The 60,948-nt window shown below is 41.0% G+C and overlaps 1 protein-coding gene across 1 annotated transcript; it reads right to left on the bottom strand.

The window, feature by feature from the left end:
- Positions 1–2,782: 2,782 nt before the first annotated feature.
- On the bottom strand, positions 2,783–27,984 carry LOC311208163 (lutropin-choriogonadotropic hormone receptor; the record flags this gene model as incomplete). Its single annotated transcript, XM_084284664.1, has 11 exons — positions 2,783–4,037; positions 6,058–6,138; positions 8,545–8,730; positions 9,724–9,798; positions 10,669–10,737; positions 12,984–13,061; positions 13,148–13,222; positions 13,770–13,844; positions 15,035–15,109; positions 20,436–20,507; positions 27,830–27,984. The coding sequence occupies 11 exons, from the start codon at positions 27,982–27,984 to the stop codon at positions 2,783–2,785; spliced, it is 2,196 nt and encodes a 731-aa protein (XP_084140790.1).
- Positions 27,985–60,948: the final 32,964 nt, after the last annotated feature.

Genomic DNA, 60,948 nt, shown 5'->3' with positions numbered 1-60,948 from the left:
ACTCAAAGCCCATCCAACCTGGCTTTGAATACTTGCAGGGAGGGGATGTGCCACTGAGCATCCCATTAATTTTCATTCAGCTGCATTTTCTAACCCCGTACATTCTTCATGCAAAGGAACCTTAATATAGAGTCCATCCAGTGTCTTCTTGAGTTATCAAATATATGAACTTTACGGATTGGAGTAGGGTTTTTTCCCAGTGCAGAGCTATGGCCTGTCTGTGTGGGCTGCGTGTACTGCTGCACAAGGGTGTGCTTCCATTTTCCTTCATCCAACCACATAAGAATTGCTCTTTGTTTCCAGTGTTCTTGAATGAACGTTGGCAAAGACATACAGCTTTGAATGAAATATTTACAGCTAAGTAAAAATACCAGAAGTTAGGAATTTTTATACTGGAAAAAAATGTTCCTTGTTAAAATGTAAGCTCAGTTGGCTAATTACTTTAGTCTATGCCTTAAGGGGTAATCAGATCGGAGTGTTTTTGATCTTAATTTCTTATTAATGCTTTTGATTGCCACTACTTACAGTTTAGCAAACACTTTGCAGATAGGATGAAGTGTGTAATACCAGTTATGGCCATTGAAGGTACTTCAGTAAATGGCAGTCTAAAACTACACTACAGAGAAGGGAAGTTTACCAAGAATAATAAGATAGAATAACATGTAACTTGTATGTGAATCTAAATCTTTATTAAAACGTTGTTTTTACTCGCTTGTTTCAGTGTATTGAAAAATTTTGATGTATATAAGTGAGCTTTCATCCTGCTGAAATGCAATATGAGTAAATCAGTTGATGCCCACTCAAGACATTGTTTTACCTTGTCCTATTTTTTTTTTTTTTTTTTGGTAAATATTCTGCAGTAGGCCAATTTCTTCATCCGGTACATATAAAGAGGTACCTCACATGGAATTCCTACTGATTGCTGAACCACAGAGAGTTGTAAGTCTCCTTCACTTCTCTATCCTGCTTTATTCCCCGTGTGTGTCAACTGCTCCTGAGTATAGCTATGCTTGTGCGCAGACCTGTTATACTGACTGAAATCATGGTATTAAGCTGAAGGCAAGAGAGGGTCAGAGATGTTATTTCTAATTAACACAATTATAATCTAGCGCTAAACCATTCAATACCACGAAGAATCACTGTCATTGCTGTGAAGCAAATTTAATTTGCAGTGCTGTGTTGTGGCAACAAGAGGTATGCTTTGGAACACAGATTTTCATACTGTTGCTGTCACAGACTTGAAAGAAAATGTAAGGGGTTTAAAGTGATCATAACAAACACGTTTTCTTACACATCACAGTCTACGCTTTCAGTGGCCATCAAGAACTGTTGGACTGGGCCTGTTCTGGAGTAAGCACAGACGTTATGGTGCTGCACTTCTCTGCGGACTGCTGGGGAGGTGCATATTGTACCATCTGGGGATCTGCCTTCGGGTATTGCGGGTCTCATCTACAGAATGTGATCTAAGATGCTAAAACTTTGATCACAAGCCCAGATAAAACACATTTACTTTACCTTCTGTGAAACAAACTGCCGTATGTAGGGCTCAAGCTACCAGATTGGTTTTCCGACACTGTAATATGCTCCTCCCATTACAGAAAGTGAATCCAATCTGTCAAGAATAAGTAACCTAAGAAGAGGCTTGAGCAGCAGCCTGTAGCTATTGCATCTCTTTCTGTCCACAGAACTGTGAGCTTTCCTTTTGGAGCCCATAACTAAGCCCCTTTGTAATGCTGCAGTAACAAAGGAACGCTCGATTCTTATTTGAATTAGGAATGCAGCCACAAGTCTGGATCTCCTTAGCATCAGACAGTGCGTGGTGGAAAATGAAAAAACATTTCAATGGAAAAACAGTCGCTGAAAAGTAACTACTCTGCTTTATCAGCTGGGAATGGGATTGGAATGTGAGTGCTGAGGAGTCCCCAGAGTATCCTGAATGCCACTGGCACCAGTGACACTGAAGGGAGGGCAGATGTAAATAATGCACGAGATTGTCCCTGGAGAGAAAACAAGCAGCAGCTATTTGCCTGTGCAGGCAGCAGCTATCCTGCTGCTGAGAGGGGCCCTTCACAGTTTATGAGATTCATGTGTGTGTATGTGCGATATCCAAAATACAGTGCTTGGTGTTCTGTAGCTATTGCATCTCTTTCAATTTGCAGATCATGCATGGCTGCATATGGGTTATTTTTTATTTTAAAGTAAATGACTTACAAGCTCTGACTGAGATCTAATGTAATCTGTGAAATTGCTAGTAACAGAGGTTCAGCAGGTCAACTCCTCCTTGGCGACATCTTTACAACGCTGCTTGATGAACGCTGTTCTTTAACTGGGTGTATGTGGCTGTGTAATTGGAAGTTTCTGTTGATGAAATGAAGGGAGGCGTCTAGTTTAGTGCCCTTTCTTTAACCCAACAACTCCAGCATAGCTAATAGGAGTAGAAAAAGAAGGCACAAAAGGTAGCAGACAGGCTTTAAATACCACAGGGAAGCAGATCTGGAAAGAAAGGAGGCAGACTGCAGTCACTGCAGTACACATTAACTTCAAGAGCACCTTGACTACTGGACTCCCCCAGTCGCCCTGAAGCAGCGTTTCACCTAATAATCACCTTCCATACCTATCATTACAGAAGAAAAAAAGGGAAAATACCACTTTGAACCTCTGAACAGCATTGTTGCATAAGAATTATTGACTTGTGTTTTTATTTATTGTGAGATGTTTAAGATACTGTAAGATAATCCCAGGTCACTGAAATAATTACAGCTGGCACTGTGAGGTGCTGCATCTACTGGCGCTCCGGTTGACTTTTTTTTGTAGGGCGCCGTGTCTTGTACGGCTTCTCTAGTGCTGACAGAAGCAGCAGTGCTTGTGAGGCCTTGCTGGGGCCTGGGGCCGAGCTGCCATTTTTGCAGTTGGAGGCGTAAGCAGAGAAATAGTTCATCCGGTAAAGCTCTGCTCGGCTCTTACAGCAGCCAAGCTTGCTCATCAACAGAAAGAAGTCCCTTTGAAATGCTTTGGTGAAAATTGCGTACAGAAACGGGTTTGCGCAGGAGTTGACCGGGTAAAATAAAACCAACAAGATCTTGGAGTTTGTCACTGTGATGAGAGGCACCTTAAAGGCAGCGGAGATGGCAAAGAAGGAAATAGGGGCCATGCAGGTGAAATCCGTGAAGATGAGTATGGCCATCCTCTTGGCAACTTTGGTATCTTTATTGGCAGCTACCAGCTCTGGGTTCTGGACAGCTATGTATATCTTGATGTAACAGGCACAAATGACAATGAAGGCTACAACATTGAGCACCAAGATGAGCAGTATGTAGGCTTGGGAAAGACCCGTTTCAATATCCATGGGCAAACAAATGCTGACCTTCATGTAGCTGCTGACCCCCAGCAGCGGCAGCACCGCGATCAGGATGGAGAATACCCAGCCACCGAGCATGATTGGCACGGCGTGCCGCAGCCGCAGCTTGCGGTCCAGCTGCATAGCATAGGTGATTGTGTGCCACCTCTCGATGGTGATCACCGTCAGCGTGTACACGGACAGCTCGCTTGCAAAGACGGTGAAGAAGCCGGCAGTGCTGCAGCCGCTGCCCGTTTGCCAGTCTATGGCGTGGTTGTAGTACTGGCCGCTCGTCTGGGCATCGACCGAAGCAATGAGCAGCAGGTAGAGTCCCATGCAAAAGTCAGCAAAGGAGAGGTTGCACATGAGGAAGCGGGGAACTGTGAGCTTGTAATGGCTGGTTATGAGGACGAGGAGCACAGTGAAATTGCCAGCGATGGCGAGGATGTTTATGAACCAGATCAGCACCCTGAGGAAGCTGTATCCCAGGATGTCTTCACAGGGATTGAATGCGTCTGGTTCTGGGGTGCATGTCAGTATCTTAGGCTGACAAAAGTCATACTCGAACTCGAAGCCGGTCATTTCACTATCATCAAACATGTCTGAGTAGCTGTAAGGAAAAGTTTCTTCATCTGCTGCAAGCGCGTACATGTTCTTTTCTGCTGACCACAGCGATGTGTTGTAAGAGTCATCTCTGTAGCTATTAAAATAACAACCCCCCCAAACAGAAATGAACTATTTGTTGCACGTTGCTTGCACTCTTTTATAAAAATACAACAAATTAGTTGTTTTAAAACACTTCCTAGACTTTTTTCTACAGGATGTTTACATACAATGAAGCCCTGTAAGGATGACTTTTGTTTAGGTACAAACTTAGAGAGCCACAGAAGTCACGGTTACATCCATTCGAATGCTTTCTCATACAATTTACCAATCTGTAAGTATTTTATCTTCATTGCCCTGCAATTGAGCCATCTTTCTCGTGATGCCAGTAGAGTGCAGTTCAAATGATAGAAGCACTGGTATTGATGGACTATAGGCTTGATGCATATAGCTTTGTCAGGTAGTTAAAAACAAACAAACAAACAAAAAACAACAAACTAAAATACCTAAGGATATGAGTTCTGCTCATTTGCCTCAGGAAATGTACGTATTCAACAAAGTCCTGAGGCTATGTACGGCTTGGGAATTGCTGAGGAATTTGATCACAGTATTATAAAGTGAGGATTAGCAGCTGTGCATGGTTAACAAGATAGAGTGGTATGTCAATAGCTAGAAATATATGAAGTCTAGGCTGGAAAAATGCCTAACTATAAATATCTTCAGGTGTTTAAAATAGTTCTCTAATCGCTGGGTCATCAATAGTGTGGGGATAAGCCTATGAAAGAAAGTACGTTTTAAAAGTAAGCACTGTTCCTTCTGATGCCTATCTAGAACAGTTGTTGATTTCGCTACTACCCAGTCATCCCAACCATGAGTGTTCGGTGGGCAAATGCTCAGTCTGCAATGTGAGACCTGGAAATCATCTCTATGGAGAACAACTCTGTAAAATTTATAGGTTTGGGACAGCTTAGATTCAAGATTAAACTTCTGAATCTCCTGAAGCCTGTAAGTTAAACTATATTTCTGGAGCAGGGTCTTAACTGACAAGTGAAGCTGGGCTACTTTTCAAATATTCATTTTTGGTAAATAGGTTTCCAATCTTGTTATAGTACGTCTTCTTTCCTTAGATGAAAAACTGCTTTTACTTGCCTGGTTTAAACTGGAAGAGTGGGAAATATGTTTGACTTTACTTACCAATTAAAATTAATTGTGATTCTCTGGGAGGCCACGTAAATGTGCTGCAGCTGTGGCTTTACAAAGGACTGAATAAAACCCAACAGCAAGTGTAGGAAGACTCAATAATCAGCAAACGAGATACTGTCTAAGGAAACCTCTATCTGCAAGGATCAATCACATTTCAGCTGTACTGGATGTGTTGGCATTTTGTTTTTCAAGACTTTGTAGTGATCTGATCCCACGTTAGGGCTAAAGAGAAGTCCCAAGGTCTCCCATTTAGCAGGAGAGGGATGGATAGTTCCATAGTCCTTAAACTTGTCCATGAATTAACTATTTTTAGTGCTTGTGACACCCAACACAGCCAACACAACAGTTTTGATGTTTGCCTTTCTCCCTGTCCCATTGGATGCTGGTCATACAGAACTATGATGATGTGGAAAGACACATGTAGAAGACAGTAATAAATTGCATGGGCTTAACCAAACTTCTAACTCAGGGACTCTGTACCATGAAAATCTATGGCCCAAATGATGATGTACAATCTTGTAATTATTCTATAGGTAGGCAAGAAGTATTAACACTGGCAGCTCTTCTTCTGATCAAACAGAACCCTACAATTATCTCTGGGCCTCAAAAGTCTCCAAGTAGGCCCTTAACTTTGTTAAATATTTAATCAGTGTTTCAAGAGCCTTTCAGGAATTTGGAAGAGAAGCTGGGGTGAGTAAAGCCCATGAAATTATGTGTTGTTTTATTTTTTTACCCTTTTGAACATCACAATCACAAATTTTGGTTTAGTGGTAGTAGAATTACTACTGTGCAACTTGTAAGGGTGACTGAACTGGAAAGAAAAAAACATGCTGTTCTAGAAAAAGCACATGAATAGCAGGAGGGGAGGGTCCGAATTTGCTACTTCCAGCTTCTGTATGCAGAGCGGTACTTACAATATCTCCCTAGTTGGTTTCCTCATTGTGCTTTCACACTGTTTGGAGAAGTTGTCAAAAATGGAAAGCAAGGAATTTTGTCTGAAACAAGAATGGAAAAGAAAGTTTGAGTTACAGTCTGGATTTTGGCCAAATTTTCATCTTCCTTGCAATGGATCTTCATAGACATGTAAGGTAAACTGGAATTGGGCTCACACTGTGGAGACATTCATGCAGACCTCTGAAAGCAGGGAGGGGAAGGTCTAAAATGTTGTGACAGTGGGCAATACCTCATGGGGGATATAGGGATGGTCTTTCAGCTTGTTTATTGTTTATGATTTACTCATTGTAGTGAAATAACACGAGCTGTAAGTAAAATAAATGTTTTGCCTTATGATATACTGTATGGGACGCTTTCTCCACCAGTACGAACAGTAGCAGTTAGGCTGCTTCTGGAGAAGTGTATCTATTAACAAATACCGGGAGGCTTACCTGGAAAAGAACAAATTAAAAGGCCACATACTTGGAAAAATCTCTGGTTTTGAGGCTTTTAAAGTTATGGGCCAGATACTCTACTGTGTAGCCTTAAGAGAATCAGGCATGTGGAAACTTACAGAAAGTGTTACGTATGACAAAAGAAATAAGGCTTTAAGATACTAGTCTTAGTCCGAATGTGATGCTTAGAAGTTGCTTTTCTTGTAATTTTTTGAAGATGTGTCATAGCCAGTTGAGTTTTCCCCCATTCAGCCCAGAGATCTCAAGAATATTTGGTGTGAGAATTTCATTTGCCTAACGTTTGTGATTTAAGCGGACCTGTTTGCGAGGTCAGATATACTTAAGACCTTGTCACCACGTCTCTCTGCTAACACGGTGCAGTCCACAGGTGGTAAAGAATGGGATATGAAGGAATGGGCAGGGGTAGTAAAAATATATGAGACAGGGTGACTGCACATAGAATTCAGGGCAGGGTAGGGGGTTAGAAGGAGACAGAAACAGGCTGCATTGCATGGTCATAAGAATATGTAACCACAAGAAGATATATGTAACCCTGGTTAAACTGGAAGGTCTCAGTCTCTGTAGTCTCCTGCTGTCATCAGTAAATGCCAAGGAAAACAGAGATGTGCCTCTCGTTCCTTTATAGCTGCAGACCACATGGAAAATAATAGCCTGCTGCTTGTATGAGTTTTTCCAGAGGTCAGGGCTGTGCAGATATGTAACACATCAGCAGTCACCTGAACACTTTTGATGCCAGGTAGGAGCACAGTCTAGTTCCCTGACTTGCAGGTTTGATTTTTCAAAGTTGACTTAAGAAAACAGTCACTGAATATAAGAAAGTGACTTCCTAGAGCACCTCTATTTTTACAGAGCATGATGATATGTTACAAGGCCAAGCATCTGAAAATTAATAAACATGAGAAACGCAGTTATCTTTGCAACTTTACTTTGGTCTCGTTTCGCATATGTGCAATGGTAATTTTAAAGTCAGAATGAATAAAACATTTCTTTTTGTCCCAGAGTTGCCTCTGCATACAACACGCTGAGAGACTTGCACTGGGACTGAATCAGCATTTGGTAGCGATGGAAACACTTGACTATAGGATCTTTGCCTTATTCTTGTAGAAGCAGAAATCACTTATTGAAATGACAAGAAAGCATAACATTACCCCTAATTTTACCCTGAAGATTTGGATTCTATTCCTATCCTTGCAACGCAGCCCTGATCTGACCACATGCAGGTCACACTAATCAGACACCTCACGACTTGCTGCTTGGTACACACCTTTACTGCAGACTTCATGTGAGGTAGGTGAGAAGTGTGGAATGCTCATAGCTCATAACTAAACTAATTTGGAGTTGCTTTGGCTGACTACAGCCAGCTGAGAGTTGATTTCTTTGGAGCAAAAATGCTGAAAATTTAACTCCAGTTGTCTCAAATTGACTGTGCCAAATTAGTGGATGGGAAATGCTCTCTGTGCCACAGTTTCCAGCTGTGAAGTAGGGAGAACAATGCTGTCTACTGTCATCTGAAAGGGCTGGTACTAAGCTGCGTGTAACTTCTTTCTGCAGGCTTGTGTCAGGTCCTTATTTCAGTGAGAAAGTGAAAGCCTGTCTTTTCTACAAGATCATTACAGTACCTGCATTAAATAAACTGCTTAGCTAAAGGCTGCATTTTTTTTTTTTTTTTTTTTTTAAAGTTGAAGTGCTCTTGATGGTAGTGTATCTTCCAACTGGCTTTTTTTTAACTGAGATATCAAGAAAAATACAAGCTTTCAGCAGACTTAGAATAATGTCCCTGCTGGCAGATCATGGATGAGACATATTTCTCCAATAACAGGAGCAGAAATAGCTCTCCTGGATTTAGGGGTATGTTTGGAGTGAGGCCTTGCTACATTCCAGAGCTTCCTTGCCACTGGAGCAAGGATAATCCAACCCCGCCAGCTAAACAAAGCAGGACTGCCATCTTGGAGTTTCTGAAGTCCTGCAGAACAGTATGCTATTTGGACTTACTTCTCTGTCCTCAAGTTTCGAAAAGCACAGCAGTGGCTGGGATACGTTAGAACAGCTTCCAGAAGACTGCTGAACTTATCCAGAGTTGGCAGCCTCTTCAATGAATATGATGATGTTGCATTTAGGATCTGAATGGCCTCGAGCCCGTAACTAGGCAGGGACTCCAATGCTGTTGAAGAAATATCCCTACAAAACAGAGAGCACTCTTGTTTCTTTTCATACAGATAAAAGCAGCGCCGAAGTGTGAAGAGAAGATAGCAGTGACTCAGTTTTTTTCATGAAGGCCTACATCTACAAAGCCACCCAATGTCCATCTCAGAGATGTAGGGTGTGATACTGCAACCCAGCAGTCCCAGCCAGGCAAGGGGCTGGCTTTATCCTGGTGGAAATCAAAACCTACCATGTTGGGCCTTGTTCTAGATATTTTAATTACATGGTTAATAACTGAAACAAACAAAAGAGTCTCCCATTCTTGCAAATACAAACTTCAGTAGTTTGGCTTAGAGTAACTTCAGAGGGGCTGCTTGCTTGCATGAGGAAAGGCCAGTTATATGACCGAATATTGTCAGAGTTAGGCCATTAAACAGGGAAAAAAAAATCTACAATTGTGAGAGTGATGCTAGTAATGCTCTGCACTGCAAAGCACCAATGAAAGGAATGCAATGGCATATGTGGCACAGAGAGCTATTTACAGAGCCACCCGTTGGGTTTTATTGCATGTTGCTTCAGCCACTGCAGCCCTCAAGTATGTACCTGACTAACAAAGCTTGAGAAGGATAATATGTTTTATTCTGCATTGGCTTATACCATGTGATCAACTCATTCACTTTTATAACCAAATTCTAAAATAATATGTTGTAAAAACATACGCATCCTGCCAAAATACAAGTTACTTAGTCATGTCAGGATAGACACAGAGAGAAAGTATCAGTAGGATCTGACACAAATATAACTAAAGCCACACAAATCTCTATGGGGCAGAGGCCAAGGCTAAAGCTGTCTGATAAGTGTTTGTTGTGGTGCTGCCTGAGTCTTCTGCCCTGCAATTTCATGGCATCTTATCGATATGTTTCCATTTTACACACAGAGGGTATCTGATCAAGCATGTAGTCCGCTTAGCAAAGTGCAGTTAATGGGGGATGTCTACACAACTAGATAAAGGAGGGGTTTGATGCTTACAGGACATCTGGCCCCGTGGCCCCTCGCAGGGCATCATTGTGTATCCGCTTGAGGTTTCTGTTGTCCTTCAGAATTCTGTGGAATGAAACATCGAGTCTTTACATCTGCATTTTGAAATAACTTCTCTTTCCATTACTTCTTCTCATCCATTTGCTCTCAATCTTTCCTTCTGTCACAGTGGTGATTGTGCAACGCCTGGTCTGAGAGCATTCATATTTCTCTAACTTTTCCTCCACTGATACCATCAGACTGTTAGCATCTACACCTAATTCTGATCATTTCCAATTTCTTCTGACTTAAACCAGGAACAGCCATTCTGGTTCCTTCACTGCAGTAGCAGTGTACAAAAATACAACAAAAATTTTGCCAAAACCATGAGGCTAGTCCCGGGGTGTGTGCAATTGATTTTAAAACTGCTGACATTTCCAGGTGTAAGATGAAGTTTCCTGAATCTGGTCTACAGGTTCAAGCTTTCCACTGCTGCTGCTAAATTTAGGAATTTATTAAATTTTACTTAAAAAAGAAGAGCATTTCTCATAAAAACTGCAGCTTTCTAAGGGATAGCAAAACAGCAAATGCCGCAGGATTGACAACTAGGTCTCAGTGACACTGATGCCGCAGGATTGACAATTAGGTCTCAGTGACACTGATATATTGACTTTTCTAATGGGTATCATGAAATTTAAGATGGGCAGTTAAGATGAATGAAGAGCTTGTGACTGCATTTGAGCTATTTTCTAATAATGTACTAATCTACTACTATCTACAATAGTAAGGTCTAGCTGAACTTCTAAGGTTCAGCTAGGCAAAGTGTTAGACAATCTTGTCTAGGCCCTGCTTTTACTATGAAAGGTTGGACAAGATGATCTCCGAGGTCCCTTCCAACTTGGGTTCTTGTACAATTCTGTGGCTCTTTTAATTACCAAGGAGGGGAAGCATACTCACAGTTGATTCAGCTTGGTCCCATTGAAGGCATGACTGTGGATATCCTCAAATCCATTTTTATACAGTTTGCTGAAGATTAAGAAAAATGTATAAGGAAAAATATTTGGGAAAAGACGAGATTATGTTATTGTACTACGGATTTCAAAACTTAACACTGTATTCATTTTAAGGATTAGAGGGTCTGGCTTATAAAGAATATAGCTAACTATGGGATGACTGCCATTAGCTCTGAAATTAGCATAAAATTGAAGCTTAAATGCTTTCCTGTTTACGTCTTTAAGAGCAAGGAGCTTGGTGCCCACCTTGAAGTGAGGCCCAGAATCCAGACAGCATTCCAGGTGAACCCTTGGCACCAAGACAACAACCTACAGGCAGAAGACCTGGATTTTGTGGTTTAAGTAGGTAAAGCTGCAAAGCTGCAAGAGTCAGAGAAGTGTCAGATAGAAAGCTCGTGTAAATCCCAGAAGGTATTGCTGGATTGTGGATCCCCTATGGGCAGACCAATCTCCCAGCAGCCCAAGTGAGAGCTTTGCAGTGAAGCAGGGGTGAGTGATGCATCATCCAGCAGTCAGCGAGTTACTCAAAGTAGTGCTGCCAGACCTGAACAGTGCTGTGGAAACCTCACCATTCCCTGCACTGCACAGGGATGCTTGCTGCCAGCCCTGAGTTTTTGATTCCCACTCTGGAGCCAGGTACCAAATGGCTGGACCCTGCTGTACCTAAGACCTGGCTACTTTCCTTCATTAGGAGATCTAATCTGTGGGTCTGTTTTCACAGAGAAAAAGCCATTTCTGATATTAAGTATTTTTCACTATCCTTTGTATATAATAATTTGTATTTTTTTTTCTTTAATATCAAGTCCTAATACAAAATGCGGTGCTGTTTATAGAGGATCCTTTATCTCTACAAAAGTTTTCTTGTTCTTTTTCCACTTGTTGCTGGGAGAGCAGAAACTAGGGGTATGAACCTACTCCCAAGAATAGCTGGCTACATTTGATGTGAGGAGTCTGTCTTGACATGGTGCTGAAATTAGTGATTTCCTTAAAAAACACAACCGTGTTGTAGTATTGATTCCCTGTCCTCATGAAACACTAACAGTTGGAAAGCCTACATTAGCTATTTGTAATGCGAAGTATTACTGCAGGCTAAATTTACACACTCACAGTTAACTTGTGCTTCACTAGGCCATGCTGCAACAATTGGAATTATTTCAGCTAATTGTAGTTAATTACAAGGGGTGGAGGTAAAGTGTAGCTCTACAATTAGAAAGCTGCTGATAAGGTAATTCTTTTCTTCTATCACAAAAGAGTAAGAAAAAAATGACTGTTAGCTCTTTCCTGGCTGTGAGTTAGACACTCTTCCATTTAATACAGTTCAGACTTGCAGTAAAAAAAAAAAAGAAGCATCTTTCTCCATCTCTAGCACGTTTGTTTTCTTGTACCATTAACAGAATCATCATTTTGCTGGAGTTATTTTGTGAACTTGCTAACAGGAAAACAGCCCATAAGATAAAATGATGCCCTCAACTGAGCCATTGCTCATCTTTAACATCAGGTAGTAGTTGTCTTTGGTCACATTTAGGCTTAGTTCTTCTAACATTTTCTGAAGGTACTGGTCAATACATCACGTTTGTGTTTAAATTACTGTTGTGCTGGCACATCAGCCTGATGAAGGGCTTAAGCCAGCCAGCTGCAGTACTTGCTCATACAAGCTCCAGCTCATTTCCAGCAACAAACATCCATGGAGAATTGTGCAGGTGTTTTGGCACACACACTTGTGTCAAGACAAGGCTCCACATTTGGGTGTATGCTGCGTTTTTAACATCACTCTGGTCGGTCTGCAAAGGTTGGTGTTATTTGCTTCCAGACTGGTCTTTGTGCTAAAAGATGAAGGAGGCAGCCTGCTGCTGCCCTCTATTGCTCTGCTGGTCCTTCCTCAGCCCTGAATTTCAGCCACATCCTGCTGAGAAGTACAGTTTGTGATTTGGGCTATTTCTGCCTTTCTTCATGGAAGTTTTTGTGAGGATAGAGGTGCTGCAAAATCCCTACAAGGCTCCTGCTGTGCTGGCAGATGATTTTCTCCTTGGTTTTCGGTGGCTTTTTGCCTTCCTTGTATGGAGCATCTCAACATTAAACTCACCTTTCTTGCAGGACAACTGTAGCAATGAATCCAGTTTGCTAAAAGGAAAGTCTTGGTGTGAAGACAATACAGACATATGGGGCTTAATTTCAAGATTCTTATAAAGTGGAGTTACTCTCCTCAAACAGCTGTATTATCCTCACAGAAGGAACTGGATCTAACATTGTTTTACTCACAGTGTCAGTGATTCATTGTTCATCCCCTGGAAAGCATTTTGTGGTATGGTTGTCATACGCAAGTTATCACAGAGCTCCCTTTGGGAGGAAAAAAAGTTATTTGTCAGTGATACAAGAACAAGATGGAAAGACTCACAGCTGGGCTAGGGTGGGTCTTCACTTACAAGATAAAATGAGCTTCTGATGAGAAGATCTGTGTCAGATCTGGAAATTCTCTTATTCCAGTGTTACAAATGCTCCTGGAGAAAAGCATGATTTACAGGGGAGAAGGTTACCAGGCTAGAATGCAAGGACAAGCCAATGCTGCAGGTATGAGCTTAACAATGCATTAAAATATGAGTGGCAAATATCGTAATTTTTAATTAGGCTCCAACTGTGTTTGTAAGATCTGTAAAAACTGTGTGTAGCATGCTCAGGCAGTATTCTGGAGAAGCAGCATATGTCCTCTTGACTCCTTAAGTGCAAGGAAGAGATTTTAGTTATCCCTTTTGTGTGGTATCTTGTCTAAATGAAAACTTTAGAAATAAACACTTAGCAGAACTAATTGGCAGACTTTACTGTTTTGTCCATTACTGCTCTACCTTGGGTTAATTTATCTTCTTGCTTATTAAAAGACCTCACTATTAGTTAAGTGCACATTAAAGCTGTTGTGTATGATGCATGAACTTGTAGTGTATCATAACGCATGAAAAACTTATTTTTTTTCCTTAAAGTCTTTTCTGTGATCTGTCCATTCCTTCATGGAAAAAAGAACGCAAACAGAAAAGTAACAGAATGCTTTCTTACAAGTATTTTAGCCTTGGAAGGTTTCTGAATGCTCCGTCCTCAATGTGCAGCAGATTTTTTGTGTTCAGAATTAATCTGTAATGAGGGAAATATATGTCAGTGTTGTATTGTTACACACCTGGAGGGACTTGAATTTCACTAGCAATTGGCCTTGTCAGAATCTGACATGTGCAGACTTTGACAGAAGACTCTCATGCTGCAAACAGACTTTCTAGAAATATGCTACAAGTGCGTTTTGAAGCAGTATTGATAACAAAATCAGGTTATAACTGTTAGGTAACCAAAAAAAGATGTCTCCTTCAGGATTCAAACATTGTCTTGTTAGTCTCCTGTAGCTCTTTAAAGGTCTAACTTAACTTTCTTGTTTTGGCAGACAGGTAAATGACAAGCTATCCATACCTGGTAGGTGAATACATTAGGTCAGATCTTTAATTTCTTACCTATACCCACCATTGATTCCAATGGAAATTAGACACAGTAAGAGGTGGACAAACCTGTGTCTGTTGCTCATGTGAGCAAGCAATTTGCTTCAATGGAATTCACATATAAGAAAAAAAAATAATTGTCCTCACTCAGTTGCACCATTTTTAAGCCACTCACTGATCATGCTGTGGGAAAAACACTGTAATGAGATATTGAATCAAATGTATAGTTTCCAATAGTTTCACTAAATATTTAGTGAAACAATATTAGTTAAATTAGTTAATATTAGTTTCACTAAATATTTTGGAGCATATTCCTAGCCCTTGCTTTAACTCACACGCTCTCTCAGATGGCTCTGCTAGGCACATCAAGCTTAAAATCAGTACATGTTCTGTTTGAGTAATATTTCTGAGCTCAAAAGAAGAGCTGCATACTAAGCAGACATATTTAAATACTGTAGGGCTTTGAAAACTGCATCTTCAAAAAGAAAATGTTTTTCTCTTCTGTTGTTATCTTGAATGATTTCTCCACTTAGAAAGCTTGACACTGCTGGTAGAAGTAGACACAGCGCTCCCATCCTGTCATTGCATTCACTGAAAGCAACAGGACTTCACATACACGGATCAATTTGCACGATCTAGATCTCCAAGGCTAGACCTTACAGACTGTTCATTATTTTATATGGTACTTTGGAGAGAAACATTTGTCATCATAGACCTCATCCAACACCAGCTGAAGTAACATAGGAAGATTTGGTCCAGGGATACTTTTCTGTAGACTGTTTACTCCTTGATGATAATAAACCACAACATGGCTGCCTTTTTTTTTTTTTAGAGACTTACATTTCAGACAGAGCAGGAAGGCTGTCAAATGCGCTTGCTTCTATTCTCTCTAGGGAGTCGCTCTGAGAGATTTCGCTGTAATGAAAAAGGCAGACACAAAGCAATACATTAACAGAAGAGATACCAGAAATCAAGTTTCCACTTTATATTTGCTTCTTTTATATATGGTTTCCCCCCACCCCATGCCCCAATTCTTGTTTTGCAGCAGTGGCCATGCCTCACCTCCAAAATCCTAGGCAGTAGGGACTGAGAGAGAGAGGCATTATTCTGTCTTGGCAAAAGGTTATGCCAACCATTTGGAATAAGAACATACAGGGCAGCCAATCTTCATTTTCTCAGCAAATTGTAGGTAAGGTAGTGACTGAGGGCTGAACTAATACAAACAAAGTAGTCAGCCCAAGCCTCTAAGCCTTTTGCTCCTACCATTGGTTCCACTTAGTGAATTTATTTGCGTAGACAAAGATGTAGATAACGTTCACAGACCCTCATAGACTGCTGTTAAATCAGGATCATGGTCATCTAATTCACAGATGTAGAGACACACAAATACATGAATATGCATTCAGTGAACTTTACAAATAATTTTTGGATTTAAGTATCATTTTCATTACATACATAGAAATTGAATGCAAGTAGCTTTTTTCCATCATTACACAGATCAACATGACTGTTTTTGTAGGCATTATACAATTTTGACATAACTACATGTGTGGAGCAGGGGCATTGTTAAGAACAACCGATGTTGGATACAGGGAAAATAAATCCACTTCTTTGATGCTTACTAAATCCTGCTAGATTAAGATTCATCTATATTATATATAAATAAATATAAATTATTGTGTATATATACTATATAGAATATATTGTATGTGTAATATCATAGAAAAATTAAGGTTGGAAAAGACCTCCAAGATCATCTGGTCCAACCAACCCCCTACCACCAATGTCACCCACTAAACCATGTCCCTAAGCACCACATCCAACCAACCTTTCCTTGAACACCCCCAGGGACGGTGACTCCATCACTTCCCTGGGCAACCTGTCCCAATGCCTGACCGCTCTTCTAAGAAGGAATGTGTCCTAATTGTTATAACTGTTGAAGAGTAGTGCTCTTTGTCCAATTCTTTGTTTTAATTGTTGAAGAGTAGGGGCATGATGTTTCCATTTTTCCACTCAGCACGGAATGGCCTGACTGCCAGAACTTTTCAGCTATGATGGAGAGAGGCTTGGCAATTCCATCAACCAGTTCCCTCAGGACCCTAGGATTCATGTCATCAGGTCCCGCAGACGTGTACCTGTTTAGATTCATCAGGTGGTCTCGAATGTGCTCTTCACTTACAGTGGGTGCTACTTGGATCCCCCAGCCTCCATCTATGGGTTCAGGTAAATGAAAAACTTGGGAAGCCCTTCTAGCAGTGCAGACAGAGGCAAAGAAGTTGCTGAGTATCTCAGCCTTCTCCATGTCTATTGTTCCCAATTACTCAGATATAGATACTCATTCTTAATAAGAAATTATCCACCTATAATCGCGTACCCACTACTATTTTCACCCCTCGGTCTATTTTAACAAATGTTAAAGGTGCATGGTGGCCCTTGGGGACTCCTCCTGTCACCCCAACGCAGCAGCCCGAAGGGAGCTGGGTCCTATCTTGTGCTCTTCCTCGAGGCTCTGTGCAGAAGGGCTGCCACCTCTCACACAAGGGCTGGTGGATGGGAAAGAAGCAATCGCACAACCCCCGAGAATCAGCAAGAGTTCTTTATTGCCGGGTGTTTGGTGGCTCCAAGCTAATGCTTGGGATGGAGCCTGAGTGACGATGAGTAGGGAGCTCGCCGCGCCCTGCTGAGAAGCTGTTGGTGTTCTCTGATGGCACAGAGCAAAGACGTGCTGGGGTAGTCCCAGGTCTGATGTGGCCGAGGTGGATCCACTTCCATGGGCTCCTCCACCTCTTCTTGTGGACCCGGCTCCATGGTGTTAGGCAGGAGGACAAGCCAGTCCTTGCCTGGGACTGCCCACACGGGGTGCCTTCCAGCAGGAATATTTACAGGCCAGGGTGCTGAACCAGGGGGTCGCCCAGCCAGTGAAGCTGTCTGAGGAAGCACTGAGAAGGATGGCAGCTAATGAGAGGAAGATGTGTCATGGGCAGAAGGACAGCACCTCCAGCACAAAGGACACCAGTGCCTGGGGGATGTCTGGTGCCTGGCCCACAGACACATATCAGCGATATCATTGGCACAACAGTGATGTGGGGAACAGGCTGGCCCCTCAAACATTCAGCAGCAGGGGGCCTGGGCCTAACCAGTAGTGCAGTGGTGGCGTGGAGCATGAGGCAGATAGCCGTGGGGAGCAGAGGCATGCCTATCGGCCAGAACGCAGTGTGGGACCCAGCCATGGCCGTAAAACAGATGGCAGCATTGAATCCATGCCTATAAATGAACTGGAGAATGGCATGGGACCTAAACGTGGAACTGGGCGACCCCCTGGTTCAGCACCCTGGCCTGTAAATATTCCTGATGGAAGGCACCCCGTGTGGGCAGTCCCAGGCAAGGACTGGCTTGTCCTCCTGCCTAACACCATGGAGCCCATGGAGGTGAGTCCACAAGAAGAGCCTTGCTTCTTCTCTAGCCTTCTTTCTGCCGCCTACGCCGGCTCTCAGAGGACCGAGTAGCTGAGCAAGTGGTGGGCCAGCTGCAGGGGGGCTATTTTGTAGGGCCCAGGGCAAAGGCAGTGGCCACTGTAACCTCAGCAAGCCTCTGTGATGTCCAACATGAGTGGCCCAAAGGCAGCTGTGCTGGGAGCAGCCTGGAAGATGCGCTCATGTGGACGAAGGAGGAGGGTTGGGGGTGAGCAGAGGGCCCCTTTTCTGGGGCTGGCTCCCCCAGGCCAATTAGCTTGCCAGAGAGAATGGCTGCCCCATGCAATCCTGCCTCAACCCATTTTCCTTCAGATATCCAAGGGTTAGAATCTCTTCTTAACAAAAGAAATTACATGTACTGGATTATTTCATGTGTTGTTTACAGATGTTGTGAATTTTCCTTTGGATCTATTAATATTCTCAACTTCAACTATGTAAGCATCTGCAAATTTCATCACAAAGCTGTTTTCCTTGCCTTTGTGTTAGGAAGCTACTCAAATTCAGCTCTAATGCTGTTCTTTCCAGTACTATATTCTGTATATATGTTCTATATATTAATTATATATCAAATATACAACTATCATATATTATATAATTATATATTAAGTATTTAATTAATATATTCTATATATAATATATATATTAATCTGCATATGTAGGAGAAAGGTCTTCAAAACATTTTTTCCTGACAGAACTGACTGGTATGGCACACAAACTAAACCTAACATTATACTCTGTCAACAACAACAAAAAATATTTTCTAAACAACTGAAACATGTCTATAAAATTAGATTCATTATTATGACAGACCTGAAAGCTATCTTACTTGAATTGTAATTATAAGAAAACAATTCCTACTGATGTTGCTATAAAAACCCTTAGACCATTTTTTTTTTCCATTTTTAGTAGCAAAGGGGAATTCATAAAGAAATCATATATTAAGTATGTATATATTTCTTACAGAAATATTAATGACTTTTTTCCATAATCAGAATTCAGTAAGATTGATATTTTTGATAGTGCAATGGTTATTCATGAATGAAGATGGATGTAAAACAAGAGGCCTGGTGAGCACTTGATCCTAAGAGACTCAGGGGCTTAGCTCATGCACTGGGAGGGATCAGTACTTGCAGTACTTAAAATGAAAAAAAAAATCAGGTTCAGGTTCTGAATCGTGAAACCCCAGATCCCATGCTCCTTCCTCGAGATCCTTCCTACTTGCCACTGGGTTCCCATTTACATATGTCTGAGAGAGTTATAGCAGTGATAATAATTTATCATCTGATTTGCAGTTGGTGATGAGTTGCCAAATAGATGATTTAGAGATTTTTAATTTAAAAATATGCATTTTTCAAAGTAACGCTAAATCTCAATAAAATTATGAAGTGTTCTATAGTTTTACATCAGACAAATACATTGATTTCTATGCTGTTAATTTGGAGAGATGTATTAAAAGGACACAAAGAAATCAATTAAACGCTCTTATGGAAAGAAAAATGTCAACGAACAAAACATTCTCTATGAAGAATGGGTTATGCATACAGCTTGGGAAAATTTAGCGTCAAATCATAAAGGTAGGAGAACCTTTTTAGATTTAAGTTGATCTGCCATCTAAAAATGGTAAGGTCTCATTAATCGTTCAGATGTAAGTGAATGCAAGAATGCAATGCCATTAGATTGTACTGTAATACATGTACTTCATTGTAGTTGAATAGATAGGGACATCATTTAGGTTTTTTTCTACTTTCTAGAGCTACAGAAACACAGGAATTTATAATTTGGCCAAAATTGTTTAACCAATGAGCACTAAAAGCTAAACCAGACCAACTGAATCTATTTAGGTGTTTGCACTACCCTCATCCTTCTAGTCTGCCTTCAGGAATGCACCATTAAAGGGTTTCCTATTTTCTCTGTTTCCTGGATAATAGATTATGTAAATCTAACCTATATTTTAATAGCTGATAAAATATGTGCTTTTTATAGGTGAAGATAATTCTAAAAAGCACACCTAGAATAGGAAGCACCATTACCTGTGCTGCTACTTTTAGATTCTGGGGGAGTTCATTCCCCTGTTCTGTATTGCACTGGTGTGGCATCAGCTGTCCTTCAGTGAACACCCCATGCAGATAAAAAAAAAAAAAAAGTAATGGAGACCCAAAGCTGCCATCTTTTGGTTGCAATAATGACAGAAATAAGGGTGAGACTAGTCTGCCAAGCCTTCTGGTTGGAGTCCTTGATATAAAACAGATACAAAGCCAAGGGAGGGGAAGCATTATGTGCAAAGTTACAGTGCTTGTAAACTGTATCTTCTAAGAAGAGGATCAGTCCTACGGATTCCCTGCCTCGCTTACCTCACAGTGCATAACAGCAAAAAAAACCCTTATTTGAGTATTTCATAAATGTATAATCACAGAATACCATAGCTATCATTGCAGCACTAACATTTTATGACAGAGATCTCCTCTACAAAGTGCCTATCATCAGTTATCAAACTGAATCCAGTTCTCTCTGACATGATTAATGTTTCATTATGTTAAGCAACTGTTAAAGCATACCTTTTCAAATAACCTTTTACATACTGCTGATAAGAAATTATTGGCCTATAAAAATAGCTTATTCTTCCTCTGATTTTTTTTTTTTCACCAAAAGTGGTTTTTAGCAACACATTTTTACATTATTGTAAAAAGACATTATTTGTGATGGAGGTTTATGACAGAACTTCTAGCAAGACATTAAGGAAAAGTCTACGGAAAATGTTGTGAACTTACATGATGAAGGCATCTCTAAGTCCTTCAAATGCATGTGATGGGATTACTTTTACAGGAAGATGAGTAAACGATCTGAAAAAAAAAAGAAAAGAGGGAGGAAAGGATTGTAAGGCATGGGGTTTCATTGTTTACAGATTGTACACTGCGTAGAGAAACAGTAAAGCTTCAAGTCACTTTATTTTGCCTACAGTTCTTTGTACCTCTACGGCTTGATCCCTTTACCACTGATTTCAGTTAAACAAATTTGAGGGCTATTGTGTCAGTTCCTTAAGAGCATAAAATTGAGATTTGGCTTGGTCAAATTATGATAATAATCATAAACTTTTAGAAAAAAAATATAACCTTATGAAAATGGGCTTCTATATTCACAGTCAAATGAAGCTAGAGGCCATCTGGAGCTATTTCCTCAGAAAAATGTGGCTTTAATGTAAAGCTTCCTCTATGAAACAATGTCTGTTTGCATTCTTTGGACCATGCTTTTCTCTCCATAATACTGCTGTAATGTTGTGGTGTGGCATCATGAATTCATCAGAAAGCCTCTGGCTATATGCAAGTGCTTGAAAAAGTCCAAATTGGGCCTGATGTATTTTATGTATTTATTTTAAATTGCAGCACTGTGATTTGCTGATTGAAAGCAAGTGTGCACTTTCCTTTTTACATTTTTTAATTACTCTCACTGAGATGTTAATGACACTGTGGGAGGTAGATCTTTTTTTTTTACCATTCTACTCCACATCTGAATTGTAGTCCTTTTAGCAGCCAATTTGTACAGCCATGACCACACTCTCCCTGATAATAGCCATAGCAAAATATTTAACATATTTCAAGACATTATCTCTGTGCAAAAAGATATTTGCTCTCTTTTGTTTTTTAATTACAGATATCTAGTCAGAGACATTTGTTTCCCATCCTTAAAAACACCCTGTCAAGGTTTTTTGACCGAACTGTTTCTGTTCTTCTAAAAAAATTTTTTTTTTCCTAATTTTGTTATAATCCTTTATATGAAGACAATTTAAAATGTTTAAGAACTTAAAGTTCACTATAATGCCAGGCTGTCACACATATTTATGTTTTGGGATTACCAATCTAGATGTACTCCGGAGACTGGCACCAATTCCTTGCCACAGTCCAATATGATCTTTGGCAAATCATTTAGTTTCCTTACACCTTGATTCCCTGTCAGTAAACTGGGAATAACAACACTTCCCTACCATATAAGCAATGCTGTAAGAATATGTTTGTTTTTGACACCACTGGGATTGGGCCATACTGGTCTCTATAGACATATGCTGGCAGGTTGTGTTGTGTGTGTGCAGGAGCTGTGCTTAAATCAGAAGTGAAGCTAAGTTGTATGTCTTGAGAAATGTATTTGTCCCTTGGGGGACAGAAGTATGCAGAGAATCCTGCAGCAGGGATCGATAGGCAGAGCCAACAGGAAAACACCTTTGGGAAGAAGTAAAAAGTAGAAGCTGAGAAATTGCTCATCTGTAGCCTTGGCAGCAAGAACCTCTTTATAGCTGTACCATCGACTAGAGCTGCTTGGAAAACAAAACATACCTTTTTGTGAGTGTCTACACACACACACACACACACAAAAGCAAAAACCCCTACAGTGCCCGTACCCCTGCCTGCAGAAAATCTTTGGCACCAGTGTTCCTCGCTTAGCTACCTCGGCTCTGGAATTCAATTTAAGTGGGATAAACCAGCACTTTAGCTGTAACTTTAACTGTAGTTAAATTGCATGGCAACACCTAATCCATTCTGTATTTCAACATAAATATATATATTTTTTAAATCCTTGTGAATTCACCTTGACAGCTGAAACCGTGAACTCAACTGCATTGACATTACCTCATCCCATTGACAGTCTCACAAAACAGCAAAGGAACAAAGGAAGAAGGCAATTCATAATCAAACATCTCTTAATCCTCAAAGTACTGCTGTAGCACACAGAGACAGTTCCACATCAGTAAAGGTATCCTAAATTTACCAAAAAGGTGTAAAATGTTTTCACTCTCTTCTTGTCTGCTTTACCTTTGTAGCTTGCATCTCAAACCCTGCCTGTGTTAAAGGGAAATAGATGATGTCTCTTTCTAAACTCTATAAACATTTTGAAGATCTGCTAGCCGCTGACCAAAATCCAGACTGTGTACATATATAAGCATTTAGGTTAATACAGTTTTGGCTGTTTGGTGCAGGTTTAATTCTTTCTGAAACCCAGAATAAAGCAAAGCCTTATCTCCTATGCTGAAGCCTCTGCTATTGAACATGACTGATGTTTTTGATAGCACACAGTGCAACCCAAGCAGGTACTGGCAGGAATTAAATATCGATTTCTTTCTGATAGCACTCAGATTGTGATACTCAGATGTGACCAGTTATTTGTCTCTCAGAGCTGGGAAGCTTTTGACAAAAAGAAAGAACAAAGTGGGTTTTACAAAGCTTTTATATATCTAACATTCTCATGCTACTAGCCGACTTCCATAGCCTTTGAAAGGAGGGCTGCATCCATTTTTAATACAAGTTATGAACACCAGTTTGAAAGAGTGTTGTTAAAGGATGAACTTTTATACTTTTAAGAAAAACTGGTATGTTTCTTTCATATTTGATACACAATAATTCATGGATACTCACTCCTTGCATTCAATGGCTGACAATACTGCAACTTCAGATAATCAACAGGCATTTCATCCTTGGGACTTGCATCCAGTCAATGTGTACAGAAGGGAGTGGGGAGACAGCCAACCATTTAGGCTTTGAGCAGTGCCTAGCATGTCTGTAAATCCATCTGGGTTTTCTAGGCAGTAAGGTTTGAAATTGCCAGGCTAAATACATGTAAGACTGTCAAATGACACTGAGAGTGACAGGAATTGTGCATAGATTGACCAAATCCTTTTCTTGCTTGGTACCTAAAATACCATCCAGCATTTGTTTCCTGTGTTGTTGTTCTGAAATCATAAATTTAGAGTGGATTTTTCATAAGGATGGTTACCTTCCTGTTAATAGGAATACCAGGGCCAGTAGGGACGATGAGAGGCATATAAAGAGCAAACTGCCTGTTTCCCCTGCTGTAAACATGTAGAGGTACCACCTAAGAGCTCTTTGGAAAATTCTTATGGAGTGGTCTGTTCCAAAGATACCCTGGCATAAACCCACTGTCATACTTTTTTATTAATTCTGGGACGTAATTAAATCAACTTGACTCTGCAATTTTTATCTGCTAAAAGATAAACTTTTATTCCAGCACTACCACACAGACTCAAGCTCCAAGAGGAGCTTTGGGAGGTCTAGGTGCCCAAACACCACATGACCACCAGACAGACAAGAATCCAGCTGAAGAGGACTCAAAGCCCAACTCACTCACACTGCTGATGAAAATCCCTGCATTACAGACACTGGCCTTTGGAAAAGAGTGCTTAGTTGCACATAAAAATAAATAAATAAATACATAAAGAGCACAGGCTTTCTTTGCAATAGGTATGAATATTACTGCAGCTGGGTTGGCAGATATATGGTTGCATCACTGTTTTGTAGGATTACCCAGAACTGTAATGCCACAAAGGTAGATTCTTGCTAAGAGTGGCAAACATTTTATTCTGTGGTGTCCTTGAACTTAGAAGAATTGAGTATTGATTGACTGAAAATAAGACTGAAAGCCCACCATTTTTCCCAGGATTTTTATCAGCTTCTGGGGGCAATGTAAAGCATTGACATTGATTTTTAAAGCCTTGTAGATTGGGCACTATCTACCTGAAATGGGAACTATGAGCTGGATGTACCACACAAACAGTCAGAGTGCTTTTAGCCAGGTGCTAGTAGGTGACACATTATCTCCTACCGAAGACATTTTATTCCTGAAACTGAATTCCACTGTCGATCCTTAAAAAGCCAGGTATGCCCACACTGAAGACATGGTAGAACTGTCTACTTATTCAGCTTTTGCCCTACAGCTTTGGATTGAGTGCCTGATACTAACCATTTGCCACTTGCTCTGATGCAGGAACCCTGCATGCTGGGGGAACACAGGCACAGCAAGGTGAGCTTCACTATGAAATGAGGTTTCCAAAGGGGCAGAAAGGTTTTAGGTATCCAATGTCTATTAATATACAGCCAGAGTTGGGTGCCTGGCCATTTAGACTCTCTTAAATAAGCAAAAGGATGTAGATGCACCATGAAGCTTCAAATGAAGAAAGCATATGTTTTGTTTCAGTGGTGTATTAAAGGTTATTTTTCTGCTGAGACTAAGCAGACACATAGTTGCTATAGCCAACACAGCATACAGAGGTGTCAGGATAATGGAGTTTCTCTAGTGTTTGCCTAGTGCCCAAATTAAAAACATGATCTTGAGAAAAATGTGATCAATTCAGAAACATATAAACAAATAATTCTGCAACCTTTTGGCACTATCGTTGGAAGATTTAAAAAATCTTCCAGTGATAATATGACTTGGCAGGTCTGGTAAATATAACCTGTTGAAATTTTCCTACAAGATATGTGCTTGAACTGTAAAAAAATAATATCAAAAGTACGTTTGAAAGCACGGATTGTGACAGCATCAGGGCTTGAATTACTCGGGTATAGCTGGCATTACGTACTGGCGTTTATTTTCTTGACTATTCTTGGAAAAAGATGATCTTTAAGGTCCCTCCCAACCCAAACCATTCTTGCTTCTATGATATACCATGACTCCTCTGGTGCACCACAAATATGACTACAAGGGGATAAAAGTAAATTCCTCTTGCTTTGTCTCTCATATACAGAGCTGGGCAGGGGGGAGAAGAGAGCTAAAGACATACTGGTACAGTATGGAAAGCCAGAGTTAGGAAAATGATAAAGCTGGGAAAGATGTGCCACAAGAAAGCAAGAGAAGGAAAAACGACACCCAAGTGGGTAAGAAAATACTAGTATGAAAATCAAAGTAAGAGAATAGGTGAAAGGAGAGTAAAAGAGGTGGAATAGTAACTAAAAAAAAAAAAGAGCCAGAATACATGTACACATGTATGGTTAGAGACTGCATTTATTATTACAGTTTTGTAATTGTAAATAATAAACTATATACTATTAAAAAAAATATATCAAAGGAATGGAAATTCAGTAGTGTATTTCCAGGTTCAGTATAAATCAGGTTGGATGTGGCCTGAAGTGGGATGTGGAAGCAGAAGCCACAGCAGCTGGAGAACAGCAGCTGGATAAAATACTTAATGGTGCTCACTGTGTGCTGGCTGCTGCTGGTGCAGTGTAGTCTTTCAGGAGAGCTGTTGGCCACACTTAAGTGAGGTGACCATTTGCTCCCCATTTCTCCTGTTATATTTGTGATGTCACATCCATCCTACTGACAGTGGGTGGCATGGGAGTGACTTTTGCTTGGTGTCCCACCCCTGGCATAGGCAGCAGGAGGGATCTCACAGAGTTGTCTCTCTAGCTGGGGTCCCATTAACTTACTAAGCAGTGAGTGTTTGCTCTGTGGGGGTGTTAAACTGTGGGGTGGGGATTATAACTCAGAGGGGAGAGGTGCCCTATGGCAGCGTGTCCCACTTGACATTCATGCACTTCTGGAGCAGATGCAGCAGGAGGACATGCAGCCGATGGCTGGGATCAGGCCCTTTTTGCCATACCCCTCTGGACATAAAGGGCATTTCCAGGAACTAAACATGTCTGCAAATGCAGACTGAAAGAGAGGGATTTTTTTTTTTTCCTTTTTAATGTCTGAGTATAATATTTCACAGGAGTACTGAGCAGAATTGTGGTTGAACTCTTATCTGACTGTACAGTTGGCTTCTGCAGCCAGCCTAATAGTTGTGCTCTGCAAACAACTGCAAAGTTGTTATAGTAAAGGTTAAAGGGAAAAATCCTTCCATTATCTTTGTCTATCATCTACCCTGTTGATCTGAGTGAAATATAACTGGAAGTGGCCATAGGCCACTGTTTTAACCTGGATCATTGAGGTGGAGATGTGGTTTCTTCTTGGAGTGACAGATAGAAAAAAAAGAAAAAGAATAAATAAAAAAAAAAAAAAGAGAGAGAGAGAGAGAAATCACACACATTTAGAGCTTTTGATAACCTTTCTGGGCTGTGATGTGACTACAGACAGATGTGCAGCTTACTAATGAACGCACTAAAGCCCTGCAAAAACTGGCCTTCCCATCTGCTTCTGCTGCAGCAGGGATCCTGGATGTGACTGATCCCTTGCCCACTCTGTGTGTGCTACAAATGCCATGAAAGCAGTGTACTTGTTGCAAGAGGTATGGAGAATTTCTCCAGCACCCATGAGCTTTGCTTCCTCTGACACCAGAGTAATGCAGAGAAATGGGTAGGAAAAAAACTCAGGACAGAGATGTTTCTCAAAACTGACTTTGCAGGAACGATTTACATGTCTCTAAACTAACAGAAATTAGTATTTCTTGCACATATCAGTTCTCAAGCTAGGGAGAAAGGAAAGAGAAGATCAGGGACAGCATCATCTCTGGGGAATTTCAAGAGCATATGAAATTTACAAACAAATCAGATGAAAATGTAAAACAATGGCTTTGTTTCCAAAAGGGGCACAATAAGAAAAATCCAACCAAGGGATCCTCGAAACAGCAACTATCTTATCTGTTGTTCCTCTAATCCCATATTTTGACGCCATGATTGTTTAGATAAGTGCCGCAATTGGGCTTGTAAACTGTACAACAATGCTTAAATACTTACAAATATCACGTATTTGGTCTGCTCTGCTAGATTTTGAGCTCGGAGCATGGTGTTGGAGCGGGGTCAGGGGATCCCCGTGACTCCCTTTTGTTACAATTCTGCCCTAATTCCCAGGGGTGCATTAGGCAGAAAGACGCTATGAACCTCTTCACAGAGAGCCCAAGAGCTGTCAGAGCTCCTGGCAGCTTTTTGACTGCTAGGGCTGAGAACAGATGTCCGTGAATCAGACCTCAGAAAGTTGCAACACGTGCTGACAGTGAGTTGGATCGCAGAAGCGAGCACCACTAGGGTTTTGCTGCTGAACCACTGAGGCCTTTGAATTGCACAAGCTTTGAGAGAAGAGGCAGTGAGAAGACAAGCAGATTTGTGAAAACAAACAAAGAAACAAACAAAAAAAGAAACAAAGAAGACAGAACTGAAGGAAGGTTTAAGAGCAGATTTCATCCTTTTTTAATCCAGTTTCCTGAAAGTTATTCCGGCTGGTTTCAGAACACGCAAGCCAGCTTTTGTCATAGGAGGAGGCTAAACCCAGCAAGTTCCCACAACTGCACCACCACTGCACCTTTTGCAGGCTGCCAAAAGACCCGCACCGCCCCGGACACGGACCCCGGCTCCCCTCCAGCCTCCAAACCCCGCGGGTTAGCCCCATCCCGAGGCCAGGCGGTGCGGGGCGAGCCCCCCTGCGCGCACCCCGCGGTACTTACGCGCGGGCGGGCGCGGGGCGCGCCCCGGGCGGCGGCGGGGGGCAGCGCAGGGCGGCCTGGCTGCAGGCGCAGCGGTGCGGGCAGCGGCCCCCCGCCGCTCCGGGCATCATCATCATCATCATCAGCAGCAGCAGGGGCAGCAGCGGGGGCAGCATGCCGGCCGCACCGTGCCCGCTCCGCGCCTCGCTCTGCCCGCAACCCGCGGCCGCCGGACCCCCCCGAGCCTCCCGTCCCCGCCCCGGGGCGGGCTCGCAGCCCCGGGGGCGAGAGGCGTGAGGGGGATGCTTCGGGATGCGGGGGGCCGATGAGAGCTCGTTTCAGGTTGGAGTCCGTAGCGGGGTCTTCCCGGACAGCTCCCGCTCGGCTGCAGTGCCCGGGATCCCCGTTTGTCCGGGTGTGAGCTGCTCTGAAAGTTGGTGTCCAAAACCACGGCGCTGTCCCCTTAGCCGGGTGAACGCTTAGGGTGCGGATACAGCAGCCTCCTGGTGGGTGGCAGTGACTGGGGTACCAGCATCTCTGGATATGCTCTTATGACCCAATGCACACACTGATAAAGGTTTGTAATTTGCCTGCCGAGTGATCAAAGAGAGTATTTCAGAGTGCGTGACTTGGTGCTTTGTGATCACTTTGAGTGAGTGGATGAAGTAATTGTGCCCAGGACTAGCTATCTCCCCAAAGGTCCATTCATTTTGTAATAATAATTATTTTCACATAATTATCACTATTGCTATTGTTATTTTTTTAATGCTGCTATAGTTTATAGAAGCTATAGTCAGAAATCAGGACCCTATTGATGGCAAGTGTTGGAGAAACACTCACAAAACATGACAATTGTTTCCCAGAGAAGCATTTGCAAACCAAGTGTAAGGTTATGGTAACATCATCAAAAACTACCTTATCTAGAGGTTCCTTGAAGGAAAGGTCAGAGAATAAAGGAGGGGTTAACCAGCATGATATGGGTTTTGCCTGAGACAACTCTTTGAATTGTTGCTTTGTAATCACAGCATCAGATAACAAAGACTTTTAGAGGTTCAGGCATTTAGGCTCAAAATGTGAGACAGCAAGTGGGGCATGTGAGACGTGCGAGATCCTGGGTATCCCTGTATTCTCAGTGGGGACTGGGAGCAGGATATGGTTAGCAAGCACTGGGCAACTCCCCTGGACTTGCCCCAACAGCATCCCCTGTGTTCACCTGGGCTGGGAAATAGAACAAAATTTTAGGTGGTGGGGTAGGGTGACAAAGCCCAGCTCTGCTGTTCAGCTTGAGAGTGCCACCATCCACTCAACCTTTTCTTCTTCAGAGTCACCTACTCCATTTTAGTTGATAATGATACCAGCTTTATGCTGACCTTATGATGGTTCTGAAGTGCACTCCAACACTTCACTCTGCTGTGCTTGGAATACTCTTTTACTCCATCACTACAGCAGAGTTATTCTGGTAGGTGGTCTACCTAATTCCAGCTAGCATGTGCCTTTGTGTCTGTCCTACTCCCCCCACCTCCATGTCACCTTTGACAACCAGGGAAGTGGTGGGATTATGAAAGCAGGAGACTGACTGAGTTGAGTAAGGACCTGCACATGTGAAGTTCCTTGAGGTCTTCCCAAATGGTACTGCTAACCCTTTCCTGACACTCTGAGCTCCTGCTGTCATCAGTGGTTGTCTGGGATCTTGTAGCTTGGTTTCCTATGGAAAGAGAAATCAGTGAGGAAAAGTCTGGGTATGTTCTTGTGTTATTTAAATGTGAATTGTACAAATAAATCAATTTGGGAAGGACATAGCCAGAGGACAAGTGAAAAGGTCCCTTCTCAAGATGCCACCTGCCAATCCAGTTCTTCCTGAATCATCTGTACTCAGACGTGATAGTAGGAACCAAATTCCATACTGCCAAATAGTGCATCTGTCCACGAAGCTGCCTCTACTCCAAGCTGGGAAGAGTGAGTGGAGCAGCACTGCTGCACTGCTGAGTGACACCTTGACACCTACCATCCCTCCTTGCTTGGCAGGTGCTGCAGGATCTACAGAACCTGCATTATCTCCATCATTTGGTGGTTTGCAGAATTTTGTTGATGATCAGATGTATTTAGGAATATTGTTAGCAAGGGTGCCTAGCAGTGTGTGGCACCGGAGTGCTGTGCCTGCCAGGAGTGGTGGCACTGCTGGGCATGTGTCACGCCTGGGGAGACACAGCAGCACCAATGTTCATGTTGGGATGGCAGCTTGTATGGATTGAACTAGCTTGAATCTAGCTGTTTTGGGTAAAGGGTGTTTCCTAGCTGGTGGTGGTTGTGGGGCAGTGTTCAGTCTGCCATCAGACATATGCTGCAGGTGTCGGAGCAGATCAAGATTCATTTTATCTCTGAGCCTTCCTTTCCCCTTGCCAGCAAATTTGTCAGAGAACGGGAGAGCATCACGATTAGCTATATAATTATAAATCAGCTTGTTTTTTATGCATCCTTATGCTCATGTGTGTAGAGAGTATATATCTTGACATCACCTGCAAAAACCATTTAATAATCTGCAACAATTAAACATCCTTAATTCTATTCAGCTCACTGATCTGCATTCAGCTCTCTAATTTACCTAAGCTGTAACAGGGAATCTTGTACACATTCTAGTAAGAAGCAAATCCTCCCCGCCAATCCCCAAGCATCCCCATCCCTGAGACTCCAGCCTTCAGTTAATATATATCCAAAATTAATTAGTCATTATGCAAAATTTTAGGCATGTGTAGCCTTATACAGCTCTGTAACTACACATACAAATAGTTATACACCTCCATTCATACACAGCAACATGGTCGTAACAAACGGCACTACATATATTGCACAGTTCAGAGAACCAGCTTTGTTTTGGCAGTACCTAAGAAGGATCTTAACTTTGATGATGTGTTGAAGTTTCACCAAAGTTCCAGGGAATTAAAGATGTTATAAGGATTTGCTTCATGTTATTCCTCTGACCAAACACTGGCATAACCAGGAATAGCTTTACACATGTTGGAGAGCTTTTCTGAATCCTTGTCTCAAGGCCACTTTGCAGAAGTGTGCGTGAGCCCTTCTGCACACAGAAATTGTACCAGTGATAACAGCCAGGAGGGCAACAGCTGGAGGTTGTAGGTTTGTGCTGTGTGGGCAAAAAATGTAAACAGGAAAATCCTGCAGTCCTTATTCCACCCAATCTCCCCTTGATCTCAAATGTTGGGTTGATGGAGCAAGGACTGAGAGATTTGGCTCAGAGGAACTGTTGCAAGATATGACATTTTACATTAGGTCTCAGACCTGCTGACCCACTTTGCTCTAGAGCAACTCGTAACTAGCAGAAGTTGTAGATCCAATTTAGGCCAGTTTTTCTAATTTACTATCTTTTCCTCTCTTTCTCCATTTGCTAACCTTAACATGCCTTTTTACATTTCCTCAGAGAAGCAGTGCCAGTGGAATACTCATGTGTAGGAAAAAAATGCTTTTGAGATACAGAACACAGCTAATTATGGCACTACAATTAGTTGAATGCCCTTAACAGAGTCTGAGGGGGGAAATGATAGTGCAGCATCTGCTGTACCATATGCTTTTCTAGTTTCCAGAAGATAACAGTGGGCATGTAGACTGCGATGGATTGTGCTCTCTGCCTGAAGAGCAGAGCAAGCTACAGATGCTCCAGTATTTCTTCAACCTGAACTTGGTTAGAAATGTATGATGCTGCATATGTCTGTCATGATGAATTATGCTTTCTTGGCTTAAGACTCTATTATGCAGACAGACTTATGTTGATGCAATGCTAATTTATATCCCATTGTTCATGAGTGCATACTTCATCCCGAGAGGAGATATCTTAGCAAGAATAGTTTAGAGGTAACAGGCAATACAGCATTGAATGAGTTTGTGCTTGGCTCTGAGGTGCTTCTCACTTCCCGTGGAATTACCATATAAAAGAGAAGAACTGCTTCTTTCTGCATATTTTTTTTTCCCACTATGGTATTGGAAAACTGAAGTGGTCTTCTGTGCACTGTTCAGTGAACTAACTTTGCTTTGTCCAAAACATCACAGAATAGTTCTTGTTAATATACTTTTCAACATCCTAAGCTATTCTCTAACTACAGTTAAATTAGAGCTGACAATGGTTCAGCCACCTTAGTCAAACTCTGCTTCAAATTTAACACCATCCTTCTGCTCCTTCCTCTTACTCTATTTTTTATCATGCTTTCAAAATATTTCACTTCCTTTTGCCTTAACCAAGCCCATAACTCCAAAATGAAATGCATTTGTAATGGCATTATTAAAAAAGTATGTCAGTATAGCCACAAAGCAGCAAACAGTAACTGAATTTGGAGCACAACCATGCTCCTAAGTAGTGATTAATAGAAGACTTTGTTTATAGAAAGCTGGTTTCTGTTTAGCCAATTACTTAATGATTGATTCTCTCTTCCCAGTTTGGCAGTGTTGTGCTGGGCAAAGGTTTACTGGAGTTTGGGGAATAGGATTTTTCTTACTTGGGCCATAGTGTTCCTTCTCTGGCCAATGCATCCGTTGAGCTTTACTTATCTTTAACTGAACCCGAACACACAGTTGTAGGTTTCAAATGACGCAGGTGTGGCTCCTTGCTTGCAAGAATGAGTGCATGGATTGGAATAAACCTGAACAAGCAGTCCATGGACTTATACATGTGCATTATAAAGCTAAAACTTAAAGGGTGGATAAGGTTTGTGGTATTGTAAGTTGTAAGCTTTATCCACTGGATGACAAAACAAGAGTTTTTTGATCCAGTAATCCATACATCAGTTGGATCATAAATTAAATAATCAAGTACAGCGTGGTTTTGGAGTCCCTCTTCTGCAGACTTTCTTTCACATTCTTTTTCATCTTTGGCTGTTTATGTTGTCTCAAAATGTCAAAAGAGGGTAATACAGCCATTCATAATCAGACCTGTTACTGATTCGTCTCTCACTTTTAGCATGCATTAAGCACTGATTTAAAAACTACTTTATAAAACATGAAAGCCATCATGAGGAATGAAGGAAGCCCTGCGCTTCTGAATACGTTTGATGCTTGCCCCATTGAATTCAGGAAGAAGGGATTATTAAAAAGATAAAAGCTGTATCTATATCAGGAGCTTAAAAACACTCCAAGGGAAATAAAATCTGTTGTGCTTAGCTGCTGTAATTTAAGAGCCAAATTTTGCTCTCATTTCTAATGGCATAAATTTGAATTTGATTGACTCTGGATTAACACTGCTGCAAATGAGATAAAAATATGACTTCAGAAGTTCATAAGGTAAGAAGCAGTTTTGCACTCAACCTCGTTCACTATCTACGTGTGTGCTCCTACTGCTGTGTGCTTTGGCATCTCAGCCTGGTAATAAATCTATGGCACATTTGAATTCTTTTTAATGGTCCTAATCAGAACGAGTATTTTTGATTCTGATACCAGATGTGGTCAAATTGGTGAAATTCCACTGAGAAATTCCAGTTCGTCATTCCCATGATAGTTGCATTCTGCATGCTCCTGATATTTTAGTCCAAATACTTCATGAACTGTCATGTTCAAAAGGGATTGCAATTGCATTTAGTTTCTATTGCTAAATAATACAAGCTAGTTTGTGTGGTTCTGACAATGTGGGGATTGATAACAGAGAGTCTAAAGAGATTGCAGTAATTTCAATAATATCAGTTTAATAGTTAATACAGATTCATTATACAAAAAATGACAGCTCACAATCTGTTGATAAAAAAGAAAAAGAAAAAGAAAAAGAAAAAGAAAAAGAAAAAGAAAAAGAAAAAGAAAAAGAGAAAAAGAAAAAGAGAAAAAGAAAAAGAAAAAGAGAAAAAGAACTGCCCACACTGTATGGATTGAAAAATACCCTTTTTTGGGGGACAAAAATTACATAGTGGATTGGAAAGTGGTTAATGCATTTTTCTGAGTTTTCATTAAAGTAGGATTTCTTGAGACAGACAGATAGACAAATATATGTAAATGTATAAGGGAAAAATAAATCAAAATCTCAGTGTTCATTTCAAAACAGAATATTGTTAGCCATCCTCAGCTTGTTCACTTTCTTACCTCTTCTGCTGACACCCAGTAGGATTACATTATTTCAAGGTCAGTATTTCCAAGGGTGATTCTTTCCAAGGGTGCAGGACACTGTGTAATTGGCCATCAGTCAGAAAATGCTTTTATACTGATAAAGCATGTAGGAATGTTTTCTACTTGTCCTGACACGACTCACAAAATATACAGCTTTTCTTCCCAACTCAACATCAAATCAATGGAATTTGTCAAGTGTTCGGGTAATGAGCTAGAGCAGGCTGTATGTTTTTGGAGGATCTCTGTGTGTTACACTGCGAGGCCAAAATACAGAAAACCAAATGTTTTCAATTGTCTTGACAACCCGTCCCCCTGCATATACAGTGCTTAGTAGCCTTAGAGAAGAAAGATTATTCTGTAACCCCATCTAATGATTACTGGCACCAATACTAGAAAAATGAAAGATATCTTGATTTGCACCAATGTGGAGTAAGATCAGAATCAAGGTCTAAGTGACAGAGACTGCCAATTTATTTGTGGTTACTCCTCTTTTTTCAGTAAGTGCCTCACTGGTATAAATAAAGTTAGTCTAATGACTGGGAAAGGCACATGAGGGGTGTCTGTGTCTTTCCTGGGTTCAGCTGTGAGGTGTTTCTTTCTTTTTTTTTTTTTTCTTTTTTTTTTTTTTTTTCTTCTTCTCCAAAGGTCAATAGTATCACCTGGTGATGAAGAGCTGGAGCAGACATCAAACTTCTCTGCCTAGTTTTTATCTACCTGATCTCCCCAGTAGCACCCACAGTTTAGCATGTAAGCTTCTTGAAAAGCTCATGCGGAAAATCAGCAGAAGCGATCACAAATTACACAAACATAATAAAAAGCCACCCAGAGCAAGGAACTTGGGGCACTGTTGTGGATATGAAGCCCAGTTCACACCAGAGTGGGTTTGCTGAAGGCAACCAGCTGCATCCGTTCAGGATCCTGAGTTGCAAATCTCTACATCTACCATTTAAAAGCAAGGAACTCTACTGAGCTTGCTCTTTTCTTTTAAAGAGATTGCATAGAAAGAAGAAATGCTGCTGCCTCTAAAATGAAAGGAGGCTGGGTCTGGTGCCTTTCTTGCTCTAAGAAGATTTGGATTCATGTCTATCACCTTCCAGATGAGCAGTAAAACTCCTGGCTAGGACTTGATCACCTGCAAGCTGCTGCCTTGAGCTGTACAGAAAGGAATGCAAGAGGTAATTTTCCTTTTGTGGTTTAAGTTCCTAGAATTTTTGCCTGTGTATTCCGCCCCCCCCCCCCCCCCCCCCCCCCCCCCAAATTTCTAACTTGGATTAGCTGAGAATTCTTCACTGATGTGGCATTATTGTTATTCCTAGTGTTTATTATTAACATCCTTTTGAGATCTATATCCACACAGTTATTCCTGGAATACTTCTTCACAATTTTTGTTTGCATCTGAAATGGAAATTCCAGATATTTATTGACTTAAGGGTGAAAAAAATACCCTTCCTCTTAAATCTCTATACTCTCTTCTCCAGCTGACCTCACTCTTTCCTTTAGTTTCTCAGAGTTTGCACACTTGGAATTCACAGCCTCTTGTACAGACCTTCTTTCCTTCCTCTTGGTTAATGCCAAATAATAGCTTCATCACTTGCTCCAGGGTTACTTTGCATGAAGGGCCCTCATGTAATTGCCTCTGCTAATTAGCAGGAAGATAGTGTGATGGGTAGGTGTTGTGTGTGTATCCAAAGGGTTTTGATTCTTAGCCCATGGAAGTCAATTGCAAAACTTTGCCAGTACAGAATTGCTATAGCTGTAGAGTATTATCGTAACATCTCTTTAATGATTTGTTATTGGCACTATTCCCAAAATCTTTGTTAAGCGAGTTAAAGAGCAACAAGAGCAAGCACAGACACCTCCTCCAGCTGCTTCAGTGCAGGACCACTCCTGTCTGGCTGCTGGGGCCCAGCCTAGTGCCTGGGAACGCAGGGTCTCTGCCCAGGCTGGGGAATGTGGCTGATGCTTTCCTGTTTGCAGGTTCAGCTGGTAGCAAAGCTGATCACCTGTCCCAGAGACACCCAGACAGGACACATGTATATGACCAGCCACAAAGGCTGCCTCAAACATCACTTACACATAGGTCTCACCTAAACATAGACACAGACAGAGGAGACCCATTCCTCTGGAGACCCATTCTCCTGACACCCTGGCCTGGACTGAAGTCCCACGCTACCCCAGCTTAGTTTGCTAGCAAATACACATGCTCCTTGCACACCAGACACAGATACTGCCTCTACTTCCCCCCCCCCCCCCTCCCCCCCTCCCCCCAGCCCCTCCACTGTAGCTGGCACCAGGCTCAATGGCTGTGACCTGTGGACCTGCTCCAGCTGCCAGTGCAAAACTCTCACTTGCACCAGTCCCTCCCAGCAGGTGCTTTGTAAATAAGCACTGCTCCCACCGGGGTGGCATGGAGTAGAAGACACCCACTTGCTCTAGCATCTGATGCAAGGACCCCACATGCTCCAGTAGCTGGCACCACAGGCTGGGGGCCTTGTTAGCCCCAGGAATTAGTATGACTGAGAGGTCAGTTTCTTGTTATTGTTTCCCACCTTAGAAGTCCTCCATAAGACAACCCTTCTGAAATAAACATTCCTATGTTCTTACCTGCTCTCATAAATCAGTGTGAGTGACCAGACTTGGTTCCCATCACTGCCTCCCTTTCTCATTATGTCTTCTTGCCTTGGGAAAGGTCCTTGACCAGATGCTCTTAAAGGAGTGCTCTCCTTCTACGTACCATTCCATTTGTGTTTACTAGGTATATGTTAGGAAGCTAAGGCAAACTGCTTTGTGGTGGTGTTTTAATGGGCTGGTGGTGAGAATCAGGATAGAGGGGTGGTGGGTGCCACTAGAGGGTGCTCGGGCCATGCAAAGTCACCGTACACTGCCAGGCACAGCAGATGTCAGAAGGCAATTGAATACTCCTCATCAGGCTACACTCTTGCTTGTTGTTCCACTAAGTTCAGCATACTCTGGACAAAATGAGCATTTTATTTCAGCCTCATCAGTGCTGGTGTTGTCTTTTAATACTAGCATAAAGAGTATAAAAGTGAATCCTTGGGTAATGGCTCATGTCACCAAAGCCCAATGAAGCGGGGAAGGGCCACAGATGGCATCTTGGTATAGCACTTCTGATTATTTATTTATTTAGATTTGGACTCACCATCTACTTTCATATATTAACATGAGATGGATCACTGACCACCTTCTCCTATGTACAACCTCTGAGGTGTCCCTCCTCTGATGTTCTCCTTCACCCTTGACTTCTTCTGAATGTAAGAAGTTACTGTTTCCCCCCACAAACGCAATCTTTGCATTCATGCCAGCAGAGCTTGCCTTGGCCTGTTTCAGCTCGTTTCAGTCCATCCCATTGCTTCTTCTCTGTCCCTGCTAGCTCAAATTCCCTGCAGAACAAGTCCCTGAATCCAGCAGGGCTTTTCCAATATGCTTGCTGCTAGGCTGACAGCAAGTGGGCAATGCTACCCTGACTTAACTGTCATTCAGGCATCCACAGGAGTTTTTTTTTTTTTTTTTTTTCCTCTCTCTCACTGTTTCCAGACTCCTCCTTTCTTACTCCTTTAGGTGCTAGCTTCTTCTGGCCACGTTCACCTACTTTCCACTGACAAACCCTAGAAGCCAAAGACAGCACCAGCTGTAGGTCTGATGCAGTCTCTGCCATGCTTCTTGTAGGCTTATCCTTGCATAGAAGTGTGACTTTTTTTGTGAAGGGGAGCTGGAAAGGGTTCAGGCTTAGCCAGCCAGCAGTTTATGCATGCCCAGATCAAGCACCCTTTGGCTCAACTCTCCCATCTCCACCTCGATCCTTCTTGGCTCAGATTAAATGTTGGTTTCTACATATGGTTGCTAGAGAGAGGAGACCATTTTCCAGAGGGAAAATGAAGCAGGAGGATATGGAGGAGTGAGAGAAATATCAGAAAGTAATTTCTTGGTGCTTCCTCTACTTACCCTTTTCTCTTCACTTTCTCAGGTGTATTATGCCCCCTCCTAAGGGCAAGCTGGCCGCAGGATCCTAAACATTCTTTGTTGTAATGAGGGCACTTCTTAGTGTGTCTTCTGGGTATGGGACCAGGTGATATCACTGTGAGGAGTCAGTTGCTTTAATCATATTCTTTAGCTGCTTTAGCTTAAAATAAGCAGGAACGGAGTGCGCTGCTTCTGGGTTCATGTGTAATTGCTGCAGCCATAGAGATGAAATTCATTCAACACATCTCTTGTTTGTGAAAAATACAATGTAGAGGTCAAGATAGTCCCTTTCCACACCTTTCCTCATTATTTTTGAGCTGTGTGTTGTTTAAAAGAGTAGCTGAGAAACTGGGAAAAAATATTGAATAGTCTCTTAAAAAAAAAAAAAAAGAAAAAGATTTGGGTGCTTTGAAATCTTTATTTAAAAAAGATACTAAGTTGTAAAAGGAGAAAACATTCAATATTCCTCATCTATCCATGAGCCCTTTGTTCTGCTAGAATAAGGACCTCAGAATGGAAACAAATGCAAATATTTTAATTAGTGATGAATCAAAATTAAAGGAGAGGAGTAATTGGGATTCTAAACTATTTTAATTTTAATATTTACTAAAAGAAGAGTATTCAAACAACAGGAAGTGATCACCTTTTTTGTTCATCCCTGATGTCTTGGAAATTTTTCACTTACTGAAATAATATGGATGTGAGCAATCTCCCTAAAAACACGTTGAGCATTCTCATAGGACTGAAGTTAGTTGTATATATTAATCCCACTGAATTTAAAGTACAAATGATGTGAATAAAGCCACTTGTGTGCATGTGTGTGTGGGTCTATGGAATAATGACCCCTGTCCTACAAAGACCAGTTAAGTAAACACTTGGTGAGGCTGCTAAATGACATAGGTGTATCTCTTATCTTCTATCCCTTGCTTCTACCCAGACAGAGCAGTCAAATACACCTTTTATAATCCAGTTCATTTTCTCATTTCAATTACTCTAAGTTTACATAGCTGTGGCATGGCAAAAATTGTCCAGGGGTTAAGGGGTCATACGTCACTCTTTGGATGTGTTTTAATTACGAAGAATAATGATGCAATTTAAATGTGAAAAAGAAAGCTGTTTGAATTGTGGGTGGTCAAGGAAACTTATTTTGAGCAGTTACTTTTTCAGAGAGTACTGTTTTAGGCAACAAGCCTGGTGTCAACCCACATCTAACCAGGTTGTCCTCATGCCAAAATTGAGGCAGATGGCTTGTGAGAAATGGCTTGCAGGCTTGGAAGTGAAAAAGATCAGTAGAAAGCTTTTATTGCTTTGGGAAGGCTCAGTAGTATTTCAGAAATTGTATTCCAGAAGAGAAATATGAATTCTCAGAAAATAATATGCTTTAAGAGAGAGGAAGATAGGTCTGAGGATCCAGTCCACTTGGGACTTCATGGGAGAGCTGCACTTCATCACAGGGACCCAAATGTAGTGTTATTTTGCTCATTACACAAACAAAATATGTAAAGGGTGTGTAAAGACCTATCTGCCACACTTCAAATTCAGATAAGGTACACCTGATCTGATACATTTCCCAAAGGACCTTTCATGTGAGATCCTTATTCTTGTAGATGACAACCATGGATGGCAGTATGGTCAAATGTGTGGGTTGACCATAGACTGTAATTGCTTGTATTTAAGTCATGATCTGAGTGTCAGTGCTGGGAGGCACATGGAAAAATGCTAAGCATAGTTCTGTCTTACTGGAATAAATAGCATTTGATAGCCCAAGCCATAGGCTTATTTGAAATGCAAGAATATTTTTTGATGTCCAATGACAGTAAAGTTACATCCAAATGAAAATTGGGTCCAAATTCAGTACTTAATTTCCTCTGCACTTTTTCTATTTATCAATACTAAAGCTGTACAATAAGATACAAACACTGTGGCTTGGGGCCAGTCATTACACACATTGAGCTTTTAAAGAATGAGAAACGCACAGAGCAGAAATGTGAAAACATCCCATAAAAGATGAATGACTAATTTCTTATAACTTGCACCATTGTACCATTTAGTCTCTGAAATATAACTCTGATCCTGTTGCTATCAAATTAGTGGTCTCAGGACCTACAGTAAGGATCCCGTTTTCATAGCTAGAACAACAAGGTGTTTCTGAAAACATATCTTCCTAGTGTGAATCTACTGTTTCTACAATGTTCTTGGGTTAAATCCAACATAACCAATGCATAAGCAGAGGAAAAGCCAATAGCAAACTTTATACGGTACTTCTACATTTACCACTTTTGGTACTTTCCAGTCTATAAAGCATCCCTCTTAGTAAGACAGTGTTACCAAAAATGAAGAGCACCTAGAAGCTGAGTCACATGCCTGAAGGCACACTGGGTGTCCACATGTTGGTGATTCAATTACTGGTCCATTCTTTTCCAAGGGTAAATAGCCATTTCTAGGTGAGCTGGTACTTTCAATACTCAGCTCTGAACCTGCAGGCACAGAAATGGTACATTAGGAATAACCCCGGTAGCTGTGTCTGCTGCAGTCCATTCAAGTCTTCAGAGGAGTCTTTTCATTCCCCTGATTCTTATGTTCTCAACTTCCCAGTCTGCTTTTTGGATTAAGAACCAGTGTTTAAATAACCTCTAATTTCCTGCCCAGTAGGCCCGCTTCTTAAATCCATACCCAGTGACTATGGTATTTGTGCTCTTGCACAGGCAAAACATCCACTGATGCAAATGAAACATTTGCCCAAATAAATGTAAAGGAACAGTCCACTCTGCATATTTGTCTGCAGTAGTAATTTCTCAAATTTGTGTGTGTATCTGAATGTTCTGTATTATCAAAATGTATAACTACAAAAGTTCTGCATCTTACCCTCTTCTGTTCTGTTAATTGAGTCTGATTCACACTTTGAACAGAAAAACTTAGGAGCTAAGGCACAAGTGAGACCATGCTTAAAGGTTATACTTTAGTCTTACCACTCTTCTAGTGAGAAAAATCTCAACATGGTGATCTTCTTGTAAGGCAATATTTGTTATATCAAAACTTAGAATGGATTTAGATATATTTTAAAATTCACTACAAGGAAAGATGTTGTCATAATACAAAAGTTGCAAATGAAGGCAAAAGTTTTACAGTTTAGTCTTTTTATTTTTTTTCATAAAGACTCCACAGTTTAACATGCCTTAATTATTGGAAAGCAGGAATGGATTGCATAAACTTGTGATGAATATTGTCTTAGCAAATTAAATCTGATTTAATGGTTTAAACAACAAAAAAAATCTGCATAGCTAACGAAACTCATTAACTTAGAATTAATTTGCAATGTCTAGTCATACAGCTTGAAACTAATGTTAGTAATGTGTTGATTATTATTAGTACTCAAGGTAATAAGGCTTGCTAGATGATTAAATGTAAATACGTAGTACAAAAATGTTTCAGGTTAATAAACAATCTCCAATACAGAAATACCCCATGACAATAAAGTGAAATCAAGGAATGCTAATTGTACAAGTAGAAGTTGAGAAGTATCGGGAAAGCGCAGGTCTGCTGAAAGTGGGTGAAAAACATCTGTCCTTTTACTTTGCTTTGATTTGCTAATGATTTCTTTGTGATCCATGTTACACTTGTGCCTAGGAACATTCAGTGTGGGATGCAGACCTAGCGTACCAAAGTGCTGTACAAACAGATCTTGGTGAGCACTTGGAAGTACAGAAGGGAGATAATAGGCAGAGGTGTTAGGCGGAGAAGAGATCGTTTGTGAGTCAGTGCCTGTGTGTGAGAACAGCTTAATTCTAGCTGTGACTTTTTTTTGTCCTTCTGTCCATCCTAAGACTTGTAGAACAGTCTTAGGATGGGATTTCAAGGTGGACCATGTAGTGGCTTCTGGTGTGGTATATATTGGAGAAAGTATGGAAGTGCACACTTAAAAATGAAGTGGTTTGCTGGTATCACTGACTTGCAAGTCATATGGATGCCGAGCTTGCGGGTCAGTAACATAAAAGAGAGAGTAGAAAATAACCTTGATGTAGGAAACAAAGGGCCTGAAAACCGAAGAGAAGTAGTTACTGTTTGATAGGACAGAGAGGTACCTAATAAAGTGCCTGTGAGCATCCCATTGTCTGGAGGCTTAGTTTCTAGAATAATTTAGGACAACTAAGGGATTGTCTGCATTGTACCAGCTTAAAATAATTGTACTGGGATTTCTCTGAAGTTTAGAGGTGCCACCATACCGTAGTGGCACTATAGGCGTGGGCAGCACATCCCATCGGATGGCACTGGGGGATGGTGGGACACAGCTCCTCATGCAGTCTGGGGATTCCCTAGGTGATGCTTGCTTCTGTCGCCTTGGTGCAGCAGGCTGGCACTGGGGAAAGAGGAAAAAGCCAGAACAAAGAATCTGGAGTATAGGCTTCTGAGTGAATGAGTTTAACCTCAACCTGTAAATCTGGTTTTATCTCCAAAATAAATAGATTTCATGGTGTGTAAAAAGAGTAAAATTCTGACTGTAAAACTAATCTTCAGACTTTATAGTGCTGCTTATTACATAAAATCATCAATTTAAACAGTTTCTTTTCTTTCTTTCTTTTGATTTTCATAGTGTAAAAGTCAGATCAGAGCTGACTGAATAATTCCTTCATTTGGTTGCACTAATGTAAATACCAATTAAATGAATGTACAAATCTGTTTTCATATAGCTGTGAGCAGAACTTGGCCCAGAAAATCATCAGTTGACTCCACACTGGCAGACTCTTATGTTTTGTCTATGAATTAGGAGGAACAGTATAAATCAAATCAACTTTTTATCTGTCAAGAAGTGGCTTGGGATTGTGTTGTCTGAAGCCTCATGTAGTAGGAGTTGCTTCTCTTTGCAAGCTTGCTCAGACTGTTTGTCAGGATGGAAGGTCCACAGAGCTTATAGACAAGAGAGACTACTTTGGGGAAAGGCAGATACCCTCTTTGGGGTCTGGTCAGAGCTGCTAGATGCTAGCTTTGGCCAGCTGACCATTATGGCAAGTGTGCTGCAGTCTACAGCTCCCACTGGTCTGACAACATGAAAGATCACGTGAACTTCCCTCATCTGCTTCAGTATGGAGTCTGCAGTAAGCTTTACCGAGGTGGCCAAATCGAAATAGAATGTCTATGATCTTTTTTTTTTTTTTTTTTTTTCTGGCTGTACTCATAAAGTGAGTAGAAACTTGCAGCAGAAAGGCAACAATGAGCATGTGGTGATGCAAACAGATGAATGTGCACGTTGTCTGTTTGTTTCTATGCCAGTAAACTACTTGTTTCATGTGCTGTTACCGCTGTTACCTCTCACTGTGTCTCTTAAAGGCTGCAATGGCTGAATCTCATCTCTCTGTGACTGTTGCCTTCCTGCTGTCTGAAGGTGTGGGTGGCAGTAGTTTTTTATTCTTTCCTTCTTTCCTCCCCCCCCCCATCTCTCCTCCCTTCATATTGCTAGATTTTGGTTGGGATCATTTTGACCTGATTATCTCCTTTGACTTCTCAACACAAAGTTTTGCAATGCCTGTGGGTTATAATCCTATCTCTGTTATGGCTGGTGAAGTCTCTGGATAGCCACAAGAAAAAGACTATATTTAACTAAACTCTGAGCAACCATTCTTGCGCAACACTGCAGTACGCTGCCACTCTTTCCAATATCTCTGGAGCTCTTCCCTGTAGGATAGCATCCCTATTTCCCCATAATTCATTATGATCCATAGCTGCCAGTAGCTAAACAGCATAAACATGGGTTGTCTAGACTCAACAGTAACGTTATGCAGCTCTGTCATCTCCATAACTTAGCAGGCAATCTGGTGTCCTTTGTATCATATAGATATGCTTCTTGCACATATATCATCTTTTTGAGGTGTCAGTACTATCTTCCCAGATAACGTGAACACAATCATGGGATGTTTCAGGAACTGATGTTTCTGTTTGCGGTGTTCTTTTTTATAAGAGAAGAGTGACTCTTAGCTGAAGAAAGAAAGGCAGGTTCATCTTGGTGTGAACACAGATGACCCAGGTTGCTTGGGCATGTTGTGTGGCTCTGCCAGACACTTCAGTGTGGTCATCTTTGAATCTATCATCTGAATTCTTTCTCTTTGTCAAATGAAGATTGCAATTCTTTCTTTGTACCATCCATTTAGAATATATCTCATGTTCTTTAAAGAAACTACCACAATGTTGCCTTGGCCTCAGCTTGAATATTCAAGGTGCTGATATTAAAAAAAAAAAATGTGGCTTTCATACATTATGTCACAAGTCTGTCTTCTTGAAAGAGAAGAATGTCCAGCTCCTCTGTCACTTTGTGTTGTATAGTTCCCACAAAGGCTCCAGTGGTGATCTGTATGCCATGTTGCAGGGGCTGCACACACAAAAGATCTTAAACATCATGTCTTAATTTTCAGTGCTCCTTGTGCAAATTTATACCATACTTGTTCCACTGACTGCCTTAGTGATATTCCCAGTCACTGAAGTTGCAGTGTGGCTCTCTGTGGCAATGGGCTTGTGCTTTCTTCTCATATGGTGTGGCAGGAGAGCTGCTTCTGCCCAGGGGCAGAGACGTGCTGCATGTGGTAACCCTCTTCGTGGAAGGATATAATGGTAAATTGAAAAGGGGAAAAAAGTCTCTGGCAGTGAGCATGGACTGGGACTTTTGAAGCAAGTGATGGTTTTCAGAGATCAGATCTGTGAACAAAATATAGAAAACCAGGGCAGAGCGAGCAGAGAGGTCCAGAGCAGGAGGAAAGGAACATCTGTGAAACTGTGGCTGTCAAACATTTAAAAAGAAATTTTTAGAAGTTTGGAGATAATTACAGTCAATAAACCACTGCAAGTTAATGCTGGCTAAAGATCTGAGCTGCACTCCTTAATTAGGAGTCTCTTTGGTTAATGAGGATCTCTTCTTACTGACTGGCAAAACTACAGTGGTGAATGGGGCTTGCTCTTGATGCCAGTTCATTGTGGCAGAAGAAGGGACTCACTGGAGTCAGTGAAGTTAGTGTCTAATATCAGTGCCTTATCTGACTCACAGTTGTTGGCTTCTTTCTCTGGCTTTGTTGCAAGCCAAATTTTTGAGGAAAAGGGAAAAACACAACATCATAAAAAAATAAATAAAATCCCCATGTCTTTAATTCTGAAGAACTTACATTTTTAATTGCTCTTCTAGATACAATGTTTTCACTAAAATGTTGAGATTCGCTTTTCCTAATAAGCAGTGAAGCTACCCCAATAGCATTGTTCTTGCAATGGTCTGCCTTAGATGTATTGTGTTTAAAGGAGAAACCTTGCTTCACAGGCAGAATTTAAGTTATCTTTGAGCTTTGATTTTGCTCCGGGAATAGAGGAACTGAAGTGCTACCTGCTATCATTTTTCCCTCGTCCTTTGTACAAACCTGCATAGAGCCCTTCCTTTGTAATGCATTGTCTCTGACTTAGGAACCGTTTATACAGGAAGGTAAAAAAGAAAAAAATGGCTTGATGTCTCCCTTTCATCCTTTTTTCAATACCCAGACAATAGATGGGCATGTTTTCTTTAATTCTGGAAAGATTTAATCCACTGTAAAAATTATATATAATGCTTGAGAAGATCATGCAAACAACTGTGTTGACAGCTGTAATAAATAATGCCCAAATTCTTACTATCAGCTGGTTGGGTATTGACACAAACAAAACCACAGAAGGCTCTGTCCAAAGTCAGTTGCCTATAGAACGGTTCTCACTGCTGCAGGGATTATGTGATTATGCATTGTAGGCTCTGTATAGAAATTCAGATGAGATATTCCTATCACATTTGTTTTCTGTGCTTATATGAAGGTATATAACTGAATCTGTGTTAGGAGTAAATTATTTTATTTGGGTGCTATTGGCAGAGCTGGCCCTTGTCTGTCTGTGCACAAAAAGAGACAAAGGCTGACCAAGGTGGCCATGACAGGTAGCATACCTGTGCTCAGAAAACAACCAGAAAATAGCAGGGCAACAACTCAGAAGCAAAAAAAAAAAAAAAATCAGTAGTTAGAATTTTACTCTCTGCTTTTAGCTATTTGACACATCTGCAGCTTTCTGGCAAGTTGAATGTATTGTCAAAATGGAGACAGGCAGAGGTCTACCTGAAAACTTGACTCCTTGTATCCAAGTTGTAAAAGATCTCCTAAGAAGTGTATCTGTGGTTTGCAGTAAAGTCATCTTATATTGTCAAACAAAAAGATTTTTGACATGACTGATATTTTACATCTGTGTTTGTATGATATGAGTAAAAGAAGGCTTTGAGCACAGAATAGGCAAAAATTAAAAAATTGCAATCTATAGAAAGTTTGTAGTTTTTGGTTGCAATCAATTAGATTTTCATGTTGGGTGTTTATTATCTATAAGGAAATAAATTCATGCCCTCACTAAAAATCCATATGCTGATCATGAACCTCCCGCTAATACCCACTACCCGAAACCCACAGTACATTGCAGCAGGGCATCATTTTGAGTTCTGTAGTAGGTGCAGGAATTAGCTTAGTTCTGCTTGCTTCCAAGGGAATGTGCTTCAGGGACAGATGAGAAAGCTCTGAATTTTCTGCTGCAGGCAAATATGACTTGCACAGGGCACAAAAATTAAATGGCAAAACAGTCTGACATACCATTTCTGTCTCTACTGTAAGGGGGAATGTAAAATTTTATGCCTGCGTTTGTGTGCTTTATAGGCATTGAGGTTTTGTTTGCTAAAATTTAAGAAAAATAATACAGTAGCTGGGAGCTGGTATATTTCAATTTTGTTTCTAGAGAGTGAATGATTTTCTTACTGCAATGAAAGTTATGCTGTCATCCCTTGGTCACTCATTTATTGGCTGTCCAGATATTTGACATGGTGGAGGCTGGATAGTTTTCTGTGCGGGGTGGTGGTAAATGAATGCAGTGACTGGGCAGCTAGAACCGTAAGTCATAGATAAAAATATTCCCAGCCTACTGGCATGCATGCAGTCTGACACCATGTGCCAGGCAGCCTCATTGCAAGGCCTGGTGGCTGCCAAAAATTATCTGCTGTCACATCTCTGAGCCTGCTTCAAGTTGGCCCTAGGAGTTATGGTGGCAGAAAGCTTAGTGTGATCTTCCCTAGGGTGACTTGTTTCCCACCAGACAGGTGACCACCTTGATGCCAGGGATTGGCAGAGTAGAATGCTTGCCAAGGGTGCTGCAAAAATCATCTCATGTACAGAATTTACATTTTTTGTCCCCTTTGGGACAGCCAAATCATGCAGGGGCAAGGTTTGCTTTCTACTTGCTGCATAGAAAACATGTAGAGTTCCCTGTTGCAGGAATTGCCTGAAGTCAGATACAAGAAAAAACATAAATCCTGAATGCTTGATGCCCTTAATGTGATATTCATTTTCATGTGCTGGAATTGGATTGGGAGAGTAATACTTCATATTTCAACCTGTCAAGTGATATGTTTTGGCAGCAAAGCTGCGTGAGTGGAGTACACAGTTGATGTATTACATCAGTTTTACACTTATTTCATGCAGGTGCCCCGAAGAGGATTTCCAGAGCACAGTTCTTGGCCAGTAACAAAGGGTGGAGCAAGAGAGAACTCAGTCCCTTACAAGCAGTATTCACTTTGCTTTTGAGCATTTTACCATTTCTACTGCAATGGGCAATATAGCAGATGAAAGAGTCCAGCAAGCTCTCTTTCCCCCTGATGTCTTCTTTAAGTAGTCATAGCATTTTAGTTTAACTTACTGCACATTTTTTTCCAGACGAGATTATAAACTAGAGAGCATATTGACTGGAAGAAAATAGCTGCTAATCTTCTGAAACTAATGTTTAATCAGTGGTGGAAAGAAAGAAAGTAACTAAAAAGCTTCATTTGGCTAATTAAATAAAGCCGGTTATTCTGCTGGAAACAGTTAATGAACCTTAAGTAATATAATTATTTTCAGAATATTGAAAAAGGAAAAAAGTAATTACTTATTTAAGACTAAATAATTACAATGTATTATTCACTATAAAAGGCTAGACGTGGCAAAGACTAAACCCCTATGTTTCTGATTCTTCATAAAAGGCTATTTTTTCCCGAGTTACTACATTTGATATCTAGCTTGTACTGAATTTTCTTCTGATAATTTCCAGTGATCTCTAAGGGAATTTGACTCCCTTCGTGTGTCTTATTATTCTCATTTTTAGGGACTTGCAGTATTTGATTGCCCTTAAAATCAGCCATGATGGTATTTACAGTGCAGAGGGGATGAAGAGAAATGGTTCTAGTCACTGCAGTAACAGCTCTGAGCCTATGCCTGTGGTCTGGTCCATTACTGAAACACTGCTGGGGCAAAGGAGCTTGGCTTCATGGACAGAAATCCTTCTTCCCTGCTGGAGTCCAAGTTTTCTGTGAAATGTCACCTGTTTTCCATTTCAAGCTTAGAAAGGGGGAATTTCTATTAAAAAAAAAAAAAAAAAAATAAATATATATATATATATATATATAAATGCTAGGCTCTAGTCTAATTCCCTGAGTAAGTGTTTGGAGCTTTCATTCTGGGAGCAGGGTTGGCTTAATGCTTGGAATTTAAAAAAATCCTACCTAATTCCATCCTAATAATTATTCTTTTTTACTACACCAAAAACCCTGAAGCTAGGAGAGAGCCTCACATAGAGCTTGTTATCCAAGTTGTGGACTCCCAGCCAGCTCCAGACTTTTATTTATAAGGCTTTATAAGGGCCAGGCTAAATCTGGGGAAAAATAAAACAAAACAAACAAACAAAAAAACAACCAACCAACCAAACAAAACAACAACATCAACAAAAAGCAAGACAAAACAAAAACTGTGCCTCTCAGGAGGGAAAAGGACAGGATTTCCACCTGCCTCCCTGAGCCTGACTCAGCTCACTTGCACTTTCAAGGACATCAGATGAAAACCATGGAGAGCAAAATACATCCCCTTGTTTTCACTCCCTTCACTTATTCGGGTTATATTGAACATCCCACACCACACACACTCACTGAATAGTCTTTTAGTTTTGCCAGGAGCAACCATCCTAAATGTGGATCCGACTTGTCTGATCATTGAAATAAACATCTCAGCCATTTAAAATTATATCTTACACTTGAGAGAGACATGCTGAGGACATGGAGAAACAATAGATTTAATTAGGCTTTTAAAATGTGACACATCTATTATATATTCCATTACTGCTTTAAAAAAGTGTCTGTTTCTGTATAATAAATCTTCCTGTAGTACTGCCATTTAATTAAATGGGTGTCAGCACTGGGAACAATTAAAATAAGTTTATGCACTTTCAGAGAAACCCTATAGCAAGATGCACAAAATAGCATACAATAAAAAGAAAAATTAAACCCTTAGTGGTCTTAAGCTGCAGCATATAAGAAATTTGATAAAATGTATTTCAGGAAAGTAGGCAATTTTAGGGTGTAGCAGGTAGTCTGTTCTGCCTTAGAGGTACCAGCCCACGTCCCCTGGATTTTTGCCACTGGCAGAAGACCCTAGATAGATGCATGCCTTAGTACTGACAAGTGCAATTCATCCCTAAGAAGAGGTTTCCTTAAAGCCTGAAATCATAGTGATTTTCACCTAACAAATTATGCATAGAGGGGGGGGGGAAATGTCTCTGTTCCACAATTTTGAATAGTCTCTTAGCAGTGTCAATTAAGAATCTATTTTTTCTTGTGGGGTTTAGTATCTAATACCTGAACTCTGCTCTGGTTTTAGGATATAATTGTTATAGTAACATATGTAAGCAAACAGCAGCATTTTTTTTTCTTAGCTAGAACACAATATATATATTTTATTGCATTTCAACATTGAATTCAACACAGTTTTTACTGTGTTTCTCCCTCTCTGCCTTCATACAAATAAGCAGCCTTGAAATGAACATCAAAGCTAAATGGCATTGAATATAATGAAACAGCATAGAGTCTAATGAAGCAGAATTGCTATGTAAACAGGGATACTTTTATCTTGTTGGAATTTTTATGTCCTTGTATGTCTCTCAGCTACATTTTTGTAACCTGATTCTTAGGAAATGTCTGATATCTCTTTTATGATTATTAACAGAGACCAAGACCAGCAATCTCATGTGTGCTTAGCAGGGTAGTGTGAAAGAAATAGCAAGGTTACTGTTTTAGAAGCAAATGGTCATCATCCTCACCTTATTACAGAAGGTTGGCTATAAAACTCAGAAACATGGAAATGTCAGTAGGTCTCCTAAGAACAACTGATTACATACAGTCAAGGGTCAGGTGAAAGCATCATTTGGGAACTCCTTATCTGTGAGCATACCAGCCCTTTCCTTACATCTTTTAATGTCTTCATCCAGTGGCAATAACACAAGCAATAACAGCAAATACAACTTCCTTTAGACTCCTTGTGATGAGAACCTTTCCGAAAGAAGAGTTTAAATTTTGTGTTGTAACATAAGACATAGCAGGAAATTACCTGACCTTCCTCTGCTGGGGAAGGGTAAGGGACCCCGCCACTTCCCTTACATCTGTTCTTCATCACCTTGGGCTGCTGCAGAATATGAAGGTTCATGGTTTTTCCAGTGCAAATAAAAGTAGATGTTAAATATACCTCAGATATACTTTTTATTATCATCTTCTTTTGACTCTATATTTGTAAGTCAAATACTTAAATATATCTGGCTTGCACCTGAACAATTTCTTCTACTTCCTCATTGATATGTACTTTCTGATCTTTTGTCCAATTGCTCAGAATTTAGCCTTTCAAGTTAATGTGACTTTCTGTAGAAATAGAGTTGAGCAGAGGCCGGTGAATAAATGCTGCCATTTGGCCATGTTGAATATGGAAGGGTTTCTGAGATTACATTGATATACTAGGTCCTTTTGAATTCCCCACAGCTCATTTAAAGTTTAAAACTGTTGATGGCAAAAGAATTTTTTTTCTAGAAAACAAATAATCCTAAAGTGTTGTTTTATCCTAATAGCTTCATTTAAAATACCAACAACACTGCTGAAAGTTACAATTGTGTAACTTTTCCAAAGTCTCTTGCTGCTGAAAGGATGTGATTCCACCTGTATCTGAGAATACATGAGAATTTTTGTGTCACTGAAGTACACCTGGAGCAGGAAGATCCTGGGAGAGCCTTTCCATGTTGAGGACACATTTCAGTGTTGGTTCTGGTTGTTGAAAAGAATCTGAGTTGGGTTCAGATGCTGTAAGCCTTGGACTCCTGTTCCTCCCTTCCAAGTGTGCTGGGCTCAAAGCATCCCTCAGATGAGCCAAGGTCACAAGTAACGGGGTGTGCATGTGTCTGATTCTGCGTTTGGCCTTGCCCAACTCCATCCAGAAGAAAGAAAGGGAAAGCCTGGGCTCAGGTACCATTTCCCCCCCTTACCTGACCATTTTGTCAGCTCTGCTTAAGAAGTATGCTTTGATTACCTGGGTTTTCTATCCCTCTCCTACAAGTTAAGTCTGTAATCAGGAATTTAGGGGATTGGCTAGCTGGCCCAACTTCCAAATATCAAAAACATCAAAGTAATGTAGCACATAACTGAAATAATATAAAGCCTGGGTATGAGAAATTAAGTTTCTGACACCTCATTTTCATTACAAAGATGGTAACAAGAATGGAAAATGTCATGAGAATAATTCATTTATGTTTGGTCTTTTGTACCATAATTATCCAGTCCTCCTTGCTTTGGGCTCTTGTTCTCCAATTTAACTTCTGGAACAAGGTGGGTTTGGCTTTTAATAGCCTAATAAATAAAAGTAATAGCTTGTGATTTGTTTAATATTTTGAACTGAAAGGTCAAGGGTAGAAAGATTAAAAAGGTATTGGGGGAAATGCTCTCAGTAAAAGCCACCTCTTGCTGGAAGTAACACAATTTCTTAAACAAGCATAAAATCAGTTTAAGAAGGCTCTAAGACCAAATTAAAGCAGAAAGGAGAATATGTTAGTGTATAGAAACTACCAGCTACAGTAGGCTAAGCAAAATATAAAATCAGTCCAGGAAATCATACCCAGGATTTCCCATAGTGTCTCTGCAGCATGGGTTATAGTTTTATTTCTGTAGCACATGTGGAAATATCTGGAAGTCAGTGGGACTGAAATAATGATTGAATTGCTGTTGATCCTACTCTTTGCAGTTTGACTTTTGCTAATTAAATTGTAGCTTCTAATAACCTTTTCAGGTAATTGATTGTCTGTGCTTTAAGTAACTGCCACTCCTTTTTGTGTAAGGATCTTGAGTCAAGGGATTCAGTTCATATAACCACAATCCAGCCAAATACCCCCCTACAGCAACAAGGCAAGCTTACTGCAAAGTTAGCCCTCTATGAGAGCAAGGTAGAAGTGTGCCTGTAGGCATATAGTTGTCTGCTGAAGGTTTGCCAGCAAGCACTGCTGTCTTCTCATCTGTTTACTGAAAAACTATTCCTAGTATGTACATAGAAACATGGACTGAAGTTTGCATGGCCAAGCAAAAAGATGTGCTTCTGAGATTAAGCATCCCAACTTTAAAAGAGAATGTATAAGATTGACTTCTTCCCCCTTATCTAATGCATGAGGATCATAGAATGGCTTGGGTTGGAAGGGAACTCAAATATTAATAAAATAATGATAAACCTATTTTAATAAATGATAAAGCTATTAAACAATACCAGTCCCAGGACAGACCCCTGAGGGACACCACTCATCACCAGCCTCCTCCTGGACACAGAGCCATTGACCAGGGATCTCTAGGTGTGACCTTAAGCCAACTCCTTATCCACTGTGAATGGTCCACATCCTGTGAAAGGGCTGGTGAATGCACCATGTGCATGGAAATCATAGCATCATCATTATCTCTGACTGGAGCTCTGCTTGCAGAGTCCCAGATGAGACTGAATCATGGAGTATTTTATGAAGAGCTACCTGTTGCCAAACAAACAGTCTTAAATTCCAACATCAGCCCACATCCCATCTGCTTTCCTCTCCCAGGTTTGTGGAGCCAGTTTCTCTTCCCTTTTCCGTGATGGGGAAATGGTACAGTAGTTTAAGGGCTCTTTGTCCCTATCTTTTTCCCTGCTCTGAAGGTGCTGAATTATAGAGGGCTCTGCTTTGCCCCACTTCTATCATTGAAAAGGCTGCAGTATTGATGGTGGAGAAAAGCAGTTCAAGCCATTCAAAGCTGCTTGTAGGATACTTGAAATCATGTTATCTGGGCATTGTGAGAAATGGAGTCCCAAGACAGATTGGTCTTTCTTCTCACAGATGCTGTGGTGAGTTTGCACACTTCTGTGGGGTCCTGGACAAGTACACTGTTCACTTTCATCTGAAATTTTCCATCACAGGAAATGAGATTGCATCTGCAAAGATCTTGAAATATGCTGTTAATTTTTTTATTATAATATGGAAACCATCGCTCTATTTGTAAGCAGGCATATGTTGAGGGTTTCTGATAGTGTGTCTGCTAATTTTGGTGAAAGAATGTGAGTGTAAGGATTATGGTCTGTGATGAAACTAACATCCTGTTACACATTTGAAGATATCTATATTCTTAGAAGTTGAAGCTCTTGCACTTCTGGTGAACCTGGAAGCAAAACTTGGCTGTACAGTACTGAAATCTTACAAGAGTTGTCTTCACCATTGCCACAGGTCAGGTGGAGACCCAGGTGGTCTCATGAATAGCTGGAGGTCCATACTACCTGATAGCTACCTGAAAACCACCTCTGGCTGTTTGGTACTAAAGGTGTGATACCATTGAGTATAGTATTTTCTCTCAGTATTAAAGGTGTAATTATACATGTAGTTGTTTAACTTAAATATTGATGTAACAGTGCTAGGTTGTTCTGACCTGCCATGGAAAGAGAATGCTATTTAGTACTTTTTTAATAGTTTCTTAATGGCATCTCTTTTTTTCTCCCTGGGATATTCTGAGCAGTTAAACCAGCCCTCCCACAGAGTAGGATCATGCTCTTCTTATTTAGTTGTAGAAAACATTTACCATATACTATGGCAAATCACACAATCAATCTTCATGCTAATCATTCTCTGCTGGAAGCTATTTACTACAAAAACTTCTGAAATTTTCTTACTAGCTGGAGAGCACAGTCACAGCAAAAAGAGTGATTCACTTATGTTTTTTTTTTTTTTTTTTTAAAAAAAAAAGACAACAAAACTGAATATTTAGAGAAAAGTCTGAATATTTCAGATGAGATGGGTAAAGGGTATAGAAAGAGACACTTGGAAATTGTCTTCTTCAGTGGGGCTTCTCCTTTAATCTATTCTCATCTAGTCCTACCTGAAGTCACTTGCCTCAAGCTTAATTTGCTCCTGTGCTGCTATTTTGATGACAGACCTCTTATTTACATTGATCGAGTGTTGCTGGGGTTTTGTTAGAGTTCTGACTTGCAGCAGCAGTCTGTGCATGCCTGGCAAGCAGCTCCCTTTGTGTTGAGAGCTGGGACTCTAAAGATGTTTTAAATACTAAGGTGTCCATATACATTGTGGTGAATTTTGCTCCTCTCATGTTGCACAGCTACCAAGCTAGCAGCTGACTACATGATTTAGTAATTACAAAGTTCTGCTGAGTCCTAGGAATCTGCAATTTTGAGTTGTGTTCTGTACAAAATACACTTCACACTTTTATTTTCTTCGGTATTTCTAAATTCAGTTCTTACATCTAAATGTTTAGATCCCATCTGCTGGTTGAATAGCTCATCCTATCCTTCTAGAAGAGGACACTTCTAATGTGGCCACCAGACATTTTATAGCTACTTCTGATATTCCATTGCTTCCCCAGAATGTTGCAGTGTACATGGGGAGAAAAAATAATTCCCCTAGGATTCTTCTAGGATCCATCTTGGATAAATATGATACAGATTTGTAAGCCAATTAATACCAAGAAGAAAAATCATCATCACCTGCCACTTTACCAGTGTGCCTATATGCTACAACATGGCAGGAACTGATGGGTTGTAAAAAGCTATTGTATCTCTGAAGCTTGTGGTAGATCCCTTAAGAACAGAAATGAGCAGAAATATCAGAACTGATAAGGGATCAAGTTATTTTGGAAAGGAAACAAATATTTGCTTTTAAATCTATACCTGGTGTAAGGGCTACAGTGTGTCTCACTCTGCAGCACCATGTATTGGATTTGCTTTCAAAAAACAAGCAGCTTAGAATTTGAGTCACCCTCCATTAAATCGAACAAAATGAAAATGCCAGCACTTTTGGAACATGTTGGCGTGGGCCTTAAACTGGAAAACAACATAGCATCTAGCTGCCCTTCTCAGGGTAAATGGGGAGAAAGAAACTATTTAGTAAAGAGGGGAATTTGGAGGAGTGGATCTTTAGAATTGCTCTCTCTGTTGGGGAAGATCACCAAGCAACCAAAAACTTCAGTCCTGAAGTTTGAGTGAGACCTACTTCTAGACACTCTTATGTTGCTGTTATCACTTGTTTTTCATTTATTTCATTCTGTACTGAAAAGCAGCCCAAAGCTGCAAATCTGATCCACAGGAGGAGGGATGATAAACTGAAATTAATAGGGGGCATCAGAGAGTGCAGTGTGAGGGGGCAGGGGTTTCAGCCACTACTTGCCAGGTGGTGAGAGGTGGAAGTGTGTTGGGACAGGGTCTGATGTAAGGAATAGTGGAGTGCAACCAGGACAGGGGGGCTGGGATGGCTTTGGAAACTGGTGCTAGGCCTGCAGTCTCAGCATCATCAGCTATTTGATTCCATCCTCCACAGCCCTGTGCAGATTCCTGCAGGAGGGCTGGCTATCAAAGACATCTGGGAAGTTACAGCTACAGGAAAATTACATTAAATTGTGAATGTGAAGTTAACTGCTTGGGAATGAACCTGAGGCTATGCATGAGCTCAGAGCTGTTTGGGGATATAGCTAGATGTCAGCAGGAGTGTGCGGTGCTTGGCATTGCACAAGAAGTAAGGTTACAGGGGTGCTGACACAAGGCTATACCCGCATGGCTGCATGCAAGACCTTGCAGAGGTTGGGACATGCACAACAAAGCCCACTCAATCCTTGGTGCAAAACACAGTTGATACAGTCCACCAGGGTTATAATTTCCAGTTTACTTGACTTAAGACCCACTGTGATTGAGTCCAAACATAGCTATTGATTTTGAGTTGCAGTATGGTCCAACTTGGTACATGTTCTTGAATGCATACCATGTTTACCAGAGCATCTGTAGGTAGGATGCTTGGATGGTAGCATATACATGGTAGTACTACCATTTGGGTTGTAGTATAAGGCAGGAACTCCAGCACATCACAGAGGGATACTAACTGGATGAAAAAGGACCCTTCTCAGGTGAAGAAGGTGAGCAGCTACAACCTGATCTGTTTCTTGTGGCCATAAGAAGTGAAAGAGCTTAGGCTATCAGGAAAAAGCAAAATAAGAGAACAAACTTCCTTATTTGCTCAGTATTGCAACCATCAGGAAGGTTGCTGTCTTCTAATACAAGCTGCTAAAGACATCGTGGCACTGGAGTGTGTCCAGAGAAGGGTTACAAAGCTGGTGAAGGGCCTGGAGCACAAGTCCTGTGAGGAGCAGCTGAGGGAACTGGGGTTGTTTGGTCCGGAGAAGAGGAGGCTCAGGGGAGACCCTATGGTCTCTACAACTACCTGAAAGGAAGGTGTGGGGAGCTGGGAGTCAGCCTCTTCTCACAGGTAACTAGTGACAGCACGAGAGGGAATGGCCTTAAGTTGCACCAGAGGAGGTTCAGGTTGGAAATGAGGAGACATTTCTTTTCAGAAAGAGCAGTCAGGCATTGGAACTGTTTGCTCAGGGAGGTGGTGGAGTCACCATCTCTGCGGGTGCTCAAGGAAAGGCTGGATGTGGTGCTCAGGGACATGGCGTAGTAGGCAATATTAGTGGTAGGTGGATGGTTGGACTAGACGGTCTTTGAGGTCTTTTCCAACCTTAATGATTCTATAATTCTACACAGGATGCCACACCATACAGACTGCTGTGGGCGGTGGGATTGGCTGCAGTACCAAAGAGCAGAGTTCATTACATCTGCAGGCAGGTGAAGGGGATACCTACTTGTTGGCAGGAATCATTCCTGGGAGCGCACACATGTGTATTAACATCTTGAAGTGGCTGGAGATTTTTGGTGGGTTATGTAAGTCCAAGGAGCCTTGTGAGGAGGGAAATACATGGGAGATTGAGGGGATAGGTAATGAAAAGGGGTGTAGTCTGCAGGCAGGTGTTTTAGGGGTGTTTCCCAAAATTCATAATATCATTGTGAGTTGTCTTTAGAGGCTCCTTTGGATGTCTTCCCTTGCTTCCTCATATTCATCACAAAGAGGATTGGTAGCATAGGGGTCTCTGACCCCCATGGTGCCATGTTATTCCCCACAATGTGACAAAGGCAAGGAGATAAATAAGCAGATTGTCCTTTTAAACTAAATATGGGATCCTGGCTTTATTTCTGCAACATTAAGGAACAGTACCGGAAAAAGTCTCTGCAGCCCTGTGGAGCTGTGGATGCAAGAGAGGATCTCTACTCCAATTAATGACTGCTACCACTAAAAAGTAGGACATTTTAATGTTTTAAGAATCCATTTTATAATGATCAGGTTGTACAATAGGGCTGATTAATGTGCACCTCAGGTGTGCTGGAGGCTCGTGTTTATTACACACCCAGTGCACACATTAATCAGCAGTGTGATGTGGTCTGTCATGCCTTATTGCTTAATTATGTTGTCTCCCACATGAGATGGGGTTTATGTATGTTGTTCAGAGCCATAAACACTCCAAGAGCCCCATTCCCACTGAAATCAATAGGAGTTTTGCTATTGTACTGACATGAGAGTGGGACTTTGCTGTAAAAGTAAAATAAGGCTGATGCAGCTAACAGGGAATTTCCAGCAGGAAGAGGGGCAGTGAAGGACACAGAAGTTATGAAAGATCAAACTCAAAGGGGATCTGTAAAGATTACAGAATAAAACAGGACATATTAAAGAAGGCATAAGAGCAGCAGAGATGCAAAGATGCAAAGCAAAATGAAAATTGGAAAAAAAAGGTTAAAAATAAGACTTCAGTAAAGAACAAGAAGTGAACAAGACAATGGGGTTTCTGTAAAATGGAAAGGATAATCTTGTAATGAGCAGCAGACACTGGTGAATACTTTGTGCCTTTTTTCATAGAGGAGAATGGGAGAAAATCAATATATCAGAAATAAGAATATTAGGGAAATCCATGTGGAGCAGAGGGATGGGGAAGGCAGCAACAAAAGAATCAACCGAGAAATCCCATAAAGGATGGGAAAGAAGAGCATATCGGACACATTTGCAGCATTTAGAACATCTTTGGAAACAGAGGACTGCAAGAAGAAGGCCGAGAGAGGTCCCTTGGTTTGAGCACAGCAACAAGGGCTGGACACCATGGCTCCATGTCTGGTTCTCCTGGAGATTTGCCCTATGACAAACAGCCTGCTTACTTCTCTGTGTAAGCCCAGGAGGTGACAGTCTCCTGAGATGAGGGTTTTCCTCTTTCCCTACAGCTGGGTGGGAAGCAGTACCTGCACATGGAGAGTTGTTATTTCCAGACCCGCTTGGTGAGTTGATGAACACAGTGGCTGGCAGGACTCAGGAATATATTGGTCCTTTTGGCTTCCTCTTAATGATGAGTACACCTTATGTTTTGCAGAATTAAGAAGTATGCATCAGCTCTGAATGGGTAAAACAATTTAATTCAAAGAGGCTGTAATGGTAAACTTGTGCTATCTTATATCAGCCAATGACTGCTAAATGTTGTGCTTCTTTCCTTTGTCACCTGGTTAGTACCAGAAAGAAACATAAAAATGTGAGACATCATTAACAAATTTAGCTGAAAATAGAATTCAAATATATCTAGGTTAAAGATATAAATATCCCTAAAGTTTATAGCTTAATTTTGCAAGTGCCAAAAATTAATTTGACAAGCATACAAACTGAGTATCTCTGATTTTCATACACTTAAAAGGTAAGTAACTCGGCAAGCAACACTGGAAGTGTTTCAAGAGAATAAATGAATATTTTTGGGATGAGAATGAAAAAGACACATACACACACAAAACAAACACTGAAAATCCAAGCCTGACACCTTACAAACTTCTCTGTGTAGCTAGAGGGGAAACAGCTCAAGACTGTTAATGGAAGATGAGACCAGGAACCACCTAGTTTAAAACATTTCTACCAGAGTATTTTAGAACAAAATTGCACTGTTTTTGTGTGTTAAAATAATTTGAGAAGCTTGACTTGACTCACAAGCCATCCCCCATCTCATGGCAGCTGAATTGGGAGCAGTGCTCATAAAAGCCAGGGAAGCAAGGCATGCTGAGCCTAACACATCCAAGATGCTGCAGCTCCCTTTAGGTTTGGGGGAACTGCAGGGATGGGGCACTCCCTTATAGAGACATCAACAGGTATAGCAGCTCCAGAGATGACAAAGCACTCAATGAGATGAAAGGATGAAGGGAGCCAGCACTCCTGCCCTCCACCAGGCTGGGTCTGTGGACATAAATGCAAACCTGGTTTGATCATTTTTTCTGCCACATTAAAGGCTTCATGACTTCCCAAGGGAGGAAATTTTAAATATCAGTGCTCTTTCTAGCTTAATTATTTGCATTTTAGACAGTAACTACATGAGATTAAAATTAAAACTTGGGTAGAAATACACCTGATAAAAAAGACAGCCACCTCTTGCAGTTTCTTAGTTGTTTTGCATTTAATTCAGTTGCCACCATCCCTGTGCTTGCAGTCCCCCTCACCAGAAACGCAAACAAACATACAAACAAGCAAACAAAACCAGAACAAAGCATTAAAGAGCTACTGGAATTCAACTTAGAAGCCTATACTTTAATTAAGGTATTTGTCAATTTAGGGTAAAGTTTTCTCTTGTTAACTAAAGTGTAATTAAGAAGTACAAAGAGAGGGAGCTATTTGTGCTGGTAACCTGAAATTTTGATTCGATCAGGCACACTAAGTTCTGTCCATCTGCTTGAAACTTGCCATCCAAATACAGACAGACCCAAGCTCCATGTGAAGCCCTGGATCCACAGTCCTCTTCTGCAGCTGATACACATGGCGGTTCTGGCTTCAGGCCTTGCAAACCAGATGTGATGGGGATAAAACACTCAGCTGGTCCTGGTAGTCCAACCCACCCCACTGCAATAACTGGCATGAGCTTTGTTGCCTGCTCAGGCTTCCTTGCCCATACCTGCACCCCACTGCTGCTTGGGTGATGGGAGTAACCCACCTGTGCCTTAACCACCAGAGCTTTTTCCTTTGTGGGCAGCACTGTGACTTCATGCCCTAAACTGTGTGAATGAAGGTGGGAGTCAAAGGTGAGCAGCAAGCAGATCTCCCAGGCTCTTTGAATGTCTGGAGAGCAAGCAGCTGCCCAGGAGAGGGGAATACATGTGTTACATACACTTGCATATATCACCCTAATATGCTGATGAGTTCCGTACCATTTTTCTCCACTGAGCTATTCCTTCACCATGGATGAATATGCATTAGACCAAAGCATGTTGTTTATATGATTAAAGTTATTTTGACTAATGCTTACTTACAGCTCTAGGAATTTGTCCTCTCCTCTCCCATCCTCTTTCTCTCTCTCTTTTTTTTTTTTTTCCTCCTTCCTTTTCCAATGATAAATCTTTCATAAAATTAAGGCAGTGGTGTTACATCTCTGTTAAGGTAATTCACTCCCCACAGTAATTCTTACTTAGTTTGCTCTACATGGAGTGATATTTTAATCATCCTTTCAGTGTTTATTGATGAGGCTTTGCTGCAAAAGATGAGAAGATTAGTTTAAAATTATCCCTTGTGAATTTAAAACAATAACAAGGAAGTGAACAGTAAAACAAATTAAGAAATGTAATAGTCTTAATAAAAGGCTGTTTTTTTTCTTTTCAGTGTACAAAATGAGTGCAAAGGCTTACACTGGCAGGGCTGCACATAACTCTAATTGAACTACTGTTTTTCTCTAAAGGTATATGGTAAATGAGATAAATGACTTGTATTTTGACCAATATTAAAATGTATTACCTTGGCTCAAGCAACGTATAAAAACCGTGCCTTGGTCCTATCCGCATTGCCTGGGAGTAAATTCA

The sequence above is a fragment of the Netta rufina genome, assembly GCF_964035555.1.
Source record: "Netta rufina genome assembly, chromosome: 3".
NCBI classification, from domain to species: Eukaryota; Metazoa; Chordata; class Aves; order Anseriformes; family Anatidae; genus Netta; species Netta rufina.
The sequence above is the reverse complement of the archived record's forward strand: the minus strand, read 5'-3'. Positions and strand labels throughout refer to the sequence as shown.